Here is a 72,089-nt window from a genome sequence, read left to right as displayed (position 1 = left end):
TCCTTCTTTTTAGCTCTATCATATCCATTGTGTACGTGTTAGGATATTTCACCTTGTAAATATCATCTACCCCCTTGTAAATATCATCTAACTCCTTGACAATATCATCTACCCCCTTGTAAATATCATCTACCCCCTTGTAAATATCATCTAACTCCTTGACAAGATGTTTTCCATACTATACTATTTGATGCAACTCCATCTTTAGCCATATACACCACTTCTTTACCTCACCTAGAGAGAAAACATTGTTAGTTTAAAATAATATACATTATCATTGTTATAAAAAAACTTACTTTCGGTAGTTTGATCCTATCTGATCTCTTCTTCTCTCCTCTGAAAGCATTAATTCAAGAATCTTTACTTTTTTATCCATCTACTGATGCCATCTGCTGATGGCAAAACACACAGTTTGCCAAAGTGTAGAGATGCTCCTCATTCAAGCATGTTGGCCTCTCGTCCGAAATAATTTGGACTACTATACTAAATGAGATTATGCCTTTACTTAATATTTTATTTTTTTAGAGCAAGCACACTGCTTGATTTCAGACTTATATCATATCAAACGAGTTTAACTACATGAATCAAATTTCTCTTGGAGCAATAATAGCCAATTTTTTATAAAATTCTTTGGGAATCATTTTATCTTTTGATATTTCCACCTCCCTTCTAGTTGAGATATACTCATCCTATAAATTATTGTGGCTCTTACGTACATACATATTTTTGTGATATGTGCATAGTACCCATAAAGCTTGTGACCTTATTGTTTATTTATGAAGGCTTACACATACACATACATATGTGTATGTGTGCATATAAGAGGTACTATAAGAGGTACTATGCATAGAGGTCATGGATCTAAAGGTAACATATGTGGAAAACAAATTGGGTAAGGATTTTAAGTGGGCAATTGTACCACAAGGATGCCCCCTACTCTTTTACTTTGATAAAAATTTCTCCACCCATTGATTGTTAAGGTTTTGAGCATGTTGAAGAATGGTTTCTTTGTTAGCTATTCCAATGGACCTAATCAAACATAACTTGTCTATAATGGTGGTTGGTATATAGCCCACCTCATTCATACTAACAAAAATAGAGCCCATCTTTAGGATATGAGATACGTAATATCAAGTCCAAATGCTTAGAATAACTCGTACCTATTAAATCTTACTATAAGGTAGAGGACCTCCCCTTAATCATCCTCAATCTCTATAATCATTGTATCGACCTTCGGATGAAATTCTAGTTGTTGTTTAAATGCTACAAAATCATGTCAAAATACAAATAGTAATGCTTTTAGTTCATCATTTTGTTATTTTTAAAAGCACTTGTATGTTATACTTACCTTGATTTATCTCTTCCATCCGAGCTACTACACAATGATTACCATACCACGTGTACATATCTTGTTGTTTGCTAAGGCAAGCCCATGCAGTATCCCTTATCTTTTCTTCAAACTCTGTGTTCTTTTGCTTCTAAATATCATCCCAATTTGCTCTATTTGTCTCTAAAACTTCCATCTCGAGGATTTTAGTGAGCATATAAAGCGTGCTCATCCTCTAAGATATCTATTGGTGAAGAATTCCACACACAAACTCTAATATCTAGAATGGACCCTTTGAATTGTAGGGTTACTAACTAGATGATAAAGTGGAATGACAATGGAGTAGATTTCTTGACTTGTAGACTCGCCTTGATGAGAGATGATCAATTATAACTAGCATTATAAAAAAGCTCTTAGAATTGTTAAATTTCACTACCGATATACGATCAATGGTATGCTGAACAAGATCTAGTCAGAGACAACTAAAATAATTAATCATAATGCTTTTATATGTATCATCATCCTAATCATTAGCATCCTCATTCTCATCATCCTCCTCCTCCATCATAGACTTTCCCTTTATTTGGTGTAGGTGTCTTGGTCTTGCCATTACTCTTTATGGTTTTCTTACCTCTAGCTTTGGGAGCTTGCTTTTCCTCCACTTCAACGTCCTCTTCCATACTTTCTTTGATCTCTTAGTCCGTGTGGGTTGCTGACAAGGAACCAAATCCTCAGCTATACATCAAAAAGTTGGTGAGGTGGTACATTTCATGCCTCTTCTTAGTCCGTGTGGGTTGCTGACAAGGAACCAAATCCTCAGCTATACATCAAAAAGTTGGTGAGGTGGTACATTTCATGCCTCTTCTAGAACATCACCACATTGTAGTTAGTGTGATTTCGTGTTCTTCACATGATGTACCATTGGCCTTTCCTTTAGAGGATGGTGACATCGCATTTCTACACGATGCACTTAATTATATCATCATTTAGTTGAGGAAGGATTTTGTAAGATATAATGCATAAGGTTGTTATGTATGATTTCCTTTTATACAAAGTAGCATGATTTATTTATATGATTATATATTTTTAAGGTTCTTTTAAGTGGGCCATTATATGACACTGAATTGGTACAAGGTGAAAGGGAGACACCCTTGCAGGTCATAAGTGCTACAACTCCAAAAGGGATGAAAAGAACAAGTGCCAAGAGTGTCGAAGTAAGTAGCAAGCACATCCAAAGCAAGCGTAAAGGCGAATGATGATGAGTTCAAAAAGAAAACCAAGAATCCTTCACAATGAAAGACACCAGCAGACTAGGATTGTGTGGCATAAGCCCAATAGAGATTCCAACTATAGTAATGACCAAACAAGAGCATGGAGTGTTCATAGGAGAGTCATCGAAAGGAGCCAAAAGACCCCAAAAAGCAAGACCAACGTGAGAGAAAGGATTAAAGGAGACTAATATGGGCAAGGGCTCAACATAGTGGGGCTAGGGGGAACCTCTATGAGACAATGTTATGATTACCATGAAACTACTAATGTTCCAACATACATTGATGTAGATGGAACACTCTAAGAGTGATGGACATTGCCGACATTGCCTAGAGATGAACCAGTAATCTTAGATAACCCTACAGTGGTAGTGACATCATAGAGAACCCAAGAGTTCTATATAAACTTCCATGGAGCTATGTATGTTCATAGTAGGAACCTTGAGAGCATTAGCAATGGTAGGGTGCAAGAGGCTACAAAGGGCTCAAATTGAGCCGATCAAAACTCAACCTCCTAGCATTATAGGTAACTTCTTTCCAAGGAGAGTCATAAATAACATGGGAAAAACAAGAAGTATGAGGATGCCCATTTGTAACCTCTACAACATGACGAGTACACATATGGATTTGGACAGATCCTAAAGATCCCCGAGCTTCCCTTGGTCAGGAAGCACTACCACCATCAAGCCACCAACTAAACCGTGTACTTTGATGAAGAGGATAACATCTATTACCCAAAAGGATACTGAAGGGTCTAGGTAGAGGGTAGTCTTCCTGCCCACAATAGACAAAGGACACAAAGCTTCAAGAGCTAATGAAGTAAGGATCTCCAAGGTAGAGATAACCTTAAAACCTAGTAGTCTAGTGGTTGTGGATAGATTCTTGAAATAGACCTTATCCCATGAGGGGAAGGAGAGCTAAAAATGGAGAAAAAGTCTTTAAATGAAGCCATAATATAGCACCAATGCAAGGCTTCAGCGCCAGACCTTGAGCCTAGTAGCAACTCTAAAAGTGAGGACAATGAGGAGGAAGAGGTGAAGCCCACAAGGCTTATGTACTTCCTCATCTCGTAAATAAGAAAACAATAGCTAGACTTGCCTTATTATTGGATATAGGAGCGGGAAGAAACTTAATGTCATATGAGACTTGGGTCTCACTAGGGAAACCCACCCTTGATCTGGCAAAAGATATGGTACAAACTGTCTCAAGCCTTTATAACAAATGTAGAGGGATGTCAAAGCTTAAGTTCCACATTAATTATTACCTCGTGGAAGGTGGTTTTACGTTATGACTATAGGTACAATGCCAAAAGAGATCATCCTTAGAAGGGGATGGATTGCCAAACATGACTGTAGCATAGATTGGACCACGAGGATGGCCACAATCAAGATAGCACAATGGACAATGAGTATTCTTCTCGCTAAGGGAGAGCAAGGACAATTCTCTACCGAGATCTTGAATTTACTGACATCACTACAAGCAAGTCCATCGAGTTGGTAAGTGCAATTATTATCTGAAAACTTAAGGCCTCATCCAATCAACCCTCACCAAATCCCTGAAAATTGAAAGCCAGGGAGCTAAAATCCCAACCAAAGGAGGAGAACTGTCTTCAAAAACCAAGAGGCATTGCAGGAGAAACCAAAGGCTAGCAACCAATACTTTCAATCTTACTACTTTCAGTTCCTTAGAAATCCCCAAGAAACCAAACAAAGAAAGTGTGGTTATGGAAGGAGGCATTGTACGAGAAACCAAAGGCCAGCAACCAATACTTCCAATCTTGCTATGCTTAGTTTCTTAGAAATTCCCAAGAAACCAACTGAAACAATTGTGGGTAGACACCAAAGAAATCAACTTGTGTGCCCACCAAATAGCCAAAGCCCAAGGACAACATACGTAAACAGGTGGGGATTCCAAAGGACGGTATTCCAAGATGCTGACAAGAGTTGATGACAAGCTGGTGTGGATCCTTAAGCTGAGAAGAAACCAAAAGCTATACAGTAATCCAACTACATAGGGATGGGTGACCACACAAAGTTCACCATAGCCCAATGATACTACCACAAGGAACAAGCCAGATCTAGATGCCAAGGATACAATCTACACAAAGATGAAACCCTCAGAGTGTGAGAAGAGAGAAATTAACAAAATCATCATCATGCTTAAGGACCTTGCATCAACAAGTTGCACCAAAATATGTGTGGACAAGGTAAGGGGAAAGCTACGATAGAGTACATATAGACTGTTAAAGAGCAAAAGCAACTTCAGAAAAGCAAATCCAAGAACTACCTACCCTCTTCTTTACAACTCAGCAACAAATCCCAAACTCAAATGAGCACAACAAGAAGACTATCCCATCACAAGAAGGCCCAAGGAGAATCAAATCCTCATTCTTAACCTAGGTAGATCCAAGCTCATCAAGATGATGCAAACCCCCTTAACTCAAGTCACAAAGCTAAAGACACCGTGCTTCAAGCATAGAAATAAGACAAAAAAAAGGAATGAGATTAGGCATGCCAACCGACTCAAAGTTCAAGTCTCCGAGACGGAGACCAAAATGCACCAATGGCACAAGAGTTCAAAAGTCAAGTCGCCAATGGCCAAAATGAGCCTAAGGCATAAGAGTCAATAGTCAAGTTGCAAAAGGTGAAAATTCACCCAAGCTTAATTCCTAAAAAGGCTATACACATGATCACAAATGATATTTTGCAAGTCAAGTAACTTATGCTAGAGAGATAAGCATAAGAGTTTCATCGAGTTGCCTATTTGCAGGATACAGTAGGCATAAGAGTCAAGTCCAACTGAGTCAGGAGGAGCAACAGAGTTATGTCCTTAAAATATACAAAAGGCATAGTAGGAATACTTTTAGTAAGCCTCATCAAGCCTAAGACCCTATCCTCATAACTTGCTTGCACATATGCTTATTTGAAACATTCTTTTCAATGGATTTAGGTGTCACACCTAATTGACACAAACATTAGGCACTTTTGTATCCTTGGATCTCCCTGAGTGCTTTATAAAATGTCACATCACCCACGCACTAAACACTTAGGCTAAAAACCTTGACATCAAAAAGCCAATGGACCCCCACTGAGTGTTTTTCATAGCATGACAAAATTGCATTAAGCATGACTAGGGAACTAACACTACATGGTATGGCATTAGGCACAAAAAGTTATTGAGACCCTAGACACCATTAAGCATGACTAGGGAACTAACACTACATTAGGCACAAAAAGTTATTGAGACCCTAGACACCATCACTTAATAAATTCCCCAAAAACAAATTCCTATATTGTATCGATCCAACTATGAAATGATCATACTTCATGAATCACCGATAGGATCGCTAGCTTCAAGGATTGCCCAAACTCTAGAATCGTCATCACCGGATTGATGATCCTGCCCCTCAAGTTTCCATGATTCGACTTATTGAATCGTCATCACGGATCGGAAATCCTACCCCTTAAATTGCAATGATCTAACTTATTGAATGATCAAATGCTTGAATTCCTCAACTTCTTGGATCGTTGGCTTCTCAAATTGGTCGACTTGACCAATGTGATCGCCTGATCCTTCTCCAAGGATCGTCAATGTAACCCTTTGCCACATCATCAAATAAAACTCAACACCAATCTAACCCTACATTAAAACACTCAAAGCTCTTACTGTGTGAGTGACTCGACTAAGACACTGTGAAGACATGCAACTGAACTCTCTTCACCACCTCCACACCTCTCGACTACAACTCATGCCGTTTGGGATGCGAGACATATAGTCCACCGAGACATACTATAAGCCCTTTCACATTGTGACACTGAAGTCAAACTCAAGTAAGATTAGCAACCATCAGGTGATCCTTCTAGTTGTGCAGGGTTTGTTTAGCAAATATAGAAGATCTTGATGATCTACAACAAAGAAGATAAATTTGGTTGCCAGAAGATAATGGTGAAACTTCTTGACCATGTAAACCATACCTAACCCTTCCCTCTCAATGGTGGTATAATTTCGTTATGTCTCATTGAGTTAGTGGTGGCTAGCAAAGCTGATAGAGAAATCCATCTTATATTCACCAGGTTGAGCCAGCACACACCCAATTGCGAAGGCGGAGGGGTCAATGTGGACAAGAAATATGATGTCTCAGTTGGGGGACCTCAAATAGGAGCACTTGCCAAGGCTTTCTTTAGGGTGTTATTAGCATTCCTCTATCCACTCGAAGAGGATCAGGAGTCCGTAAAGGGGGTCATCTTATATTCACCAGGTTGAGATAGCACACACCCAACTGCGAAGGCGGAGGGGTCAATGTGGACAAGAAATATGATGTCTCAGTTGGGGGATCTCAAATAGGAGCACTTGCTAAGGCTTTCTTTAGGGTGTTATTGGCATTCCTCTATCCACTCAAAGAGGATCAGGAGTCTGTAAAGGGGGTGAGCTATATGGCCATACAGGAAAATGAAATGCCAATGATACCCACGTGTCCCATGAAGAAGCGCTAGACTCCCTTAAAGTTGGTTGGTGGTGGCAGCTCAAGGATGAGCTCCACCTTGTTGTCATCACTCATCAGTGGAGATTCTTTTTTTGGAAACAATATGTCCTAGGATGATTCCAATGATGAACCTAGAACTGGCATTTGAGAGGGTTCAAGGAAATACGGTAGAGCCTACATCTTTCTAACACCTTCCGCAAACATTCGAAGTGTGCTTTCCACATGGAATTGACAAAGAGGTCATTGAGAAAGACTTCAAGGAGCTTCCGGAGATAATCTTTGTAGGCTATGCACATTAGATGCTGGAAGGTGCCGAGGGCATTGGTTAGCCTAAAAGGCATGACACAGTATGCATAAGTTTCCCATTCAGTAGCAAAGGTTATTTTGTGTTGATCTTTGGGATCAATCAATAATGGTATCCAGAGAATCCATCCAGGAAGTTGTAGGCTTCCTTTCCTGCGACTCTTTTGAGCACGTGCTCTATGAAGGGTAAGGGATAGTGATCTCGTATAGTGGCGGCATTGACCTTTTTAAGGTCCACACACACTCGCACCTTTCCGTTCTTTTTGGGCACTATCGCTATGGGTGGTACCCATTCCATGTGCTCAATTTCATAGATGAATCCGACATCTATGAGTCGATCAATTTCTTCCCAAACCATCTTGGAGTACTTTGGATTCATATGGTAAGCTCATTGCTTGACCGATCTCGCTCCATCAACCATAGGAATGGTGTGTTTGACCACTTCGGGAGGTACACCCTTCATATCTGTGTACTTCCAGGTGAAGCAATCCTAGAATTCAGTGAGGAGAGCGATGAGTTTGGTTTCTTCCTCAATCGAGAGGTCATCCCCAATGTAAATTGGCCTTGGGTCTTCGCCTAGGCCCACCAAGTTAACTTCCTTCACCTTGGCTGGGACCATCATACGAGGTCCCTGGCTCTCTGTTGTGTGAGACCTTTGGGCTGAGTCATGTTGTACAAATCTATCGATAGGCCATCTTAAAGGTTCTGAAGTGTTTGGGCACTTGTTTAGTCTCTGCGTTAGCGCTTTCCTCTTCTATCAATTTTTTTACCTCTTTCTCTGCAAGCGCTAACTTCTTGTTGTGTCCTTTGTGCATAGAGCAGCAAAGCTTTTGGGGTTTGGGTTGGGGGTCAATGGGTTTCATTGGTTTGGGGGTGGTCGTGTGGACCAGAAGGGAGGTATTGGTGAACTCCTTTTTGCGAGACTTGGTTGAAGTATTCATGTGCTTCAACTACCCCTACGTATTTAAGCCAGTGGGTGTCTGAGGAGTTAGTAGGGAAGACATAGCGTTCTTATCCGGGGAATCCATCGGGTTTGCGAGTTCTATGTGAGTGTGTTCCACATTATTGGCCTTTTCAGACTCATGAGTGGCGACTTCCGGCAAGTATGCGGTGGTGCTAAGCATGTAGAGAGATGTAATCTCTTGCCCACGTGAACCTGGTTCCAATGTGCCTCTCAGAAGTATGTCCAAGGTAGCAAGGATATGCATCCGATTTTCAGAGTTTCAGCTGTGGGAGGGGGATCGCTATCCTTTTCCTCATCAATTGTTTTATGGCAGGTTTGGCAAAGGTGAACTGTAGTGGATCGAGTTTTTTACTGAGTCCTCTACAAAGAGTCGGTCGCTCATGGGATGAACCTTCTAAGTGCGTAGGTTGATCTTGACTGTTTGGTCTTTTCTCCGAATATAGATGTGGTCGGTATCCTAGTCATGGATGATTTTTGTCTCCCTCATAAAGGGTCGTCCAAGGATACAATCGTACGAAAATGGTTATTGACCGAAGTTCATCACCACGAAGGTCTGGCGGAAGGTGGTCCCAATGATCTTGATTTTAAAATCCTTCAAAAGACCTATGGGCCTAGCAGTGGCTCCATCTACTAGTTTTACCAACAAGGTCATGCCATCCATGGTTGGTGCCCCCCCCATTTCTCCCAGCATTGTTTGGTGACAATGCGTACTCCTGCCCCCCATCCAGGATGGCAGTGACCTAGAGACCATTGAAGGTTATTGTTGGTAATACTTCATTAAGCTCATCACCTTCAAAATATTGTCCGAGTTTGTTGACTCGAATCGTGGGGGTTCCAATGATCCCATGGGGTTTAATGAGTTCATCCTCCTCAGTCTCATTAGAGCTATCTAGCTCCATGGATTCTTGCATCCCTGCTCTCTGAGGTGTCCCTCTATCCAATCTTTTTTATCCTTCCATAAGCTTGGGCTACCTTGAAGCAAGCTACCAATGGGGATCTGGGAAGAGAGGAAGAAAGAGAGACCTGCAAGCTACCAATGGGGATCTGGATCTGAGAAGAGAGGAAGAAAGAGAGACTTGCAATGTCTCTGGGATCAGATGCAGTTCCTTGAGGAAGGTCGCCCCTTAGCTTGTCCTTAGCTTGTCCTCAAGCTCTCGTTCATATAGGGTATTGGGATTTGAACTTCTATGTCTGTCCTTTTGAGGTGGTCATCCCCCAGGTTTTTGAGATATTCAGCTACCCAGTTTCCCTGGTGGGGGGTAAATGGAGCGTTGGGTGCTATTACTGGTGTTGGCCTATTAGGGGGTGCTTGTTCTTGGAACTCTCTGTTGTACACCTGAGCTTCCTCAGTAGGTCGCATGTTGGAGATTCTAGGTAAGCTATTAGAGGCTCATCTTCTAGCTAAGCTTGGAGCTTGGCAGTCTCAAACCAACTCTTGGGCTGCCATTAGCCTCTCCTTTTCCTCAATGGGATTAGGGTATTTAGCTAACTTTCTCGGAAGCTAGTTAGGGTCAATTAGCTCCTTGACACAGGCGGTTGAAGGTAGCATTTGTTCCTCTCTTTAGATGAAGAGGTTGACACGTGGGTGGTTGTGCCATCTTCTGAACCGCTTTTAATAAATACCCAACTATCCACTTTGCCAATTTTCGTGATCTTTTTTCATGAGCATCTAGTCGCCGGCACTTGTTCCACGACATGTCCCTGGTTTTGCGTGGTCGATGCCTTTGCCTGCGGCCCTTTGTCTGCTCTGTAATCTGGTCATTGCGTTGAGAGGGGCCGTATGGATAAAGCCATCTATTACACTTAGCAAGTTAATGTTAGTGTTGGGATTAGCTTCACGAGCTTTTCCTATTGTGCCTGCTCTTAGCGGACAGTCCTTATATATGTGGTCAATCCCGCACCTGATGCATAAAGGGGTTAGTGCGGAAGCACCTACAAAAGAACTTGCCATCCCTTTTTTGATTGAACACTTAGCTACCCGGTGAGGTTCTGCGCAATGGTAACATTGCATGTGTGGTCGTTTAGCCATAGTGTTCATGTCCAATCCCCGTGGAGTTAGGATGGCTAAGTATACAGGGTACATCTGGTCACCCTCTATCACATAGTGGCTTAAAATCTAGGAGGGCGGACTGTTTGGTTCAAGAGGCTCATAAAGCGGGTCCTTCAATGGTGTCCCCCTCATCCCCTTCTTCGAAAATCTCCATCAAGGTTAGTTCACGAGCGACGAATAGGGATGACTCGTGGGGCAATGGGGGTTGAGGTGGAAGCACAAGGGGCGGTAAGGGCATCTCTAGTACCCTAAGGATTCCTGGCTTGGTTGAGGTGCGTTATAAAGTGCAGGTGCTGGCAAGGCTAGCAGTTGCTTGGGGTTTACTAGCAGGGCTCGAGCTTGAGCTGTCGTTCTAATAGCAATTTGTAATTTCATGACTACCCCATCTTTGGCAATATGTGTAGTAGAGGGTGGGATGGGGTCGCAGATGTGGAAACTCCATGCTAGTATGGTTAGCTCGACAAATCGGGCGCCACACTAGCTCCCTCTTGGAGTAGAGATGGGGTTGACCAACTCGATCCTGGCCTTGGCTGGTTCTCTAGTGTTGGGTCATTTGCTAAATTAATTTAGGCCAACCGTTTGACCTGTTGTCCCAAGGTGGAGTCCTTGCTTTTTCCCTCATATTTGGTGCTGGTTGTTTTGAAGGAGGCCTCTCAGATGTACCCTCGTGAAGTTCTCGAGAATGGGAACGTGTTTCCTTGAAGTTATCCTCGAAATCCATAGCACTCCTATAGCATTGCTCAAAGGAGGTATGGGCTAGGGCATACAAAGAATTATGTAAGGGTATGTCATCTCCAGGCCTTCCAAAAATCTCCCAATTAGCCTTCTGTCAGAGAACTTGTATCTGGCACTACAACGGGAGTGGAGATACCTTACCTTGTTGATGTAGTCCGGAATGGTTTTCCATCCTTTTGTTTATGTTGTGTAATTGCTTTACAGAACTCCATTTGAAGGCCTCTTTCAAGGCTTCAAAGGTGGCCTTATCTTTTGTCTTCAAGGACCTACACCATTGGCTAGCTTTGCCATCTAGGATGAGGCCAAAGGCACTTGACTTGATCGTCTACATGGCCGAATGCTTTGTAGATCTGATTAAACATCTCTAAGTGCGATATGGGGTCCCTAGTTCCATCAAACTTAGTGATCAGTTTTGAGATATTAGCGGGTTTGTTCCGCTCCTGTGTACCCCCTTGTGCAGGCGAAGCTGGTGTTGGGGTTGTGATGCTAGCTACTACCCCCTCCCTATTTCCATGGCTATCCTTAACATTTCATGGGTTAGCCCTGCCATGGCTGGAGCGGGTATTGGTTGGGGAATAATAGGTGGGAGAGCTGGCCGGGTGGATAATAGACCATTGAGGGTCTTTGTCTTATGGGAGGACCAGGTTGTGCTTCATATGGCCCCATATGGTGTCCTGGGTATGCCCCACGAGGTAGGTACTGTTCGTACATTGATGCCCTAGGCTGATATGATGGGGCTGGTAGGCCCTCTGTCTTTGTGATAGGATGACTCGGGCACTTCGAGACCTAGTTCTTGTCGTGGGTTTAGCACTAGTCTCTGGACTTGGTACGAATCGGCCATTCCTGTGGTTTGGCAGGCATGGCCCTCCAGACTAGTAGATGAGTCTGGGTTTGGTTACTTTCACTTTGGCCTATCTCCGTTCTAGGATCTAAAGGTATCCCCCCATATCCGAAATTGCAGTACAACTTCGTCCGGACATACTCCCTCTACTATACTGATTCCACTTGCCACAGCTCCGAGGATGGACTTGAATTAGGGACGGGGTATGTTAACCACAATGGTTAAAATTGTTTTTAAGCATGGTTATATGGGATGACCGAGCTTACGACTTGTATAATGCCGGCCATGAGAACGAGCCTAGGTGTACATAGAGCTAGAAGAACCAATTTTGGGCCCCCAATTGTAGAATGGGCGGTCAACCATTGTAAAAAGAGAGCTCTTGTATATAAGTAGCTTACGAAATATGAAAAGGGACAATCCCATTATCACATTTGAGTTCTTCTTCTCTCTCTCTCACTCTTTTGTGGCTATGGTGGTAAGCTTGTGTATATCTATGCTTGCTTGCTTGATTGTGGTGTGTGCATGAAGGTGATGTTCTCGTTGCTTGCCTCTTCTTCTCTCTCCCTCTCTCTCTCTCTCTCTCTCTCTCTCTCTCTCTCTCTCACACACACACACACACACACACACATCATGAAGGCATTGAGTAGGAGTTGAGCTCTCCATATCTCCTTCTCCTTTGTTCCTCACTGAGCTTGTGGAAGCTCCACTTTAGTGACACAAGTGGTAGTGGAGTGATCCCCTAGCGACGTCACATAGGGGAGTTCCCTCATTAGGGTTGGCTAATTACTAGTTCCCGAACTGACCCTTGCATAGCCTTCTTTCTCTTCTCCTCACCCTCTCTTTTGTGCAAGGAAGTATGTTCATTTTAGTTAATAGGAAGTAAAGACACAAGAGGAGGAGTTAACAATCATCGAAAAATGTCATGTTGAATAGAGTGAGAAAGGAGATTTACCCATGCCAAATCCATGTAGGTACACATAATCACATAACTCAAAACATAATCGAAGACAAGATTGAGTAATTCAGGGGATCACCAAAAGTGTTGGCCGATTTACAAATAGAAAATATTATGAAGCAGTCATAAGTTTAATAAGGCAAAAACATCATGTCTTGATCTTGTAATTCCATCTATCATCAGATTACATATCGTGTAATTCCATCTGTCTCATCAAATTACATATCCAGTCACTAGCTAGCCATTTTCAACATGATTATAATTGTAAAAAATTAGCATGATTATACTTATTAAATAATAATAAGTTATAAGTTTTAAACACGATGAGCTCATCAAACAACTTGTCTTAGCTAATTGACCATTTTTAGCATGATTATCATTGTAAAAAAATTGGTGTGATTATACTCTTATCAAATAACATTAAGTTCCATGGGGTGTTATAAACATGATGAGCTCATTAAACAACTTATCTTAGCTAGAGGGGGGTTTAATCAAAATTAGAATTATCTTTAATAAGTAATAAGTTTCACAAATATGTTAAGAATGATAATTTTATCAATTAGATAGACATGGCCAACAATTGGTTCAAATAAAATAAAAAAACTCATTACTTTTGGATCTACATCAGTTTGGGTTTCACAAAAATGTGCTTTGATGAGATCATCTTTAGTAGATTAGGTTTTAGTATCGAATTTTTTTACATCACTTCATTTTTCATTGAATTGTCATTGAATAGATTTTCATTGAGTTCTTCATCATTTTTTTCCTCAGATTATGTTATGACCTACATAAATGTAATGGCATTAAGCCGTGAGATGTGAACCATTATTGGAGTGATGGGTGATGTCACAAGCAAGATGGGTCTCGAGTTTGCTATGAGTGAGTGGTCCGAGTAAAGACATGGCTCCACCATCTGTTACATTCGACCCCCTTAAAGCATAAGCATGCCTTTAGTCCATGAAGGTTGCCAAGATCATGGACTCAAGGCACTAGGGTGGTCCGTTTGGGTCATGAAGGTTACCAAGATCACGGACTCAAGGCACTAGTGTGGTTTGTTTAAGTCATGAAGAAAAACATAGACCCTAGCATGCATTGACATAAGGGAAGCCCATCACTGAAAGGGAGTGTTAGAATATATGCTGATAGCCTTTGTGTTGTCAAGCGAGAGAATACAGGATAGAAATAGTGCATAGAAGTATCAAAAAGTTATGGTTGTCATTATGTGATGTGAGCACATTTGAGGCCACATGGTTGGCATGATTTAGGCCACTTACTTACATGGTAAGATGCAGATCAATTGTACTTGTGATCATTTAGATGAGAGATCCTATAAATTGATTGAGTGCATTTTTTCATATATTGTTATATTAATTTTCTTTGTGGTTAAGTGTTAATTTCTATCTCCATTCAATCATGAAGAAGTGTATTTGCTTTGCTCCACCCTAGCCACGTAAATTTTGTGTACGTGTGTGTGTGTGTGTGTGTGTGTGTGAGAGAGAGAGAGAGAGAGAGAGAGAGAGAGAGAGAGAGAGAGAGAGAGAGAGGTGCCAATTCCTTTTAGCTATTTAGCGTAGCATGTGGTTAAGGTTTGGTATTTTGCTCCAACCCTTTGCTTATTTGTCTAAAATTTCACCACAACCTTGTGGTTGAGAAGGCTAGGCCAAGATGCATAAAGAGAAGAAAAGATGAGTTCACAACAAAATGTTAGAAGGAATTTATCACAACAAGGATGGGTCACAACACCAAGTATACAATCACATTGTCATGGAAGAGTGACAACACTAGCCCATATAGGATCTTCTTCTCTCATCAATCACATAGAAGATCTAGTCATGAAGCTGTGACAATCATCCCATGAGACAAAGATCAAAGTTGCATTGTGTTTTATAAAATTGTGATACTTGAATGCATAGTGCTTGAAGTGCCACCATTGTATCAACCCAAAAGTGAATCCTTAAACTAAGGAGGAATAATAGGACTAAGGATGGGATGAGACAAGGGTACACCTAGTCTCAACCCCAAAAACTCTCACGCAATTCACTTACACAAGATCTCAAATACTTGAAGAATAATTCAAAACTCACATAAACATCAAGAGCTAAACCATAGAATTGAATTCAAATTAACAAGATTGAGTATAAATTTAAAAAAAATAAAGAAGTAAAATAGATATCACCTTCAACATAGTATTAGATGCAATCTCCCCTCCCCCAAGAAGTGTTGGCATCCTCCCACCTCTTGGGTATTTATGTCTTTATTCATAAAAATAGTCCACATGGCAAAAATAATTACATGATTTTGCATGAGCTTCTCCTTTACAAAAATAGGAGTTGCTTTTATTAAAAGCTTAGATAAATCCTTCATGTCTAAACCACTAAAGGAAAAATACATAAAGAACCCCAAGGGCTAGTTCACGTGTAGCAAAATCAATAGGTCCACGCCGAATAATAACAAAAGTGGGTGGCCAACAATAATACAAAATATCTTGTAGCCATGGCCCAAATACCAAAAATGAGAATCTTCCCGATAATTGCTCATGCCAAATCACTCCCATCATGTCCCAGCCATAACGGCTTACAAGCACAAGGCTCATCAATCTCATACACCTACAGGTTGTCCATTTAAACACATTACACATTAGCAACACTTGCTAAAATTATTTATAAGCATTAAATCCAACACTTAGTTTCAACCATCCCTAAATTCATATGTCCTGCACATGGAATATTTGGAATCACCCAAGTGCCATGCTATAAACATAGTGGTAACTAGGCGTCCCCAATTAACCACAGAGGGATGGATGAACATTCTTTAACCTTCACACATAAGCACGACAACGATATTATTAACAATGCGAGAAAGTCATTTGGACTCTATCCAAGTGGTCAAGCGATGGTCAGTGTTCTGACAAACGGACTTGGGGTTTGTGAGGTTTTCTGGCATGCTCGAGGAGCAAGGGAGATCGGAAGAGTTTCAAAGTGAGCTGACGTCTACTATCAAATGGTAGCTACCTTGTGGAGTTTCCTCTTATTTTCACACGATAACCCCCCAAATAAATAATGATGACTGAAGAAGTAGTGAAAAACCCATAAAAAGAGCAAGAAAGAAAAATGCATATGGGTGTGTGTGTAAATACAAGTTGAAATACCCAAGGTTGATGTACCCAAAAATAATTTTATTAAAAAAAAAGAATTCATAATCAATTTTCTTGTGGATAGAAATAAAATTTTCAGAGACTAGTGTGCATGGGGTCAATGACAACAATTCTTTAAAGATACAAAGGTATAAATTGGAAAATGCCAAGCTTCCAAAGGCATGGGTGGAGCATGGGTCCTATGAAACAAGATTATAGATAACAAGAATCAGTATGACAACATGCGTAAGTACTCGTGTTTATGTAATCTAAGCTATAAAGAGAAATGGTAAATGTCAAAATGCCAAAGCCTCATTTTCATGAGGAATTCTTTGAGAAGTTGGGCGACGAACTGAACAAATGGTGAGAAATGAAATGTCAAAATGCCAAAGCCTCATTTTCATGAGGAATTCTTTGAGAAGTTGGGCGACGAATTGAACAAATGGTGAGAAATGAAATGTTTTTATTTTCCACAACAAATGTGTTGTAAAGCAATTAGCATACTAGCATTTTCTTATGTTCTAATAAGCATTAAAATGATACTAAGCATGACCATTACTACAAACATATTGATTATGGTGAGACTATAAAAAACATATGGGGGATTCACTAAATTTTCCTTAGCCACACTATAGTCTAAAGATGGGCTATCCTATATGCTACCTTAGACATGAAGATAAGAGATTCAAAGTGGAAATGGCATAAAGTGCAAGTTTTATTTCATAAAAAAAGTGACCAAGCATTTTAAGACATAACAAAACACATTATAGTAGAACAACCAATTTCACATATTTTTGTTCTATAGTGACATCAATAGTGACCAAGCATTTTAAGATATAACAAAGCACATTATAGTAGAATAACCTATTTCACTTATTTTTTGTTCTATAGTGACATCAATAAGAAGGAAATGTATAAGTATTGTGGTGCCTAAGCTACCAATATATGTGTTGTTACTAGTGTTAAAAAGGGTGTGTAATTTTAAGTGTTGAATACAAGAACCCACCAACAAAAGCATTGACATGAACCAACAATTTTAGGTGTTAGATACAAGATTCAATATGTGCACCAACAAAAGCATAACAACATCATCGACATAAACCCCAATCTATCCTTGAGTTTTTATGGAAATGTATGCATTATCTAAACAAAGCATAGTGTTTAAGATTAAAGGGTCTAGATAGTGCATTTGCTCAGGCTTGATTTTTGACGGGTTCACCCATTTTTTGATAGGTTTATTTGTTTTTTTGCCTATTTTAAACGTTATCATATGCAAAATTGTATGGTGAAGGTTGTTTTGTATGCATTTTTCAAAAAGGCAACCCATCGCTTGCATGATTCTTCTCCTCTCTCAAGAGAGCCTAAGGGCATGTTCATGTGCACATCAAGGGTGTAGATTGGAGCTCGTGGTGGTTGATGCTACTTTGCATGAGCTTGTGGAGCATTTTCAAGCCCAAGAAATAGTGGGGGATGCTAAAATGCTCCATGTTTGTAAAAGACTCGGAGGTATCAATCCTATGAGGCTTTTTTTTCAAAAAATTGAAGCTCTTTGACTTTTTATATATATAAAAGTTACATGAGGGTACCGCATACCCTTTCACACACATACACACACCCACCCACCCACTCACCCCTACGGGTTGAGGAGTTACAAGATAGCACCACGGAGTAACCCGAGTTACAAGGTAGCACCATGCAGTAACCCATTACCTCGGGATACAAGCCATCCACTTTAACCAATTGGTGGTAAAGCTCTCTGACTTTTGTTTGGAGCCTTCAATTCACACTCTAATATACCCTTTGGAAAAATGCATTTCTCAAAGGAAGTGAAGTCCACGTGGCCTCGATAATAAACGATGCAAATTTGCACTCGCATGACATTTTACGATCAATAATTAATAATCGAAATTCTGATCTGCGCGGCAAACCCTAGGCTTGCATTTTGCGAGAGGTTTACCATTTCGCCCATCTTTACTTAGCGTCGATACAGCCAAGGTATTGTTTTTGATTTTTCTTTACAAAAAGGGTCTCTCTCCTTTAGCAGAGTAAAGGTGTTCTCGCACTATGCTTCATCATTCTGCAACCCTATTAGGGTTTCCTCTTTTCAATCTTGCCTTTTTAGGAGGAGGCATTCAAAGCTGCTTTTTGATTGCCGTACACTCTTACAGCGGAGATGGCGGGTCTCCGCTGGGCTTCTGCTGAGGAAGGACATCATCAAGCTGCTGCACAGACCATTAGGTTTCAGCCTGCAGAGCCGGGCAGAATGGCAGAGGCAGAGGCAGCCTCGCATTATTCGGATGACGAGCGGTCTCTGGCCGCAGATTCGTGGTCGGTGAAAAGCGAGTATGGCAGCGTGTTGGATCTAGAAGATCAAAGACAGGCCGATGCTGAATGCGTGGGTACATCGAGCTTCCGCACGGTTGACTACAGGTTAGTGTATCGTGCATGCGCTTGTACTTTCATGATTTATGATCAAACATGTATGATGTCATATTATTTTGTGCCAACCATACGACTATTGGCGTTTCTACTAAGATTTCAGATTCAACAAGACTTCATGTTGTATGCTCGTTGCTCATTTGACATTTATAGAGCATAGATGTTTGCAATTCAATTGTTTTTTGCTCAATTCTGTGTACCAATATTGCTAAATGATGAATGGTTTATAATATATATTTTTTATTTTACATATATATTATTTTATAAAAGTGAACGTACTTAAAGTACTTATCCAGATATGTACTTTATGTACTCGTACGCATATTGTATCGTACTGCACCGTACCTAACGTACGCAACCACCATGATTTTTCACCAGTCGTGGGTTTCTTCTACTGGCTGACTTGGCTATTTTGTGTTGTATATAAGAACAGGCTTTTGGCCATTTAATTCATTCATCATTTTGCTCAAGTGTTGGATTATTGTTCGCTGCAGCCTATTCCAAGTCTCTTCTCTGCTTCCACTTGCTGCCTTCAACCATTCTCTCATGCTATCAGCGTTGTGGTTCTCAGGCCCTTGCTTCTACACTCTATAGGAAGACTATCAGCCAACGTTTTCTCTTTTCTAGCCCTCCCTCCTGGTAGAGGAGGCAAATTTTTTTTAACGTAAATATTTTGTTTCCCTAATTCTTGTATTTCGTCCCTACCCCAAACTAATGGTTGCATTGTGCACTTGCTCCATTAGCCTCTCCCTCCCTTCATCGCGCATCTAGTTGGTTCTTGGCTTCACCTGTGTGCATTGATCTATGGAAGGAGTACAATTCTACATCTTTCTTTTACCTCACCTAGTGTCTAGGGAGGAGTGGGCAGCCCCCGGGTACCTACTTACAACCTTTCCATCATAGATTCAAGAGGAGGACTCCATGACTTCTACACCGATTGTCATCTCTTCATTTATTCCCCAACTTTCTAAGGAATCCATCCTAGATGGGACCAACTACTTTGATTGGTCGTTGCAAATGAAGATTGTTGGAATGATCATCTCCAGCCATAGTCACAGGGGACGGAGGCTTGGAACGCTGGGACGGCGAATCGGGACGGCGCAGGGACGGGGACAGACGGACGTCCCCCACGGAACGTTGCTCACAGGGGACGGTGCAGGGACGGGGACGGCGCTGTGCGGGGATGGCAGAGAGCCGTTGCGCCTGCCCGTTTCTAGCCGTTGGCTGTTGGCTCTTTGAGGCTTGGCCCTCTCTCTCTCTCTTGTCCTTGAGGCTTTCCTCTCTCTTCTTGCCTATCTATATAAGAACAAGCCTTTACAAGGCTACAAGCACACACAAGTTCACAACTCTCAAGGCTCAAGCTTTCAAGGCTCAAGCTTTTTGAATCTTCTCTCTTCCAACTTTCAAGTTCCAAGCTCTAGGGCCTAGGCTCTCACCTCTCCCTCAAGCCTCTTGAGTCTTGACTCTTCCAACTTTTAAGCCTTTAGGCTCTCTCTCTCTCTCTCATTCCTCAAGGCTCTCTCTCTCTCTCTCTCTCTCTCTCTCTCTCTCTCTCATTCCTCAAGGCTCAAGAGTCAAGCCATTTTCAACCATGGCATCCTCCTCACGTGCCGGGGCTTCTCGTAGAAGGACAACGGGATGGACATGGTGGGAGGAGGTTAACTACACCACATCCGTTCATGGAGGCGGTTCTCGGCCATGGGTATGCAAGCTTTGTCCGTACCTTCGAACGGGTGGCGCCGACAAAGTGCGAGCCCACCTCTTGCATGAGAGTGGGCATGAGGTGAGGTTTTGCACGAATGTCACGCCCGAGAAGAGACGGGAACTTCTTGACAAGCTTAGCGTCTACGAAGCGGTCGAAGCGACAAGGACACCACGAGTGGCCGTGGATCTTGCGCCGATGGGGAGAGGAACTCAAGCCTCTACAATGGAGTCATGTGGTGGATCGGGATCATGCACACCATCACCTTCACCATCAAGTCGGAATGTTACTCCATCCACGACACCGGCACCCTCCATCTCCACAGCCTCTCAATCATTATGTGGCCCACGGCGACAATCTACACTTGGGGAGAATTGGAACCCCAAGTTGAAGGAGGAGGTGGATATGGCGGTGGCCCGCTTCTTCTTCCACGACCACATTGCCTTTCAAGCGGCTAGGTAAGTGCAATCGATCATTGCCAATTCATCATTCATGTTTTCATCATCCTAGTCCCCTTCTTATTAGTAAATTACTTTCTTGAATAGGTCGGAATACTTCAAGGTCATGGTTAAGAAGATTGGGGAGTATGGCTCAACCTATACGGCCCCTCATCCGAGAGCTTGCGCACTACATTGCTTGAGAAGGAGAAGCGCATTGTAGAGCAAGCGGCCGATAACACAAAGCGGCAATGGGAGAGGAACGGAGTCTCCCTCATTGTGGATGGATGGAGTGACACCCGCAAGAGGAGTATTCACGGCATGGTTGCATATTCCCGCGGAGAGATGTACTTCATCTCATCTCATGATGCATCCGGCACTGGGAAGAGCGCGGATGTGCTTGCGGTGGAGTGGGCTACCACCATGGAGATCGTTGGCCCCGAGCATGTAGTGGGCTTTGTTGCGGATGGGGAGCCTTCCAATAGGGCGGCGGGAGCTATTCTCCAAGGTATGTTTGGACATGTCACGGTGTCCTTTTGTATGGCTCATTGCCTAAACAACCTCCTCAAGGACATCGGGGCATTACCATGGATCAGCCCGCTCATTGAGGAGGCCAACACCATGGTCTCCTTTGTCCTCAACCACCAAAGACTTCGGCATGAGTTCAACAAGAGGTCCTGTCTCTCTCTCCTCAAATATTCTGACACCCGGTTTGCCTACAACTTTCTCATGTTGGGCCGGTTGAAGGATTGTAGCGGTGCTTTGAGGGGGCTTTTCCTTAACGACGAGTTTGTCGCCATGCAAGAGTCCCATACAAACACTGGCCAAGAGTGTAGGCTACGGGCGGATGACGCCTCTTGGTGGGAGCGTGTGAAGACCACAGATGCTATGGTGAGGTCCATAGTCCACCTATTGAGGATTGTAGACGCTATGCAACCATGCATAGGCAAGGTCTACGAGGCCATGGATCGTATGATAGAGAAGTTGAAAGACTTCGTGCCTGACGAAGATAGATACGAGGAGATCCATGCCTTGTGTCTAGGAAGGTGGAATTCCTACTACTCTCCATTGCATGCAGCAGCTTATGTGGTGGACCTAGAATTCCAAGGCGAGCAGGAGAGCGACCGGGAGGTGAGCGCTGGATGGAGGATCATCTTGGATCGTCTTGTGCCTGATGCATCGGTTAGGTGCAAGATTAGGGACCAGCTTTCGATGTACAGGTCATTTCATGGCTCCTATGGCTGTCATGATGCACAGGTTGACCGCTCCAAAGTTGGTGCTGCTCTATGGTGGGAGGACTTTGGGTCAGATGGACCGGAGCTGCAGCAGCTTGCCATCCGCATACTTAGCCAGGCCGTCAGCTCCTCTTGCTTGGAGCAACTTTGGAGTACCTACAGCCACATTGCCTCTAGGAAGAGGAACTGACTCGTTAGAAATGAATAAAACTTAAAATATTCAAATCAATGGGCAAGTTTGGTACACAACATTGGAAACAAGGAAACTTAAAATATCCAAATCCAGTACATCGCATAAAGTACAACTAGTTGAGTAGAACTAAAGGAAAACGTGAAAACACAAAATAATACACAAGCATTTACACAGCTCTTCAAACCATGTCATAGTTAAGGTTGAATGCATCACTATTGTTATGAATCCTACGAACAAGAGTGAGATCCGAGGGCTTCAGTGTGATGCACCGGGCATGGATGGCGAACAGCTGACCATCATGCATGAGATCCACCAAGTAACTTTCAGCCGCCTCTTGAAGAGCAAGCAACACTTGGGCTGACCATTGCTCCACATTACATGCTTGATCTCTTGAAAAGTACTTGTAGTGATTTCCCCTTTGTAGATCTTGCAGTATTTCTCACACCAACCTCGAGAAAGGCGCCTTGGGTATAATCAACTCAGGACTCTTCTGCTGGAACCTCCTAATTTCACGAAGAGCAATGGTGCCCGGTCTCCATCTTCTCTTCTTATGCATAGAGGGATGTCAAATTAAAAATCTGTATAATTGAAAATTCCCATGGAGGTATGTTTAGATAGAAATTTTGATCTAATCATTATCGTGATAAGGATTTGAATGATATGATCTGAGTGAATTGTTATCTGATGATGAGTTCTATATAAGGGATCTTTATCCCAAGATTCTGTTAGGTTCACAAGACTATAAGGAACCCCAGAATCAGTTGATCTTAAGGGAAAGAGTTCTCCTCTATTTTTGCGAGATGAGGACATCTCGTGTGAGATCCCACTGTCCCCTCCGCGCACCAGATTCCCGATTGCTGGCAGCGGAAGCAACTCTCTCTTGCGCGGGGTAGGGTTTCCCACTCGGGGCCTCACCCTCGAATGTTCGGGCACGAGACTAAGCTGGTGGTCATTCCGAAAATCGAAACCGGGAAAATTTTCCATGCCCGGAAAGCGAGGACGATTCCACCATTTTGAATTTTTTAGCAAATTTTTCTAATGAAGTCAACACTGAACTAACCTTCATCTGAATAAACCAGATAGAAGGGAAACTATAACAGACTTAACTTGAAGGAATCAACGCTTTTTTCTTAATTGAATTAGGCACAACCGTTGATCTATTCATGGAGAAGTCTAGAGCGTGCCAATGACCTTGTCTTCGTCAGCGCGAACTTGCGAATGCTTTGCAAGAGCGTGACCAAGAAGGCAGATTCCTTCACCGAGTGGGAGATGAGTCAACTAGAAGAGCAACAAGAGGATGAGGTGCAGGAGCAGCATGCCAGTGAGGATGAGACTGAGGATGAGCTTGATGCTTCTTTGGCACAAGCTACCCATGACCATGAGGCGAGCACTTCACGTGGATGATCATTCATGGATCATGATTCATGGGCCTTACTACTTAGCTCTAGCCTCTAGCCTCTAGTCTTTAGCACTTTTTTGTCATTGACTCATTTGAGTCTGTCCATGCTTAGTCCTGACTCCTGAGTCCTGACTCTTGAGTCATGACTCATTTTGTATCTACTTAATTATTAATATGACTCAAAAGCTTACCATTTTAGTGTAAATTTGTGCTCATTTTGATGTACTTCCAAAGTAGAATAAGTGTAGAGTAGAAAAATAAAAAAAAAAGTATTTTTTGAGTGCCGTTCCCTCCCCCGTCCCCGTTCCCTACTTATAGCCGTCCCGTCCCCGTCCCCGTCCCTCGTCCCTTGTGACTATGTCTCGAGCCCTGTTTGATCCCTTTTATTCAGCATATTTATCTGATATTTTTGGGTATTTTTTTCACCTTTTATTAGTTGTTTTTCTTAGTCGTGGACTTTGTCCTCAGTCATATGCTAGTCGACCAACCCCTTCATGATGTATATAAGAACAAACTTTTTGCCATTTAATTCATTCATCTTTTTTGCTGGAGTGTTGGATCATTGCTAGTTGCACTAAGTCTCTCCTCTACTCCCGCTTGTCGCCTTCAATCATTCTCTCATGGTATCAGAGAGCTGAGGTTCTTAGGCTCTTGCTTCTACACTCTACAGGAAGACTATCTGCTAGTGTTTTTTTTTTCTTGCAACATCCCTATTTTTTGTATTCCGTCCCTATTCCAGACTAGTCGTAGCACCGTACACTTACTCCATTAGCCTCTCCCTCGGGTCAGCTCTTGTCTTCACCCGCATGCTTTGATCTCTGGAAGAAGTAGAGTTCTACATCTTTCTTTCACCTCACCTAGCGTCTAGGGAGGAGTATCTACTTGTAACCTTTCTGTACTGTTAGAGTTTTAGGATTGTAAGTGTAATATGTAGCAGAAGTCCTCGTATTGGAGGATCTTGTCACACAAATGCTCACACCGTCTTCTTTATCCTGAGTTTCGTGAGTTTAGCAATCCACTCTAATACTTCAAACTTTAAAGAGATATGAGAACTGTACAACAGATTGGGTCCCAAATTACCCATTGAAGGGCCTCCTATCCTGTTACTGAGATAGTATTTGCTTTATTACTTTAGAGAGAATGACTGTGGACTGTAGATAAGCCAAATGCAAGATCTTGGAGGATTGGAAGCTTGGCTGAATTGTACACGGGTGTAGAAACACCTCAATGAACTTATCTTGAGCCTATGCACTCTTCCCAAGGGCATGAGGGAGGGCTACACACCTGAGGCTGAGAAAGGACTGTGGTGGACTGTTCTAAGCTATGTAAATATGGTGTAAATCCTTATGAATGGTATGTTACCTTCACCAGATGACTGTAGCATGTATGGATGATGCACAGAAGGCGGGGTACGGCTGTAGGACTGAAACGCAATGCTGGAAACTGCTGTAGATCTGCAAACGCATGACTGGAGTGGACTGAATGGCTGCTGGTGGTGATATGTGCTCAAACGCAAAGGGTAAACTGCTATCCTGGGGCTTGGTAGGGTACTGTATGCGGGTGCCTAAGGGCTGATGGTCTGAATTGCTGCGTTTAGGGTACAAATGGACTGAACTGCTGCGTTAGAGACTGTGTAATTGTTGGCTACTAAATGGACTGCATGAAGGGGCTGCATTAAGCTGCAAGGAAGGTTGAAAGCACAAACACAAGCTCCAAAGGCAGGGACCAGTCTAGGCTGAAGGCGGGGAATGCTCCTGGTGCTGAGGATGAAGGCACCTAGCTCACTGCAGACTGAATGGAAGACTAAGCCCTATGCAAGCCTATTTATACTAAATAGGGGTTGGTCAAGTTGGTTGGTCATTTATTTAATAAACTTTTATGTTTATAATGACATTAAATGCTAATAAAATACCCTAAAATATTAAAAAAATACCAGATAAATCCTAGCAAATTCCCTAAGGCTTCTATGATGTTCTAAATGCATGTTATGCAAAATGCAGAGTGCTTTCTGATGCAAACCTTAAGGCTTCTACTGACTCCACATGCATGAATGATTCTCTCCAAGTGGGTTAAGGGACTTGACTAACTGACTGACCCGTTAAGGCTGAGGAATGACCTATGTAGCTCGTGTGCCTGACTTATCTTGGACTGAGGATGTACACGATGTATGACAAATATCATCCTATTGGGTTCTAATAATGTACAACTGTTGCATTGTTGATGATGAGCCAGCTTGTCACCATGCACTGAGTGCAGAGTGCATGTGACAGTAAGCCCATCCTTAGTCCAGTGGAACCTGGGCTTAAATTGAGCATGTATGATGTTGGAGTGCCTTTTTATACGAGTATTTATAGCCAAGCAGTGGGTTGCCTCATATACTTATGCAACACATGCCCGGATATTCAGTTTGGGGTTTCCTAGTGTAGCAAATTTATGCACAGCCCAGGTACAAAGCATTGGCAAGCAGTGAAGCGGATCTTCCGCTATCTACAGGGCACTGTGGATCTTGCTTTGGTATATCCCGGGGGGTGCTTGCAGTGACGTGCTTATAGTGATTCAGACTGGGCTGGTGACTATGATACATGGCAATCCACCAGTAGGAATTGATTCTTTTTGGGGCATTCATGCATATCATGGTTGAACAAAAAGCTGAACAAAAAGCAACTCGTTGTTGCCACATCTACTTGTGAGGATGAGTACATGGCCACATTAGATTGTGTATGGTCGAGGAGATTGATGGTGGATCTTCGTGAGTGTCAAAAGACACCCACTACCATACTCACTGACACTTAGAGTGCTATAGCCGTGGCACGAAACCCACTGTTTCATGCACGTACTAAGCACATCGAGATTCATTATCATTATGTCAGGAAGAGGATACATGCAAGGGAGATCACATTATCTTACTGCTCTACACAGGTCAATGTTGCAGATATGTTCATGAAGGGGTTACCTTGAGAGAAGTTTGAAGCTTTCCTCAAAGCTTTGGGCTTACTCTCCTTCATTATGGCTGAGTCTGCCCTTCATCTCCGGAGGTTTGACAGAAACTCAGTACGAAGGGCTGTGTGAATATATGCTCTTATGTGTGTGTGTGTGTGTGTGTGTGTGTGGAGTGCGTGTGTGAGAGCATATCTTGATACAGAGTTCTACACCCACTATTGGGCATTGATGACGTTAGTGGGGATGCCGTAGTATCTAGTCCATACTATGCATAATGGAGTTGATAGTTATATAGTCTTGTGGGTTGACTACCATGAGTATATAACATGGACGTTCCTAAAAGGTGAATTTGGGCATGTTCCTGGATTCATCTAGGTATATAATTCAGTCGTATTAGCGGACATGCATATTTCACATTGTGAAGTTTTCGTCCGAGTTGCAGCCAGTTGATATATTGTGCTTATTCTTTCTATTTTTAGCGGTGCATTTGTCCTATCAACTACGTATTTGCTGTACTAATTCTTTCTATTTGCTACTTTCCTTAGTGTTAGGCTTCATTATGGCTGAGTCTGCCCTGCATCTCTGAAGGTTTGACAGAAACTAATTACGAAGGGCTCTTATGTGTGTGTGTGTGTGGAGTGCGTGTGTGAGAGCATATCTTGATACAGAGTTCTACACCCACTATTGGGTACTGATGACGTTAGTGGGGATGTCGTAGTATCTAGTCCATACTATGCATAATGGAGTTGATAGTTATATAGTATTGTGGGTTGACTACCATGAGTATAACATGTACATTCCTAAAAGGTGAATTTGGGCATGTTCTTGGATTCATCTAGGTATATATATTACTCTCCTTCAGAGAGTGATTTGCTACTGACCTTGTAGAGGTTCACATTACCACTAGAGGGGAGATTTATTGGCCATGTTTGAACATGGGCTAACCAAGGGCACTATTTCTCTTTGGGTTTTTTCCTTGGAGATCTGGTGTGAAAGGACACCATTCACTTTATTTGTATTATGATATTATGGAGTTGATCTACATGCTCCACACATTCCAATGCAATCCGCTCATTTGCATTTCCATCTCTCACCGTCTCCTTGATCTGTGCATTGTGTACTTCTGTGTAGCTGCAGCTGCCCTCGTGGGCCAACATATTCGTTATCCGAAGCATAATCCTGTTTGTAAGCTTCCACATGTTACACTTAGGAGGGTCGCTTATGCATTGACTTCATGGCTCTATGATCGATATTTCGAGTTGACATTTTGTGTCATGGTTCACATATCTTTTGTCACATTCACACATACTTTTGGTACTTCAAGGCTGAGTCCTCTATACCCTCATTTGCTGACTTCATGCTATGACGAGGGGGCATACTCATGCCATTGTTGGATGTTCGAGCTTGCGGGTTTGTTGCCTAGTCATTTGAGGCATTCTTTCGATGAGGAGGATATATGTGTCAGATGGTCTAGATGGTCCGCACACGGCGACTTCAACTCATTGCTTCGTTACCTCGACACAGATGATTCGACATTGTTCGCATTGGAGGAGTCTTTTTTTGGTGACTTGTACGAGTGTTCTACACTCTTGAGTTGCCATGATTATGTTTTTGATCATGTAGATTACATCGATACGGATCTAGATGATGATGATGATGTATTGTATAGTCATACACATGATGTATCACACACATATATGATGATATTGATAACACGTGCACATGATGATGCACATGCACATGATAGTGTTGATACACATGCACATGATGATGATGTATGTGATTTTGTTGCTTATTATTGATGATTTCTCACGTACAGTTTAGGTGTGTCTCTTGGCGAAAAAATCTCAGCCTTTCTTCCGCTTTCAATTGTGGGTGGCTCTGGTCGAGAATGCGACCACACAGAAGGTTCGACAAGTCTGTTCGGACAACGTTGAATGGAGGAGAATTCATCTCCAAAGCCTTCCACAACTTTTGTTCCTAGAAAGGTATTGGTCGTGACTTCTCTGCACCTGTCACTCCACAGCAGAATGGTGTGGTTGAGCGCAAACAAGTGTTGGATCATTGTTGGTTGCTTCGTTAGTGTAGAATGCTACAGAGAATAAATTCTCCTAATGAGTATGAGTGGTATACTCAGCTCACAGTGTTGGATATGGAAGAAAAACCACTTGCATCTTGATGCTTATGTTTAGGAATTCGGAGAGCTTTAGTGTGACTCACAGAAGTTGGCTTTATTTGCACAACTGCTGTGGCCTTTGGCCTTCCAAAAGGACTGACTTCTAACCTATTGGACTGCCTATTGACCTGTCCCATGTCACAAAATTGCTCACTGCTTCTGTTTTCTATTGTTCATGTGTGGCATATGGAGCTTGACATGACATACATGTATGGCTTGTGGAGCGTGACATGGTGTGTTTGTATGGCATATGGAGCCTGACATGACAGTACATGTATGGCTCATGGAGCCTGACATGATGTGATTTCCTGGGACTAGCTATCCTCGTGATTATTTGGACTTATGTTTTGGGAAGATTTCGGAAGGATTTTGGATCCCTGAACACCTTACTTGATACAACTGCGGAGATGGGTGTTTCTTCTAGTCTAGTTGCACTTGTGTGTGCATGACCTTAATTTTATATTTAGACAACTTGTCTTGTTTGCTTGGACAATGCTTCAGATTACTGCTTGTGTTTGTCCATGGGGCCTATGTCATGTGCACAGTGTGTATCTACCGTGTGCTACATGCACACGAGGGATAGACTAACGGGCGGGCACCCAAGTATGGACGGTCGGGCGCCCTAGTGTGGACGCTCGATGACCCCGGCCAAGAGCCTATAAAAGGGTGGCCAAGGTTAGCCATTAGTCATATAGAGTCTCACGTGTCTTTGTGAGAGCTCTATGGTCAGGAGCCTGGATCTAGTGCAGACGTGCACCTGTTTCATGCAGCCGAGGCCGACAGTAGTCTCGAGCCCCATGAGGGTAGCTTCGTGGCGGTATGGGACGTCACGAGGTAGAGATTGGTCGGTACGTCCATCTAGTTAGCTCAGCTTGTGGCTCGGTGCGGACAGCCAAGACTTGTGGGTTTGCCCACGGCTGTCAAGGTTGGGAGGTGAGTCAGGCTTGCACCCTCGTCATGTTTGTTTGGTTGTTTGCAGGTTACGAGTCTTGTACCAAGAGCGTTCTACAAGGAGATCCTATGGGGATTTGACAGTGGTATCAGAGCTAGCCTCGTGTGATGGGAGAGAATTAGGGTTAAGAGTTATGTGGGAGACATACACAGAGAAACAAGGGAGAGAGAGAGAGAGAGTTGTGGGGATAAGTCAACTCATCAGGCATGAGTGTGTGACTCCCCTATCACACATGTATATTGCACTAGTACACATAGTGCACTTAGTACATTAAAAGTACTAAGTGTACTATGTACTATAACTTATGGGCTTGTACACACTATAAGGGTGGGCATAACGCCTTTACCCCAACAACCTCCCACTTAAAGGCAAAGTGCCCTTAAGTAAAGGAAAAGAAAAAATCAGCATGTACATGATAATATACAAGGCCATATCAAGGCTGAAAATGGCCTCATCCAATGCCCATCAAGTGTCTGCAATGAGCAAACCGCTCCGGAGGCAAACTCTTCGTCAACAGATCAGCCGGGTTGTCATCCGTATGAATCTTAACAAGCTGAATTTGCTTGTTCTCTATCACCTCTCTGATGAAATGATACTTCACATCCACATGCTTCGTCTTTGCATGAAAGACAGGGTTCTTTGCCAACTGGATGGCACTCTGACTGTCACAATGCAACAATGGAATATCCCCTGTATAACCCAAATCAACCACTCACCGAGATAGCCATAATGCCTCCTTGCAAGCCTTTGTGGCTGCAATATACTCGGCCTCTGTAGTAGATAAGGCTGTGCACTTCTGCATCCTGGATATCCATGACACAGCACCTCCTGTGAATGTAAATACATAACCGGTAGTAGACTTCCGGTTATCTGGATGACCGGCATAATCCGAATCCGTGTAACCATGCACTAATGCATCCTGTTTGCCAAAACATATGCACATATCCTGTGTGCCCTTCAGGTATCTCATGACACCTTTCACTGCTTCCCAATGCTTCTTGCCAGGGTTGGCCATGTATCTAGAAACCACTCCCATTGCAAATGCAATGTCCGGCCTAGTAGCAACCATGGCATACATGAGACTGCCACAAGCTGAAGCATACGGAATCTTGGCCATATCAGCCCTGTCTCTATCTGACTGTGGGCTGTCCATAGCACTGAGTTTCACATATGGAGGCAAAGGAGTACTAGTCTTCTTCCCCCCGTCCATATTGAACCTCTGCAAGACTTTGCCAATGTATTCCTTCTGAGACAAATACAACACATGCTGATTTCTGTCCCGAAGTATCCGCATACCCAAAATGTGATTTGCATCACCCAAATCCTTCATATCAAAGGTTTGATGCAGCCTCTGCTTCAAGGTATCCATCTCTTTACGAGATTTCCCGGCAATCAACATATCATCAACATACAAGATGAGAATCAATAGACTGCCATCCAAAGCTTTCTTGGTGTACAAGCAGTGATCTATGTCACTTCTCCTGAATTTCTGTGATTTCATGAATGTATCAAATTTATGATACCATTCTCTTGGTGCCTGTTTGAGCCCATAAAGACTCTTTTTCAGCTTGCATACAAGCTTCTCCTTTCCACTCACTGCATAACCCTCTGGCTGCTGCATATATATCTCCTCATGGAGATCACCGTGAAGAAAAGCAGTCTTCACATCCATCTGAATCAAGTCCAGATCATCATGCGCAACCAAAGCCAACACAGCTCTAAGTGTGGTCATTTTGACCACTGGAGAGAAGATCTCATCAAAGTCCACACCATATTCCTGCTTGAAGCCCTTAGCCACTAACCTGGCTTTGTATCTTGGCTTTGCATCTGGTGCAACTTTGAGCCTGTAAACCCACTTGCATGGCAAAACCTTCTTGCCTGCAGGCAAATGCACCAACTTCCAAGTTCCATTTTTATGTAGAGAATCCATCTCTGACTTCATGGCACGCTCCCAAAGAGCCTTGTCTGCCCTCTGTAAAGCCTCCTTATAACATGAGGGCTCCCCACAGTCAGTAAGCATCAAATAGTCAACCCCTGGAACAAACCTGTCAGGGGCTCTGGAGGGTCTTGTGGACCTCCGTACCCAATGACCATCATTTGCAGGTTGCTGTCCAGCCTGCATATCACCCATTGGTGGCTCCTGCTCCATGCCATAAGGCTGAAAAATCATGCCCGGTATCTCCTCTAACTGTGGTATATCCATAGGGATATCTTCTGCCCTCTCTGGCTGTCCATTTGGACCATTTTCAGCACCATTTAAGGGCTGGTTTTCTTGCTGTAATGGCTGATTTACAGCCCGTTGTTGTTGTCCATGATGTCCATCATCATCAAAGATGACTCTGCCAGGCTCCTGTTGCCTTGCAGGCTCCTTATACATGCATGTTTCATCAAAAATGACATCATTGCTGCGTATAATCTTTCTATTCAAGGGATCCCAAAGTCTATACCCCATTTCACCTCTGTCACCATATCCTAGGAATATGCATTTGTGAGACTTTGGATCAAGTTTGGTGCGCATTTCCCTGCGTATGTGCACGTACGCAACGCAACCAAACACTCTCAAGTGCTTGTATGACGGAGGCTTCCCTGTCCATACCTCTTCTGGCACTTTCCCACCAAGCCTCGTGTTAGGTGACCTGTTTATAAGGTGAATGGCTGTCATAACAGCTTCAGCCCAAAAACCATGAGGTAACGCAGCATGTGACAACATAGAACGGACCTTCTCCTGTATGGTCCTGTTCATCCTCTCTGCTGTCCCGTTTTGTGGAGGATCATAAGGAGTAGAGAGCTCCCTCTTGATGCCTTTAGCATCACAAAAGTCCTGAAACTGTTTGGACATGTACTCTCCACCATTGTCGGAACGCAAAGCTTTCAGTGTTTTGCCAGTTTGATTCTCAACAAGAGCAACAAACTTCTCAAACACTGAGAATGTATCACTCTTCAAACGAAGAGGGTAAACCCACACCTTGCGTGTGGCATCATCAATAAAAGACACAAAGTATTTTGCCCCTCCCAAAGAAAGCTGAGGCATCTCACATACATCTGTATGCACAAGCTCTAACTGAGCATCTTTCTGTCCAAGAGCTTTCTTGTGGGGGCATTGTAGTTGCCTACCATATATACAATGCTCACAAAACTGAAAACTTGAAAACTTTAGAGAAGGCAAGTAACCCAAACGAGACAATTGCTCCATTCCCTTGACACTCATGTGTCCCAACCGGCTATGCCACATAGAAATTTCCGGCAGCTCGGTTGCATTTACATTAGCATGGTGACAAACACCTGCATGCATGAAGTAAAGAGTGTCCACCTTAGAGCCTCTCGCAACAACCAGTGAGCCCTTACAAATCTTCCACTTTCCACGACCAAATGTGGTAACATAATCAGCATCATCAAGCTGTCCAGTAGAAAGAAGATTCTTCTTGATCTCAGGCACATGCCTGACATCATGGAGCATAAGCTGTGAGCCATCTGAAAATACAAGCCTCACATCACCTCTGCCAAGAATCTTGCATGCATGGTTATCACCCAAATAAACCACTCCTTCATTGCCAGCAGTGTACCTGACAAACAAGTCTCTGCAACCTGTGACATGAAAGGAGGCACCTGAATCAATGATCCATGAGTGCATACCATGACCACCTGTAAGAAGTGAATGGGCATCAAGTGAGGAAGTAAATAGGACCTCGTCCTCACTGCCACCTGCATGTGACACATTGATTTCTTCAATCTTGACTCCACTTTTGCCCTTTGGCTTTACATCTTTGGCTTCATCTTTCTCTTTGTCTTTGCCTTTTCCCTTTTCCTTTTGATCATTTTTCCATTTGTAGCATTGCTTTTTAATGTGTCCCTTCTTGCCACAATAATGGCATTCCAAATCCTTTTTGGAGCGAGACTTGCTCCTTCCCCGTTCTTGGCTTTTTCCCCTTTGTTGGGATCTCCCACGTGCATTCATTGCATTGGACTTTCCAACAGAGTTGTTTTTCCTGTTCATCTCTTCTTGAAGAAGAGCACCCTCAACATCTGCATATGACAGCATAGCATGCGAATTGCTAGTGGCTGTCCTGAATGTATCCCAACTCTCTGGCAAAGTGCATAACAGAAAAGTGGCTTTGAACTCATCGTCCATTGCCAACTTTTGATTAATGACCTGGCTGACAATACCATTAAACTCATTTAGATGGGCTGTCATAGAAGCCCCTTCCTTCATCTGAAGACCTATGAGTTTCTTCAACCAATACACTTTGCTTGAGGCACTTTGTTGGGCATACAAGTCCTGCAATCTCTGCCACATTCCCCAAGCTGTCTTCTCTTCACGAATGCTGAAAAGTAATGAGTCTGACACAGACAACATGATAGTAGATCTTGCCAGCTCATCCATATCTTCCCACTCTTCAGCAGTAAGAGAAGCGGGCATTACACCCCTTTCTTTGATAGGCTTGTGCTGCTTTTTCTGGAGCAACACATTGTAGCACTGGGTTTGCCAAATATCATAATTTTGCGAGCCTTCAAGCTTCTTGATATGAAGCAATGAAGAGCTCTCACCTGTGGTTGCCATAGCAAAATGCAACCTGTCAATGCCTGACTCCCTGCAAAATGTGCAAACACTGCACCAAAAGCACACACAGTGCTCACAGTTTTTCTCCCAAGCTTTATCTCCCACTGCGGAAGCAAGAATGCAACTTTTCTCCCACTTTATGTGATGAAAACACCAAAATCTGGTTGCTGCAGATTTTGGACAGCACCTTAAATGTGCTCTTTTGCCCTTCCAAAGTACTGTACAGCAGTACCAAGTGCTTACAAATGATGTACCAAACCTGTACCGGCAAGTACAGCAGCTGAAATTGAACCTTTTGGTCACTCAAAACAGTGTACAGCCATGCCAAAACATGCACAAAGCTGTGCCAAATCTGTACCAGCAGGTACAGTAGCAATAAATGCTCTTCTGGCTGTCCAAATGAGTGAAAATCAGACTTTTACAGTCCCGTACACTGCATACAACAGTCCCGAACAGAAATTGGGCAAAAGCCCCTTGACTGCAAGCTGATTTTTGAGGATTCAAGGCATAAATGTCTTGCCTGCTGCTTTGCCAAGCTCAACAAGCATACGAACTTGAAAAGCCCCTTGATTTAAGATCAATTTCTGATCATACATGGTACATTGACGCACATGAAGGCATCCAGAGTGTTCACGATGCTTCCCCCTGGCCACATATACATCAAATACATGAAAACCCCTTGATTTACAGGCACATTGAGTGCTTGTAAGGCATCAGCACATTATCCACAGCATCAAATGCGATCGCCTGCATGCAAATCAACCAAATCGGCACAAAAGCCCCTTGATTTGCACTGCAATTTGCTGCAATTTTGCCCAAATGTGCGATTTTTCACATCATACAGCATGTATGAGTGCTTAATTGCACAATTACATCAAAAGCCCCAAATTTCGACATCCAATTTCTTGCAAATTGATCCTGATTGTGACCAATGTCACCCAATTTTGCCAATTTTGCTCAAAAATTGAGCAATTGGGCACCTGTACCTGCTCAATTGTTGATTGTACTTGCTCAATTGCAAATCCCAAAAAAAAAGAGGAAAATACCTTGTAATTTTCTGATTTTTCTCTGATTTGCAGGCGGGTTTGATGATTTTTGGTGCTGCTCTGCAGAAATTTGATGCTTTGGAATTGAGTAATGAATGTATCAGCCTCTTCACCTCTTCAAGGCCTGCGTTTGCCCTTCCCGGGGACTACCATCGTTTTGTGGAGCCAGGAGCGCCTGCAGACATGACTGAAGGAACTCGGAGAGGAGAACTGCTGCAAACCCTGCTTGTTAACAGGCGTGGAAAGTAGAACTTGCTGATACCAGTTATGCGATGGCCACTAGGCGCACAGTTTGCGCCCAGCACACGAGAACTAGCCCGCTGATAACTGCCGCGTTTGCCTCACGGAAGGTGTACCAGCGCCCGATTCAGCAACGGCACGTGAGCCTGTGCGGAGGAGGCCGTGCCATGCGTCGAAGTCGACTGCAAGCCTCCATGCTGGAAGCTATTCGTGAGGAAGCCTGCTCCGCCTACGATGCGCTGAGCACGTGGGAAAACCAGCTGTGTATGCTACGCTGCCTTCGTTTCGGCTCCAGTTGTGTGGCGCCGGTGACTAACACGCCTGCAGCTCGTTTTCGCTCGCCAGTTATTACACCTTCGCCTGCATTCGGCTATGGTCATCGCTTCTACCATGCCGTGCGCTGCTACTGTAGGCGCTTGATTGCTGCCTGTTGCGCTGCCTTGCTGCAAGCCTACAAAGTTGTGGAGAGAGAAGGAAGAATCCCCTACGAGCCAGTGATTCAGCACTCGAGAATAAACCCTAAACCAGGGCTCTGATACCAGTTGATGGGAGAGAATTAGGGTTAAGAGTTATGTGGGAGACATACACAGAGAAACAAGGGAGAGAGAGAGAGAGAGTTGTGGGGATAAGTCAACTCATCAGGCATGAGTGTGTGACTCCCCTATCACACATGTATATTGCACTAGTACACATAGTGCACTTAGTACATTAAAAGTACTAAGTGTACTATGTACTATAACTTATGGGCTTGTACACACTATAAGGGTGGGCATAACGCCTTTACCCCAACATCGTGAACGAGCAAGTCGGTAGGTAGAGAAGATGAGGTCGAAGAAAAGGTATGAGTTCGAGAAGAGCGTTGTTTTTTTTGTGTGCATACTGCTGTTTTTTCAATTTCAGCATGTTGCTTTTTCATCGTGGGAACCTGTGAAGAAGGGTTGGTCTTGTATGGATTGTTTGCTTTGCAAAGAAGAGGAAAGATGTGTTTTGTAACTGTATGAACAGTTACGAGAGAGAACCAGTCGGCTATTGTTTGTAAGAAAGAGAGAGAGAGAGAGAGAGAGAGAGAGAGAGAGAGAGAGAGAGAAGTAGCGCAGCCTTATGCTTATAGGAAAAAGCCACAGGAAAAGTGTGCCTAGTCGCAGGTGACTGGCCTGGTGTAGTTCGGTGGACAAGCGCACGTAGGCCATATGCAAGCAGTCGGGCTGCTTTATTTTTGCGCAGCCAGGTGCACCCGATTCCCTATGTGCGCAGGCAGGCGCAAGCGCTATGTGGTTGTGCAGGTGGCCAGGTACGCCAAGCGGGCGACTACGCAACAAGGTGGTATTCGGGCTGTGCGTGAAGGTGGTCCATGCAGGCCAACGGGCGATAATTACAGGCGGACGCTAATTTCAGGCGGGTGGCAAAGAAAAAAAAGCAAAAGTGAACAGCAAACGTGTGGAGTTTTTAGCTTTCGTTTTTTATTAAAAAACCCACGCCTAGTTATCCTTGCGTTCGTTTTTTTTACTAAACCTTAGTGAAGGGTTGAAAAACCCAAGTATTGCTTTATAAGTGTTTTTTTAAATAAAAAGAAAACAGAATATATATATATATATATATATAATTTTTTTTGCCAAAAAAAAAACACACAAAAGCAAAAGCTAAAGTTAGCTTTTGGGGAAGCCTATATATTCTCCTTAAGCGGGCTTCTTGCCACACATCTCTCAAGTCCTTAAGCTCTCAAGCTCTCAAGTTCTCTAGCACTCTTATTTGTGCAAGCTCAACCTTTTCTCTCACCTTGCCCTCTTCAAGATGTCGACCCAAGAATCCGAGTTGGAGCCGTTTATCGAACGTGAAGACCTGCCGGCTACGGAAGCCACCGATGATGATCTTTTCGACGATTATGTGTCAAAATCAGATTTCCACGAGTTTAAAGTTGCTCTCAAAGCTTCTTCCTCGGAACGTTAAGCACAAATCGCCGTGCAGATGCAGACTTTACAGAACTCCATCTCTTTGCTGACCACTACCCTATCTACTCTTTCGGGTATGGATACCTTGGCATCTGCTTTAGGCTCTAATATTACTCCGAAACAGTTCGGGGGCGAGCAAAAGCAGTGTACCAAGGAGATAGTGGACACTTGGCTACATAAGTGGCAATTCCATTTTCAGTTTTATCCATATGACGATGGAAAAAAGATCCAATTAGCAGCAGGTTTCCTCTCAGGCAAAGCTTTGTTTTGGTGAAAGGAACTCAACCCTAAACCAACAACTTGGGCACAGTTCGAAGACGTCTTCAAGAAAGAATTCCTCAAGAAAGAGGATGACTATGATTTTGTTGCCCGGTTTACTACTTTGACCATGACCTCGCAGAACCTCACTTATGAGGTCTATCTCCAGAAATTTAGGGACTTGCAGATGAAAGCTACGAAGATGGATCCCACAACTCTTTTGGGTTTCTTCGTAGCCGGTTTACTCGACTCATACCGTTTACAGGTTAAAAACAACAAATGCAAAACTTTAGACGAGGCCATTCATTCTGCTCGTATCTATGATGATACAATGGTCTCTTCCAAGTCTAAACCCATTACCGAGCAGGGGAACAAGCACAAAAGGAAGTTCTCCGTACCAATGGCTAGCACGACTAAAGGAAAGTCTTCGGACCAACCTTCGAAGAATTCAACTTCGACACCAGCGAAGAAGAAACGTCTCGTTAAGGCTTTGAAGCTCAAGAAGGAGGGACGTTGCTTCATTTGCGAAGAAAAAGGACATATGCGTAACGAGTTCTCGAAGCAAAAGGGTGCAAAGACCAACGTAGGACCCAAGCCAAAGGCAGCTAACTAGTTGTCTTTGAAAGGTACGTCGGATACTGTACTTTCTCGTGTTTTGATTGTCTGACCAACTCTAAAGTTTTTGGCTTGCATGATCTTCTCCGAGTTTATGGAGAAGTGAATGGCTATAGAATCCACATTCTTCTAGACCCTGGCAGCTCACACAATTTTGTTAATTACAAACTTGTGCAGAAATTGGGCTTGCATGATCTTCTCCGAGTTTATGGAGAAGTGAATGGCCATAGAATCCACATTCTTCTAGACCCTGGCAACTCACACAATTTTTTTAATTGCAAACTTGTGCAGAAATTGGGACACAACACCTAGCGATCATACCTATGAGGTACGCCTACCTGCAGGTCGGCAAGTATGGGATCGAAAGGTGGAGACGCTACCGATCTGGATTCAGGACTACAAAGATACTCTGGAATGCTATATTATGTACCTAGAACATGTAGACTTGTTATTAGGGATTGAGTGGTTTAAGACTCTTTAAGTCCAAATAGATTGGTCTAGTCATATTTTTTCTTTTGAACATAAGAACACCTAGTATAGTATCTTAGGTGATTGTATACATCCCTCTTCTCAGGGACCTCTTGTAAATACAGTTGATTTTGGTAATATAATGGATTCTTCTTTGTATACTGCTTTCCATTGTGTATTGATTCCACTTTCTTCATTTCTCATACCTGCTATGGATGTCAATGAATTAAGTGTATTTGAAAGCAAAGAATTACATAAGATACTTGATTCGTTTCAAGATGTATTTCCTAAGGAACTGCCATTGGGCTTACCACCTGAAAGGGCAGTAGATCATCGTATTGACCTGATCCCTGGTGCTCACCCTGTTAGTATTCCACCTTATAGGATGAGCCAAGTTGCGGAAGATGAGTTGGCTAAACAACTCGAAGATTATTTGAGGATTGCCCAGATCCGTCCAAGTAAATCACCTTGGGGTGCACCTGTGTTTCTTAGGAGAAAGAAGGACAACACCTGGAGAATGTGTATAGATTACAAGAGATTGAACAAGCTGACAATTAAGAACCGTTATCCTCTCCCTAGATCAGATGACCTGATTGACCGGTTAGCAGGAGCGAAATATTTCACGAAGATAGATTTACGTACTGGCTATCACCAGATACGTATTCATGAAAGGCATGTCAAAAGAACCGTCTTTCGGACTAGGTATGGCCATTACGAGTTTCTCGTATTATCTTTTGGGTTAACCAATGCTCCAGTCACTTTTCAGCAGATGATGAACGATCTTTTTCGTGAACATTTGAAAAAATTCGTGGTTGTGTTCCTGGATGATATTTTGATATATAGTCGTACTCTTGAGGATCATGTTAGACACCTCACGATTGTCTTAACTATTTTAAGACAGAATCGACTATATACTAAATTAAGTAAATGTGAGTTTTTCATGACAGACATCATTTACTCGGGACTCAAGATCACTAGAGATGGATTGAGCATTGACTATGACCGAGTTCAGAAGGTTCTGGCCTGGCCTAACCGCGAACAGTGAGACAACTTCGTTCTTTTCTTGGTTTTGTTGTTTTTCTTCAGAAATTTGTGCGGGAGTACTCTCAGCTCACATTACTGATGACCGACTTGTTGAAAGGTCGTGGACGTAAGTTAAATCAGCCTATCACTTGGAATAACGATCTGGATTTGGCCTTCAGACTTTTGAAAGATAAAGTCAAGGAAGCACCTATCTTAGCATTACCCGATCCTAGTCGGTCTTATGTTCTTGAAACTGATGCCAGTGACTATGCCATCGCGGCTGCTCTATTTCAAGATGGTAGACCTGTTGCTTTTGAAAGTAAAAAGCTAGACGACACTCAATCTCGTTGGCCAACCCTTGAGAAGGAGCTTTATGCTGTGATTCATGCTCTCAAGGTTTGGAGACATTATTTATATGGCTCCAAGTTTGTGGTATTGATTGATCATCAGTCAATCGTGTGATGCGGATGATTTGAGAGGAAGGAAAGCTCGATGGGTTGAATTAATGTAAGATTTTGATTTTGAGATTCGTTATAGAAAAAGGTCCATGAATAGTGTCGCAGATGTGCTTAGTCGAATTAGAGAGATGAATACTTTGTCGTTCACTGAGATTTCTACTGACTTATTTCAATCATTGAGAGGGCATTGCAGGACTGATAGTTATTTTGGTCCATTTTGGCAGAAGATCCAGGACGGGAGCTCATTGATTGACCAAGACTCGATGACTGAGTAGCCTACCATTCAGGCTGCAAAAGGCCAGTGGATGATTCGGAATGGTTTACTATTCTGTAATGACAAAATTTGTGTACCACAGATCCAGGACATTAGGTCCAAGATTCTTAAGGAGTGTCACGACACCCCTTCTGCTGGACACTTGGGATACATAGGACATTATCGTTAGTGAAACACACTTTTTATTGGCCAAAGATGAAAGGGTATGTAGAAGATTATGTTCTCAAGTGCCAAGTTTGTCAAGCAAATAAAGCTGAACGCTTTAGACAGGCTGGGTTGTTGCATCCTTTGCGAATCCCAGGTAATAAATGGGAAAGTATTTCCATGGATTTTATTACGGGATTGCCAAGAACATATCAAGGCAACGATTCTATTTGGGTTGTGGTAGATCGCTTGACAAAAATGGCTAGATTTTTACCGACTCGAAAGACCATTACAGCTACGCAATTAGCAAGGCAGTTTATCGAGCAATTATTTAGACTGTACGGATTATCGCAGGACATAGTCAGTGATAGGGACTCAGTTTACGAGTGATTTTTGGAAACTTATTTTTGAGAAGTTGGAAACAACTTTGAATTTGAGTTCCTCAGATCATCCTCAATCTGATGGCCAGATTGAAAGAGTGAATCAGATTTTGGAGGATATGCTTCGAGCTTATGTATCCAAAAGGCAGAGTTCATGGGAAGATTATCTTCCTATGTTAGAATTTGCATATAACAGTACTAAGCATACGAGTACAGGTTTTAGTCCTTTCATGCTTATGTATGGTTTTCAACCTATATCACCTGTTACAGTGGGATTCTCAGGACTTCAGCATTATGCAGCACGTAATTTTTTGCAAGATATGCAAGAAATGTTACAAGTCACAAAGGAATCTATTAGAAGTGCTCAAGAGCGAGACAGATTTTATTGAAAGAGTGAATTAGATTTTGGAGGATATGCTTCGAGCTTATGTATCCAAAAGGCAGAGTTCATGGGAAGATTATCTTCCTATGTTAGAATTTGCATATAACAGTACTAAGCATACGAGTACAGGTTTTAGTCCTTTCATGCTTATGTATGGTTTTCAACCTAGATGACCTGTTACAGTGGGATTCTCAGGACTTCAGCATGATGCAGCACGTAATTTTTTGCAAGATATGCAAGAAATGTTACAAGTTGCAAAGGAATCTATTAGAAGTGCTCAAGACCAAGCCAGATTTTATTCTAATAGACATCGTTCACCTAGAGAGTTCTCTGAAGGCACGATGGTGTATTTGCGAGTTCCGAAAGATTCCGAGACTTTACGGACAGGTCGATCTCCGAAATTATCCCCTAGATACTGTGGACCATTTCGTATTACACGACGGATTGGTTCAGTTGCATATGAATTGGATTTGCCTTCTCATGTGAAAGTTCATCTTGTATTTCATGTCAATAGACTTAAGGAAGTACTGGGTGGAACAGACCAGTTAGTTACTCCTTAAGAAATCATAGATGTTGAGGACATGACATTTCTTTCACACGAACCTGAAAATATTCTTGGATTTCGTGAAAGAAGATTGCGTAACACACTTATCACGGAATACAAGATCAAGTGGAAGGATCGTGTTGAGGAGGACGCTACATGGGAGACCTTGACTACACTTCAGAGAGATTACCCTGGCTTTTTAGTGAGCTTAGGAGTGAGCTCTTAGAGGAAGGGGAGTATGTCATGTGCACAGTGTGTATCTACCGTGTGCTACACACACACAAGACTAGCTTCGAGGTTTTAGAAGCTTGGAACTAGGCAAGCTGAGTTAGGGATAGACTAACGGGCGGGCATCCAAGTATGGACGGGCGGGCGCCCAAGTGTGGACGTCCGATGACAAGCCAAGAGCCTATAAAAGGGTGGCCAAGGTTAGTCATTAGTCATATAGAGTCTCGCGTGTCTTTGTGAGAGCTCTATGGTCAGGAGCCTGGATCTAGTGCAGACGTGCACCTGCTTCATGCAGCCGAGGCCGACAGTAGTCTCAAGGCCCGCGAGGGTAGCTTCGTGGCGGTATGGGACGTCACGAGGTAGAGATTGGTCGGTACGTCCATCTAGTTAGCTCAGCTCGTGGCTCGGTGGGGACAACCATGCCCACGACTGTCAAGGTTGGGAGGTGAGTCAGGCCTGCACCCCCATCATGTTTATGTGGTTGTTTGCAGTACCAGGAGCGTTCTACAAGGAGATCCTATGGGGATTTGACAGGCCGGGGACACCTGGGCACCCTATGGACGTGTATGTGCACACTTGTTTTGGACTAATAGGTGGTTGCATGTTCTTGGATTCATCTAGGTATATATAATAGGTGGTCTACATGTGTTTTACAGGTGGTAAGTGCATAGTTACCATGGAACGGGAACGTTCCGGGAACGTCGGATGCTAGAACGGGAGCGGGAACGGGAACGGGAGCGGATCGGGAACGTCGCGGAACGCCACGTCATATGACATGTCAGCATATGACACAAAAAAATGTAACTTTTTGTATACGGATAGCCAAATATGCTTCCTAATATTTGCTCCCCCAAGACATGAACATACATTTCTGCAAGCAAAACAAACGTTCCGCAAAAAAAAAAAAATAATAATTTTTTTTTTTTTTTTTTTTTTTTGCGGAACGTTCCGGCGTTCCGGGAACGTGCCTTCGCCCGGAACGGCGTTCCGGCGTTCCAGGAAGGCGGAACGACGTTCCGTGGTAACTATGGGTAAGTGTCCCTGCAAACTCAATTTACCGCTTTATGATTTCACATACTAATATTTATTGATGCAGGTTCACACTCACTTATAAGTGGCCGGGCAAACTTATAAGTGTACACACTGGGCATGACTCACTTATAAGTGGCTGGGCAAACTTATAAGTGTACACACTGGACAAAGGATGGGCACTGGACAAACTTATGGGCTGATTACTTATAGACGCCCCTCTCTGGACCTAAAAAGCACACGCTTGGACATTTTTGGTGGAACAAGCTCTATTACTGGAGAAGAGTCGATTTTGGGCTGGTCGCATGCTTTTCTGGTGCATGGAGGAGCTGGCCGACTGGATCTAGAGCTGTCTACTGCTAGCTGTCAAAAACCGGTATCACCCAAGTGGCTGGTGGGTGCTGGTCGACAGTTTGAAGCCTTCCCTTGTGGTGACCGGCTGCAGACAAGCCTTGAAAAGCTGTTGGCTGACTCATCTTTGAGCAGCAGTTGTCTTTATTTGTACAACTACTGTGGCCTTTGGCCTTCTAAAAGGACTGATGGACTGCCTATTGACCTGTCTCATGTGGGGGATCAGATGACTTATGGCTAGGACTTGCATATCTATTTATAGGCTCAAAGAATTAGCTGAACTTGCTACCAATTCTAGGATTAGCCATGAGATTAGTCATGTCCACGTGTGCGCACGTGACACAAGTAGGGTCACCGCGAAATGCGTCTCACTTCCCCTGAAATGCGAAACGTGAAACGTTGGTGAAACGTAGAACGTTTCAGGGCAGGCAGTTTTTTAAAAAATAAAATAAAAAAAAAATTAAAGAAAGAGACTTCTATGAAGAATGAGAAAAACATACAAAAATCACAACTATAGCCCATCTTCTCAACATTTAGAAATGGGCATTCAATTCGATGCCCAAATTTGGGGGGTTTTGTCCAATTTGGGACAAAATCCCCTAATTGGTTGCCCAATTTGAGCAAATCTCAATTTGGATCCCCAAATTGGTTGCCCAATTCTTCCACCAATTCTAGGGTTTGGGCAAAACCTTTAAATTCAGGTTTGATTCCGGTTTGGGCAAAACCCCCAAATTGGTTGCCCAATTCTTCCATCAGCAATGTTTCGTTTGAGCAATGAAACGTTTCACGGTGGCCTTGGACTCAAGCGATGTCTAGAGCTTGGATCTCTTGCTTGGTAGGTTGTCACTAGGGGGATCCGTTGGAAGAACCAACATTGGTATCAGCAAATCTTGTTTAGATTATGTATTCATTGTATAGTCGGTCTTGGACCGGACACCCACAAAGTTTGTACAAATCAGAACTTGTCTGGTAGTAAACTGTAAAATCCTAAGGGGGGTTTTCCGAGAGCGGCCAGCCAGGGAGGAAGAGCCCCTTGTGTCCCCAATGTTTTTGCTTGCCTCCCACGATTGAGACTGGGTCATGTACTTAGCGGTTTTGGCTGCGTTTTGGTAACTAATGGAATGATTTTTTCTAATAAAAATTAAAAATCGTAAGGGGGTTTCAGCCTAGCCCTATAGCGGTGTACTGTGATCTATCTTTGTGTGGCATTTTTCATTGTGGTTATTTGTGTTGCTGGTTGAGTGAATGATTAAGATCTCCAAGATAACACACTCCCCGTTACAGCCAGCAAGACCATTTCAAGAACTAGGTGAGCAAAATAGTGCAGGCAGGCTAGCAATTTCTGAGTCTCAATCAATGTGCAACAAGTCTAACAGCGCAGTGCTAGCTTATGTGATAGTGATTCAATGTATGTAATTTGGGGCTATTCTGGCCTTCATTGTGCATGACATAATATCAGGACTTACTTTTGTGAAATTATGTTTTGTGTGTCATTTTTAAAGAGCTTTTTGACTTATAGTAAGTTCGTTCATTTTTTATAGCTTTGACAAAGAGGATGAAGATGAGTTGGAACAGTCAATGTTGGGATTGCAAAGTCATTGGGATGCTGCCTATGCAGAGGAACTTACAAATTTTCATGAGCATGGAGATGCAGGGGAGGTTTGGTGAGACCGTGGACTTGCTTGGTTAAGGAATAGGGCTGATGTAGCATCAATTTGATTGTATCAATTATTGAAGGTATGCTACTTGAATAAAGTGATGCTTTATGCCACTGATTTTAATCGGTAACTTCTTATAGGTTTGGGGAAGGAGTTATGGATACCATGGCTGCATGGACGGCAAAGATATGTGCTAGTGTTGCAGCAGGTCTTTTGGCAGATAACTTGGAGGGTTTTTCTTTGTTGTCGATTGTGGACTCGGATATCTTTTCAGAAGCTCGGATGGTCACTGAATTGGCCACTTGGAATGTATTGGATATTGGCACAGGCAATTTTATTTTGCTGCATGCTTTAGCAAAACAGGGGTAATTTTTCTCCCTTGATTTGTGTCACTATGCACTGCTGCACTCATATAACCTTTGATGGTAAGACATCATACCTTGGTGTCATAAGCACTTTATCAATGGCTGGTACCTTGGTGTCATCAGCACCTTGGCATGCTCTTTATCTGTCTCAGTGAAGTGTAGCTAAGTTTTGGAAGTGGTGGGTACTCCTGGTGATGAACTCGTGTGTAGTTGTAGAAATATAGAACATGATGTGATGATAACAGGTGATAATTTAGCACCTTTATCAATTTAGTGCAGTGCCAGAAATGTAAGGATGTAGCCATGAAACTAAGCACATGTCTTCTTGTAAGATGCCCTCCTTTTTCAAAATGGAAAGGGGAAGAGGGGGCGTGATAGAAGAGGAAGCGACATTGCCCTAAAGGATAGTTTATTCAACTGCTAATTTTATGAATGGTGTGATGGCCTACTTATGAGGATTTGTGTTATTGTAATCTGTATTTATGAAATGTGTGTGTGTATGAGGCGGGAAGCTTGGAAACAAGGACAGTGGCGATATGTGGCCTAGAGGTGGTGGGCTATGCCTATAAGATTAATTATATAGGGCTAGAGAAGAGTTTCAAGAGCGGTACACTGTCAAAATCTTAAACCAGAGTAGGTTAAAGGAAGGTTGGTAACACAAGGCTGGAGCGCTAGCCAGCATGTCCCCCCCAACCCCCCCACCCCCCACCCCCCCCCCTCCTCCACCATTTCCAGAATTTACGGGAGCCACATGAATTTTATCAGTATTCTATTTATCTGGATTTATAGACTTATCCCGGATTGGGGTCCGAGCATGGTAACATAAAAACGTGTTTCATCCTTTCGAAATGGCACAAAATGTTTCTAGCATGAAACATTGCGAAACAAAATGAAACCTCTCCATTGAAACGGTGTTTCGCCCAAATGTCAAAGTGACCAAAAAAACGGGTGGAAGATTTTTTTTTGTTTTTTTTTTGGCAAATGTGATTTCTGGCCACTCTTTGCACCCATGTTTACCACTTCGCGCATCCCACGGTTCTTCCCGGCGGCTCCTTGCTGCAGCCTGCTGCACCGCCTCTTCTCCTCGTCCACTCCTCTTCCCTCCACTGCTTCTCCTCCACGCCTCCTCTTCCCTCCTCTTTCTCTCTTCTCCTCCACGGTCCACCCCTCTTCTTCCCTCCTCTTCCTCTCCTTCTAAGTTCTCACCTCCTTCCCTTTTCTCCTCTTCCCTTATTTATTTCCTCTTCTCCTTCTCTCCTTTTCTTGCCCAAATTTTGAAAATACCAAAAAACCTAGAGTGAAACCTCTCCCAAAATCATGGATTTCATACCCACTAGTCTCTAATCACGTTCTCTCTCCCAATCTCTCATAAATTTGGACATTTTCATGCTCAATTTTTAAAATTTTATGAAATTTCAGATTTCCCTCCCAAATTTTTAGCCTTCAATTGCAAGTCTTCATCTTTCTGTTGGCTATGTTATAAATTTGGTATGTGTATATAAGAAGTGTCATTTTGAAACCTTTGCGTTTCGTCCAAAAAAGCAGAATCAAAATGAAACGAAACCTTCGAAACAAGAAAATGGACGAATCATTTCATGTTACTATGGTTCCGAGCACCCTAGACATCTTTGTGGGCGCCCAAGATTGGATTGCATGTGCGTGCAAGTGATTGGAATGACAAGATGGACACGTGTGGAAAATAGGCTCAAAACAGGACATATTCATGTGTTCACATCATATTTATGAGGGTGGATCATAGTTATTACGAGGTGCGCCTCCAATGGTTCGAGGTGTCCACAATCAACGAATTTTTTTTTTGGTAAGTTTGATCTACCCGTTTCTACCCGTTTGAGTCTCTAGACCAGGGCTTTAAGGGCCCAAGGCAGCCTCCCTCCCCCTCACATCATACATTCTCTCTTGGTGATTTTCCATCCTTTAGTGTTGGCCGTATAGTGGGCCGCTGTCCTCTTCTCTCAGAGTTGGCCATACAGAAGTTTTCTTCTCCCTCTTGTTGCTAGCCACCGCAAAGTGATTTCCTGTTGGCTGTTCAGCATCTGCCCAGCATCCGCGTACAGCTCCCACACGTGGTTTTAGTCAATGTTCTTGTCTTTCACAAATTTGGCCGTGCAACAGGTAGTGTCTGGGGCTGATATTGGGACTGTTTTGGACAGCTTTTGGTGTTGTTTGTGTCTTGGCTCTAGGTGTTGTGCTGATGCTTTGTGGAAAATCTGGTGCAAGTCGCACCCGCACCTTGGTTTCTTGTAAAAAAGCTTCTATTTGAATAAAGAAGTTCCTAAGGGGGGCCAGCTGTTCCGGCTTAGTGCGGTGTTGTATATTGTTTATGGTTCTCCTGCTGTGTTTTCATGCTTTGTCTAGTATTTGAAGTGTCTGTCTATTGTCTGGGGTCCTCGATTAGTGACAGTGGTATCAGAGCATAAGCTTTCTCGGAGCAAGAGGCTTGCTTCCAACAATGAGAAAGAGAAAAGATCAAAAGTGGGGACTATGCTGACCAACAGTTTTGCTATTGAGCTTGTTGAAGCAGTCATGAGAACTAGACAGGTTGGTCTAAGGATTTATGAATACATAGATTTTATCCTCGGAATATGGAGTTGGTTTTTTGTGCGTGTGTTTTGCACTCTTTCCATATGGATATTGTGGATTATATAATCAAGCTTACCGGCAAGCTATTTGAAGATATATCTCAGGATATCTTATGGATATGGTGAGGAGATATTTCTTTTGGCTTCATGACAAATTTGGCAAACAAAAGCTAAATATACTTTGTTGGTGCTTTCTGCAATTTATTGCAAGTGTTTTTGGACACTTAACCCTTGTATGTCCCTACAAGGAGAATTGTGTGTTGTTTGCCTTGAACTGTTTAAGGTAAACATTGTTAATGGCTGAAAAGCTTGGTTTATATGGTTTCTTATATGGATATGTTCAATGACTATGGATTAAGTTTTTGGCACATCTTTGCTCGAGGATTTATACATATACGATGGCTCGACGCATCTATATGGTTATCATGTTAGAATTGTGCATCTCAGTGTATTTATTGGCTTTACCTATTTTTGGTATTTTAGCTATTTCTCCTATTTTCAGGAAGTCATGAGCAGCCAGCCAGCCAGCTCTATTAGCAGTCGGCCAGCTCACTCCCTTCGCTATAAAAGGGGCCTCACATATTCACTTGATGTAATCCATTCCCAAGCACAAGTTCAACACTTCCTTGTTGGGTATTGCCATTGTAAAGCTGCATGCTATTATAAAAGGTGATATTGCCACAAGCTCTCTCTCCTTTGCTCCCTCTTGTCTCTCTTGTTTTGTCTATGCTTCCGCCTGTGCAAAGTCCAACATGGTATCAATTGCTTAAGGATCCTGGCTGCCCTCATCTGCAATTTTGCTCCTTCTTTGCTGGCTGCGTTTTTGACTACTGAAGGCGGCTGTATCACCTTCTTAGCTGGTTGCGTTTTTGGCTACTGAAGGTGGCTGTTTCTCCTTCCATCTGCTGTGTTTTTTGGAGCGCTGCGTTTTCTCTACATAGCTGTGTTTTGTTCTCCCCGTGCTCTTCCTCATCAGCGCTTCACTCCCCGGGCTGCCTTGTTGCTGCTGCTTCGTGCCAAGCATCATCGGCAAGCTTCTTGGTGCTGTTTTTCAGCATTGATCGTGGTGAAAGAGCTGTTTTCTCTGTTTTTACAGCGTGGACTGTAGTGGAAGGTGTTTTATTTGCGTGTGGTGCATCCCGACAAGCGGCCCCGACATCTCTACTTTTGCCCTGGCCTCCCCTCCCTCCGGTTGGGTGTTTTCGGTGAGTTTTGGTGGACTGTTTTGCTGCTGTCTAGCCTCTCTCTCTCTCTCTCTCAGATTTGAGAGGGGGCTGATTGGTCCTGGTGCCTCACTTCGTTGAAGAGTGCTTGAGAGGAGTCTTGGAGTGCTGAGATTTGTGTCCTTTGTTTCTGTGGATATGGCTACCCCCTTACGAACAAGGAGTACAAGTTGGACGGCACCAACTATACCCATTGGAAGTTGAATACGTGGATCTGGTTCATCCACAAGGGTTTGTGGGAGATTGTTCAGGGCACTGAGAAGAAGCCCGAGCGTCCTTAGAACTCTTGTAAGTGGACCCAAGATCAAGAGGACGAATTCCTTGCGGAATTACAAGACTGGGAGAATCGTGATTCGAAGGTGCATTCAGTGCTTGTGCGGACCATCACAAACAAAGGAGATCTCTTCGGCCGTGCAAACTCTTACCAATGCTCATCAAGTATGGCCCAAATTGGAGGATCTCTTTGCTCGAGATTTGTTGATGCGGGCAATTACTTTTTGCAAGGGCAACTTTACAGTTTGTTATTTCCGGTTGGTAGTTCTATGCAGTCCTTTCTCATGAAGACCAAAGTTATCCGTGACCAGTTACTGGCGATGGGTGTTGCTTTGTCCTCTGCCCAGCTAGCTGCACTTATCCTCACCAAGCTTCCCTCGGAGTATGATGTGGTTTCCCGAGCTTTGCGGTGCTTGGTCACAACCACTCCATTGGATTTTGATGACCTTAGCTCCCTTCTCTTGGAAGAAGAGTCCGGCGTCGTTTCTCAGGGTCAGATGAAGGTGTCTCTGAACAGTTTTGATCAGGCACTTACTTCAGTTCAAAAGAAAGGTTGGAGTCGTTGCTTCTCATGTGGGAAGAGAGGACATTTGTCCAAGGATTGTTTGTCCAAGAAGAAGGACAAGACCAAGGGCAAGTCTTTTGTAACGTGCGGAAGCTCTGGGTAGTCTTCTTTCAGCCCTAAACACTCTTGAAGACCTTCTGATGCAAAAACGCACCATGATGCAAAAACGCAGGTAGAGAGAGAGTAGAGAGAGAGAGTGAGAAGTGCTGGAATTTCAGTATATACTATGTACAAAAAAAGGTACAGATCTTTGCAGCACTTGGTTGCCCTCTTGAAAAGGTGATAAACCCTAATTCTGGCCCCCTATGGGACCCTCCTACTGACTCACACCCCTAGTGGGTGGAATGGCTAATACAAAGAGCAAGGGTGCTATTTATAGCCCCTTGGAGTGCATGAGAAACTGGCCGACTGCTGGTCGGCCAGTTCATAAATCATTAAATCCATTAAATGCTGCCGACTTGAGTCTCTTGATGCGCCTTCAGCCAGCACCCCTCTGTCCTGCAGCCGACAGCCCACTGGTGTTGCTGATGTCATCCTACATGCAGCCGACACACTTCTGATCCATGCTCTGCTCCAAATCTTGCTCCATGTCCAACTTCTACTGGTTCCTAGTCTTTATCTGCTTGCCTCTTCTGGATCTAGCCCTAGAAATGTCCATGGCATCTGTGATGCACATGACATCCCCCTCTGCTAAACTTGATGACGGGAATCCAATCTGCTCTTGGATGACTGTCATCATCCCAATCCTGTTCCGAAGTCCCTCTGTCATCATCCATCCCTGGCAAACCTTTTTCTCTGAAAATCCGATCTGTTCTCCAAACCACTCTGTCTCTGATGAAGATCTATGCATCTGATCTTCCTCTAGTCCACAATCCATTCCTGCCCCTGGCTCTGAACACCGTCTTGGTCTTCGTTCCTGGAACTGAGTCTGGCACTCTCACATCACCCTTGGAGGATCAACCTCCCTTGGGACCGTTCCCTTAGAACCCATCTGGCTCACGGAACTGCCATCCCCATCTGGCACTGTGGAACACCACCAACAAACCTCCTGGGAGTTCTTCCCGATCTGTGTTCCCGCCTTGGGCTTCGAATCCGTGTACTTTCCTGTACCTTGGACCTGTACACCATCATATGGGACTGAATCAGTGTTTAGGTTGGCTGGGCCTGATGCTCTGATACCAATGTAACGTGCGGAAGCTCTGGGTAGTCTTCTTTCAGCCCTAAACACTCTTGAAGACCTTCTGATGCAAAAACGCACCATGATGCAAAAACGCAGGTAGAGAGAGAGTAGAGAGAGAGAGTGAGAAGTGCTGGAATTTCAGTATATACTATGTACAAAAAAAGGTACAGATCTTTGCAGCACTTGGCTGCCCTCTTGAAAAGGTGATAAACCCTAATTCTGGCCCCCTATGGGACCCTCCTACTGACTCACACCCCTAGTGGGTGGAATGGCTAATACAAAGAGCAAGGGTGCTATTTATAGCCCCTTGGAGTGCATGAGAAACTGGCCGACTGCTGGTCGGCCAGTTCATAAATCATTAAATCCATTAAATGCTGCCGACTTGAGTCTCTTGATGCGCCTTCAGCCAGCACCCCTCTGTCCTGCAGCCGACAGCCCACTGGTGTTGCTGATGTCATCCTACATGCAGCCGACACACTTCTGATCCATGCTCTGCTCCAAATCTTGCTCCATGTCCAACTTCTACTGGTTCCTAGTCTTTATCTGCTTGCCTCTTCTGGATCTAGCCCTAGAAATGTCCATGGCATCTGTGATGCACATGACATCTTTATCTCAGAAGAAGGGTAAAGACACGACATGCGACAGTGATACAGATACTTCTAGTGCCACATCTAGGGCTCCCAGGGCGCTTCCGGCTTGGGAGGACCAAGATGGTGTACTTAGCTAGTATACATGTAGTTCCTTCCCCCTATGTGCTTCCACCTAGAGGAGGCTTGTGGGCAAGAGAGGGGACTAGTAGCAGCTCTATTTGTTGGTGCATGGGAATCGTGAGTTGGAGTTCCAAGCATTAAAAATCTGGCAGGACATGGTCATCTTTGGTATAGCAGAGATTATGGACTGGGTTTGTTCCAAGTAATCGTTCATCGTTCGAGGCTTTTGGGACATGATGTGTTTACAGTCCACTATTGGGGATTATGGGTGTGGTGTGTCCAAGAGCTCATCATCTTATTCTTGGAGATTACTCCACACTTTTGTGGGAATTCGGAACCAAGCAAAGTTCCTCGCTGTTCATGGTGGCAATTTTGTTTCGAGGAAACAGGTTGGTGGGTGCTCTCTCCGAGGTGATTCCGGTATCTGAGGGTCCATGGTTGCATCTTCATTAGCTTATCTTCTTCAGACTCTTGCACAATATGAGCTGCAGAGGGGGTGTTAGAATTGTCCATCTCAGTGTATTTATTGGCTTTACCTATTTTTGGGTATTTTAGCTATTTCTCCTATTTTTAGGAAGTTGTGAGCAGCCAGCCAGCCAGCTCTATGAGCAGTCGGCCAACTCACTCCCTTCACTATAAAAGGGGCCTCACATATTCACTTGATGTAATCCATTCCCAAGCACAAGTTCAACACTTCCTTGTTGGCTTTTGCCATTGTAAAGCTGCATGCTATTATAAAAAGTGATCTTGTCCACAAGCTCTCTCTCCTTTGCTCCCTCTTCTCTCTCTTGTTTTGTCTATGCTTCCGCTTGTGCCTACTCCAACATGGTATCAAATCACTTAAAGATCCTAGCTGCCCTCATCTGCGATTCTGCTCCTTCTCTGGCTGCCTTTTGAACTACTGAAGGCGGCTGTATCTCCTTCTCAGTTGGTTGCGTTTTGGCTACTGAAGGCGGTTGTTTCTCCTTCCATCTGCTGCGTTTTCTGGAGCAACAAATAGTGGCTGCGTTTTCTCTACATAGCTGCATTTTCTTCTCCCCATGCTCTTCCTCATCAGCATTTCACTCCCCGGGTTGCCTTGGTGCTGCTGCTTCGTGCCAAGCATCATCGGCAAGCTTCTTGGTGCTGCTTTTCAGCATTGATCACGATGAAAGAGCTGTTTTCTCTGTTTTTACACCGTGGACTGCAGTGGAAGGTGTTTTATTTACGTGTGGTGCATCCCGACAAGTGGCCCTGACATCTCTACTTCTGCCCTGGCCTCCCCTCCCTCCGGTTGGGTGTTTTTGGTGAGTTTTGGTGGACTGTTTTGGTGGTCAGATTTGAGAAGGGGCTGATTGGTCTTGGTGCCTCGCTTCGGTGGAGAGTGCTCGAGAGGAGTCTTGGAGTGCTGAGATTTGTGTCCTTTGTTGTTGTGGATATGGCTCCCCCCTTACAAACAAGGAGGACAAGTTGCACCAACTATGTCCATTGGAAGCTGAATATGTGGATCTGGTTCATCCACAATGGTTTGTGGGAGATTGTTCAGGGCACTGAGAAGAAGCTCGAGCGTCCTCAGAACTCTAGGAGGTGGACCCAGGATCAAGAGGACGAATTCCTTGCGGAATTACAAGACTCTGGGAGAATCGTGATTCGAAGGTGCATTGAGTGCTTGTGTGGACCATCACAAAGGAGGTCTCACCGGCTTTGCAAACTCTTACCAGTGCTCATCAGGTATGGTCCAAATTGGAGGATCTCTTTGCTCGAGATTCGTCAATGCGTGCAATTACTTTGCAAGGGTAACTCTACGGTTTGTTATTCTTGCTCGTAGTTCTATGCAGTTCTTTCTCATGAAGACCAAAGTTATCCATGACCAGTTACTGGCGATGGGTGTTGCTTTGTCCTTTGCTCAGCTTGCTACTGGGATCCGGAGGGGTAGGGTTAGCACGTGGAAGAACTCGAGGAGCCGCTCTATCCGCATGGGAGAGCACCTAGATAGGCAGTCATGGTGGGAAAGAATGGTCCACTGTAGTCCATGGAACAAGTGCAATGATGGTCTCCACTGGATTAGCGTAGCGCTGAAAAGAGGGGTTCCTGGTGAAGGTAGAAGGATCAGGAGTGGCTGGGGGATGGGATGACTGGTGAGGCTGCAAGGCTGGCAGAAGAACAGGGGGCGAGGAAGGAGTTGCTGAAGAGGGGCAAGGTTTTGGTTTTTGGGGGGGGGGGGGTGTCTGGAGAGTGGGAAGATCCCCTGCTGCTATAAGAGGGTCTCCTGGAGCTGCTTCCTACTTGGGAGGTGGGACCACTAGGGTTCCATCTGGTGTGGACTGTACTGGCAGTGAGGCAATTTACTGGGATCTCTTCAGGGGGATCGGAACTCGAGGTGGATGACCGTGATGGTTCTGCAGGTCTGCCGGTGGTCGGTGTTGGGTGTATTACCACCTCTTGTGCAGGCCAGGGTTCTGCCATCTTCCATGTCTTTCCATCTGAAGTGGTATGATGGATGCCAGATTTCAATTCGATTGCATGGGACGGGACAACTGCATTGATAATACCATTTTAATCATAATTGACATGTTTGCTTGACTATGCCAATTGGACACTCTAAAAGATTGACTGGCGGATTTGTGCAGTTTCACCAACCTTACTGGGATCGACTTCAGTGAAAGTGCTGTGGAGCTGGCAAAAGCAGTTGCTGATCGCAATGGTTACAGTGACATCAAGTTCATGGTAATGTTTCCTTTTTTGGGTAGTCAAGTTCACCCTACTTATCCCTTGGGATTCTGATGGTTGACATTCACTATTGTGTATTGTTGGAATGTAGGATACCCATGAGTTTATATGTAAAATGTGAGTCATCTGACCTATTAAAAAAATATTAAAAAATTGTCATGCAGGTGGATGATATTCTAGAGACGAAGCTGCATTCACAGTTCAAGCTTGTAACTGACAAAGGCACTCTTGATGCAATTGGTCTCCACCCAGGAGGAGCCCAAAAAAGGTAACCGCTATTAACTGGTTTACAGTAATTGCTTCTACTTCAGCGGTGCATTTGTCCAATCAGCTACTGTCTGTGTGTGTGTGTGTGTGTGTGTGTGTGTGTGTGTTCTGTACTGCTAGCCTTCATCATGGCTGAGTCTGCCTATTACCTTCAGAGAAATGTGGAAAACTCAGTATGATGTTTTATTTATAAAGATCTGTCTTACTATAGCGGACGTATCTTTATGCGTGACCTGCACCTACTTTTGGTCGCTGATGATGCGAGTGGGGATGTAGAAATTAATCTACGCTGTGCACAATGAGTTGATGATTTGAAGTTTTGTCAGTAGACTCTGATGGATTTGAGATCGCACTTTGGTTTTTGTTGAGTTTGGGACATAATCTGAACTTTCCATTGGTATATATACTGATTGAGAAAAACCAAACGACAATTTAGTTTGGTTTTTCGGGGTTGAAACAGTGGACAATTGATTCCAGTTTGGATGCCTGCACTGTGCCAAAATATCTTCGCCTTATCAAGTCAAAGTGCAGAGCCAAAAGATAGCACTGACCAACCACTTTTTTTGTCCCCGAACTTCAGATCCTACACAATCTCAATTTGTTGGGTCTAGTAGGCAGCTGGGTGCATATGGTGGGCCGGCAGGGCAGGTTTGGCTGCCTGCTGGATGTCTCGGGTTGAAAACGGGAGAGATTCTTAAAGAAGCTTGACTAAATTTGCCTTGGATTTCTTCTCCTCGTCCTGCAGGGCCATGTATTGGAAAGCTGTATCAAAGCTCATTGCTCCAGGTGGTGTTTTGGTATATTCTAGCCCTATAACCATCAATTGGTGGTCGTAATTATGCTTCGGCTAGGTTTATGCAGAATTGCTGATGTATCTTGTGTTGAGTGTTTGTCTAGGTTATCACTTCATGCAATAGCACCAAAGATGAGCTGGTGGATGAAGCATGCTCTTACATGCAAAGCCCAACTATTGGTACCTTCTATCTGCGAGGGGAGGATTCGGTTTCGACTTCTTCTACATCATCTTCATCTTCCGATGCGCAGCATGTATTTCACTACATCGAACATGTTAGAACCTATCCAACATTTCGATTTGGAGGCATAGAAGGGACAAAGGTTTCTACCGTTGCATTCCTTCGCACATCAGCATAATAAGCTTAACCCCAACCTCCTAGTTTGAGGATTCTGTGATGCGTAACTGATTGGTATTTCTATTTCGGGACTCTTTTTCCTTCCATTGGAGGTTGTTTGGGAGGGGGTTTTAAAGTCAAAATACTCTTCAAAGGTGTCAATGTGTTACTATGGTATCTAAAAGCAAGATGGTATTTCAAAGAAACCTGTACTCTTTTGAAACAATTTAGCCTGTACATGGAGGAATACACAATTGTTGGCTGGTAATTAAATTGAGGTGAGACCACAACATGCCATAATTATGTATGCTTGGATAGCTAACAGCTGCATTTGAACAGCTGAAACAGCCACATTTGAACAATTTAGTATTCTTTTAACCACCTGTACATGTGGGAATCCACATTATTGGCTGGTAACTAATTGAGGTACAACATGCCATAATTATGTAATGCTTGGATAGCTGACATTACACTCGGTTCTTCATTTATGGTGATATGGTCTGTGGGGCAAACAACTTGTTCAAACTGTTTTTGGTATTGGGTCAATGCTGTTTACGTTGAGGTTGAATTCCACACTCAAAACATTCACTACAAAGTAAGTTACTCTCGTATGTTCTTCCATGATCATCTCCATCAAATTCCTCTTAATTCTCTTAATTCTCGTATTCTTCTTCTCCTCCTCACTCTTCTTATATATTCGAGTGGTAGGCATGTGGGGTTCCATTGCAAGTGGGGACGAGGACCTCTCTTACACACTCGTTGGCGACTAGTAGCACCTCATATTACGTTCATTATCTATCAACCACGTGCTCTTCCACATTCTCAGCAATCTCACCCACGTGGCACATACCCAACATAAATCTCGCACGTGCTTGACACGTCTCGCACCTCTCTCCCACATGCTCAACTCATCTCTCCCACGTGCTCAACACATATCTCTTCCACGTATGTAAGGGTCTAACATCTTCCACGTGTGCAAGAGTTTAGACCCACGTCTAAGCACCCTTGATCTGGGTGTCCACAGTGAAAAACCTTGTGTTTGATTTCATTCACATTTATTTGATGGACTACACAGGAATTGGTTCTTCAAATTTAACTCATCTTTTCACTCATTCACCTCCCACACATAGTTATGGGTTATTAATATACCATTGTACACCTAAGACTCCCTTGCACTCTTGAAACTTTAGTGGTTTGCACTGATGTGCCCCCACACACAATCAATCACTCTTTTTGAGTTTCTAGTGATTGTAGCATCAATCTGCATATGATTAGTGTACGACTTGACGTATAGTGGCCCAACAACATAGCAAAGACAAGGTAGGTTTTCAGTTTCTAATCTCAACCTCTCTGTAGATGAAGATGCAATTCCTTCCTAAGATCCTTCCTTCTGGAGGATTACGTAGAACACCCTACCATAGAACAACATCACAAAGAGACACACAGCTATGGCCACCCTTATAGCATTTTCTTATCATAGATGAACATGCCAATAGGGCTATGTAGCACCCCTACATTGTGGGAAGATGTTAAGGAATGAGTAAAAGGTTCTTCAGGACGACCAAGAGAGTTAGCCAAGAGAGGGACACACCTCAACGCACCTCATCATGACATTGAAGGGAGAATGATAGTGTTACCTGATTTATCCAAATCCCAATGAACCAACCAAGTCGTTATTATGAAAGCAATGAGACTAATTCCACCATTCTAATCCACCATAATGGATATCAAGCAATTGCAATCCTAGATGGAGGAGTGGGAGTTCACATTATTACCATTCCAACCATCATAATGGATATCTTGTAATTGCGACCCTAGATGAAGGAGTAGGAGTTAACATTATCACTAAGAAATGCTGGGAAAAATGGAGAAAACTTGCCTAAGAATGAATGGATCTCATCGTAAAATTGGTAGATGCAAGACACATGAGAGTTTTGCAAAACTGGAGGATGGAAGTCTTCAAGTTCCATTATCATCACACATTATGGTAATGAATTGCTTGCACGAACTAGATTCATATGTATTATTTTAGGTAGACCTTTCATGAGGGAAGACAAGTTGGTACATGATCAGATCATATTAAAAAAAATACCCAAGTTCTAAAGGTGGACATATGGACCTAGAAAACGCATGCAATAGATGACAACTTGTTCGACAAATAAATCAGATACAGAAAGTAGACTACCTTAGCCCAAATGTGTTCACTAGTAGGTGAATAGCTAAACCATAGACTACCTTAGCCCAAGTGTGTTCACTAGTAGCTGAATAGCTAAACCATAGACTACCTTAGCCCAAATGTGTTCACTAGTAGCTGAATAGCTAAACCATAGACTACCTTAGCCCAAGTGTGTACACTAGTAGCTAAATAGCTGAATCACAAACCAATTCAAAAGAGGATTAGATGTACGCATCCCTCCCTCCTCTTTATTGTAGTGAGAACTGGATGCATGTGCTGGCCACCACCATTGATGTTTTACCAAAAGAGGAACAAAGTACACAGAGGCCCCATTCTAGGTGTTGAAACTTTGGGTGTTGATTTTGATAATATTTCATTCAGCAAAAATAGCTCAGAGAATGAGGAGCACAATGAGGAGCGTCAAAGAGGTTTGCAACTAAGAAAATGGTTGAAACAAAAGTGCTACATGGCTAAGCGCAACGACATCCTATGGAGAAAACCAATTGATTCTCAGAGGTTGAGATACATCTAAGCAACAAAAGTACATGAGGAATTCTCTCAAAAATGGGGTGAAGAATTGAAGTAGTGAACAAGGGTAAGAAATGAATAATAGAAAAACTCGAGGAAAAGCAGACATGATGATGTATTGAGAAGGTGTACTCAGAAGGTGCATAATAGAAGATGAATTTGTAAATGTCTTAGAAGAAGTGCACTCCGGAATAGTAGGATGACATTTTGTTGGCAAGGTGATTGTGCTTGCAAGGTTCTCCAAGCAGGTATATGGTGGCTACTGTTGTTTGGTCATAGAGTTTATTAAGGGATGTGAGAAATGTTAAAGATATGCACGATACTGGAGCCACTAAATGATGCATAGAAAAATTACATGACCATGGAGAGGGAAGGTATAATGACCATGGAGAGGAAAGGTCTAATGGTTTATGTAGTTAAGAAGTATCATCATTGAGGAAGCGTTGAGGAAGCGAGAAGTAGTTGGTTGAAAAAGTAAGAAAGTTTAGGGTTAGAGAGGTGATCTAGGCCGCCTCGCTTGTAGGCCTGGTACACGCATCGTTTATAGGTTGCAAGACAATAAGGAGAACTACTCAGCTACCCGTCTGGTAGCAAAAGTAATCAAGTTTAGGGTTAGGGAGGTGCTCTAGGTGGCCTCGCTTGTAGGCCTGGTACACACATCGTTTATAGGCTGCAAGACAATAAGGAGAACTAGTCAGCTACCCATGCTCTGCACGTTTCTAGCTTTTTAAAATTCCAATTTTACCCCAAGTTTCCCCAACCTCCTCGAACCTTCTCCTTCTCTTCCGGAACCTCCAAATTTGTGCCACGTGGCAGTTTTGTGAAACTCTTCCTCAAGATAATATAGATTTGAGCGGCCGACAAGCTCGGAGGGCCGGTTGATTCAGTCCGTCATATGGACTGGGAGTGGTCTGGCATGTAAAGTCCCATCCATGGCTAAACCAACTAGGGGTGGGGATAAGAGCAAAACTGTGGTCACACCAAAACCACAGTTCGGCAAGGTAAAGTCCCATCCATGGCTAAATTGAGGGTGAGGACAAGGGCTTTTAAAATCATGGTCCCCAAAACCACGGGCCAAAATGGGAGCACTAAAGTTAAATAGCTGTTTATGTTCATGGGGAATGTCTTTCCTGTGGAAGCTGACTAGGACACAGACGAGGAAATGATACTGAGACTACTCACCTTAATGGCTGGGATGTTGCAGAAGACAAATTTTCTAACTTTGGCCAGGCTTGAAATTTGCAACCATGCCGTAGACTTCAAAATTTTCAAAAAGCTGCTTTTTAGTGGAAGCTTTCACCTAAAAGCTAAAATAGCTTTGATGCCCATTGCAACCTTCAAGTTTCAGGCCTAACTTTGACCGCAAATTTTTATATATATTTAAGAGTCCTGGACTTAGAATCAAATGTTGACAAACGGACAAAGAGTGTTATAGTATAATGCAAAAGTCACAATCCAGAGAGTGTTATAGTATATATTTTTAAATGACTGTTTTATGTCAAAAATACTGGGGAAGCATTTTGACCGTCTTGTGAATGAGGTCACATTTGATTAATTTGAGAATACTGGTGGACAATCTAGCTGCTAAATGGGTGAACATAGCAGTGCTACACCCAGAAGAGCCGTGGGGGTTGGACCTATGAAAGAGTTTATGGGAAGCATGGTCACTCACACGCCCCAATTGAGATGGCACATTAGAGGAGGAAGGTGGTGCGAGACATAAGGTGACTCCACCTAGTTCTCAACATATGCCTCAAACACAAAGTTTAATATAAAATGGGCACGAAGATTAAATAAAAAGGGGGTTTGCATGTGGAGGGATTTGTGGGACATTGAGACCCACACATGGAAATCATGGAAACAGATAAGATAAGGCTTCGAGTTGAGGCAAGTAGCGAATGGATGCTTAGCAAGACACCGGTTGGTAGAACTAGGGTAAAGTATGGACCCAAGTTTGGAGGTGGGGGAAGGCTTGGTTGAGCAAAGGCCTAATGATCCCCATGATAAAGATGGTTGAGGGAATACTTAATGTGAAGTGGGGTGGTCTTATTATGTACGATTATTTGAGCACACCTTTGTCCAAAACTTCAAAAGTGTTCATATGGTTTGTGGTACACAAGGCCATTTGGGTAAGGGCATGCAATGAAAGCATAGGTAGGATCATCCACAAGATCTCAACCTGATGGATGAGACATCAAGCCTTCTTTTTTGGGAGTGTCCGAAGGTTACTCAGATGGGTGGGAATTACAGATGCCATTGTTGGACTGGAAGGGCTAGTGGTCTAGTCTTACTTCACAGGCAACCGAGTAGTGTGAAATCAGTTGACTACCCTGGGAGAAATAGAAAATTCACAATAAGATTATCTTTCAAAAAGAAGATAATACTAAGACAATCCACTTTGTCCGGCCTTTGGGTTAAAGTCCAGGTACTGTTAGAATAATTCCTATCTATATTTAATCTAATAGGGCTTCCTCCTCAACTGCCACGTGTCGCCTTCTTTTGAACGCCTGGGTCACCTCTTCCAACTTCCACCCCCTGTCCATGCACCGTCTAGGTCGCAGAGCCGCCTCCTGGTCGCAGGTTCTAAATGTGGCATGCAGATTTTCAAATTTCATGCAGTTGCGCTCCACATTGTCCTCTTTCTCATTCGAAGCTGTGCATTTGCTCAACCACTCCTGTTGGTGAGCCGTCCCCTCCTGTGTTCCCTGCTGGTGACCCATCCCCTCCGCCCTCCCCCCCTCTCTCTCTCTCTCTCTCTCTCTCTTGCTGTTCTCATGGCTGTATGTGTTTGTGCACGCTATTGTGAAAAGGCGCTTCTCATCGTCCTCTTCACCAACTTGAGTGCCTCCCTTTGTTCTGCGGTCTACAGGTGACCCCCCCGCCCCCCTCTCTCTCTCTCTCTCTTCTCATGTCCGCTTTGTTTTGGCACGTTGTTTCCAAGCGCAGTAGTTCGTCTTCGACGGGTTGTTTTTAACGAAGTTCTGTCCTCTCGCGCTCTCCGAAGTAAGTGTGAGCTCTCATATATTTGACAAATGATACAAACAAAACAAAACCTTAAAAACAGCAGTGTGTGTGTGCGCGCGCATGCACACATGCAAGGCAAACAAAAACACATGTTTACCAGACATACACATATATGCGCGCATATATATATATATATATATATATATATATATATAAAGAGAGAGAGAGAGAGAGAGAGAGAGAGAGAGAGAGAGAGAGGACTTGGATGTATTGTGTGTGTGTGTGTGTGTGAGAGAGAGAGAGAGAGAGAGAGAGATAGAGATAAAATGGTTAAAACATTCATTCATATACTTATATCTATGTGGTGTGCCAATGTGTGTATCGGTGTGTGTAAATAGGTAAGTGTGTGTGCATAGGTATAGGTGTGCTATGTTTGTACTTATGTATATCTAGAGATTGATAGATTGATAGATAGATGTTGTTCATATGTATAGGTAGTCATGTGAGTACCATGTACTCTTATATGTGTAAATATAGACTTTTTACCCACTTATATATGTATTTACATTTACATAAGGATAAGTTAATAGTATGCATATACATGTATGTATACTTGATTGCTTCTATGCATGCGTATGTTGTGATATGTAGCTATACACATCTTATTATAAATAAATTTTATTTCACATGATACACACTTATTAGATATGTGAATTTCTATTTCAAATGATACGTGCTTATTAGACATACACACATATACACATGCATATATATGTATATATCTAAACACACACACACACACACACACACACATATATATATAGAGAAGACGAAGATGTATTTGTGTGTGTGTGACAAAGAGAGGGTGAGAGAGACAGAGAGACAAAAAATGTATACGACATTCATTCATATAATTATATCTATGTGGTGTGCTAATGTGTGTATCTTTGAGTGTATGTAAATAAGTAAGTGTGTGTGTATAGATATAGGTATGTCTTTCTCTCTCTCTCTCTCTCTCTCTCTCTCTCTCACACACACACACACACACACACACACACACATGTAACACACAAATAGTTACTCTTGCCTTTTGTGTGTGTTTGGTGCGAAACGTAGCTGGGTCAGCGTGAGAGAGAAATAGAGAGGGAGGGAGAGAAAGCCATAAGTTTTTTGTTGTTTTGGTTTGTGTGTGTGATTGTGTAGAGGTAAGGCAGAAGGTCGATAGTCAGCAAAGTTGGTGGTTTCGAATATCATTCTCTCTTCAACTTGAGGTTGGTTTTATTGTTGCCCTTTCTCTCTCTCTATCTATTTGTTTGTTTGCAGTTAATATGTGATGCATAGATAAAGAGATTTCTTTATGTTGATATGTTTGGTTAACTGAGAGGAGAGAGAGAGAGAGAGAGAGAGAGAGAGAGAGAGAGAGAGAAGAGTCTGCATACTAAAATACTTTCTATATCTCTTTCCGTCTGATTAAATGTTTTATAGTTGATATTTGGTATGGTAAATGTGAATATAATAATATTTTTTGCGTGTTTAATACTCTAGTGTGTGCACATAAATAGAGTTTATTATAATGATATGCAAGGCTGGCTATGCTAGAAACTTTTCATTTATTAGACCATTGCGTTTGATTATAGAGAGAGTTCTAGAGAGAGAATATATGGACCTAAGAGGATATATATATGTTAAATTATTTCAGTACTTTTACTTAGACTATATTAGCCTTAAAATAGTAGAGAAATGTGCTATAAAAGTAAAGAACTTTCTTTATGGTTGCTAACACTAGACTTTTAGAGAGACAATTATAAAACTCGCTATAAGTATACATTGTTTCCTCTTTGCAACTCCTACATGTGTATAGTGTTGGTATAAAGTTGGGTTATTAGGGTTAATATGTTATATGTTATATGTTAACTAAGATATAAAATTAAGAGATGTTTGAAGAGCCTTACGATGTTCATTTTGGATTTCAGCAAATGGAGAGCCAGAATGGTAACAACGGCTCAAATACCGTAGTGGCTGCATATGGAGCTTCTAATTCAGATGTAGCTTTGTCTACCCTGCATGAGCTGATGAATGTTTGAGCTTGAAACACCTAGCTCGGTCAAGGTCTCCATCTAGACAGCTAAGCTCTAAACATCTACAGACTATTTGTGGACATATGTGAGCGCACTGAGAAAAATCAGGTTGCTTGCAACAAGGAGTACTTAAATGCCCTTTGGGATTAGATCCATAATGATAACAACGGCCTAAATGCTGTAGTGGCTACGTATGGAGCTTCTAATTCTGATGTAGCTTTGTCTACCTTGCATGAGTTGACGAATGTTCGAGCTGCGAAACACCTAGCTCGGTCAAGGTCTTCATCTGGACAGCGAAGCTCTAAACGTCTACAAACTATTGCAGACATATGCGAGCGCACTGAGAAAAATCAGGTCTCTTGCAAGGAGTACTTAAATTCTCTTTGGGATGAGATCCATAATTAATGGCTCAAATGCCGTAGAGCTTCTAATTTTGATGTAGCTTTTTCTACCCTGTATGAGCTGATGTGCGAAACACCTTGCTGGTCAAGGTCTCCATCTGGAGGATAGCCAAGCTCTGAACGTCTATTGCGGACATATGTGAGCACATTGAGAAAAATCAGGTTACTGCAAAGGAGTACTTAAATGCCCTTTGGGGGATGAGATCCGCGAAAGTGGCACCCAAAGGGGAGATGCTAAGAGATGAGTTGACACACATAATCTCCATCGCGTTCTTGATAGTAGTGGTTGCATGGAGGCTAACTAACTAGATATGATTTTCTTTATGGAAAATTTGCATGTTTAATTAGGGAACGTCTAGGTGGATATACTAGAGAATGTAAAGAATAAACCGATTATTTAAAAGAGCAAGTACATACATTAGGTGTGGAGGTATTGAGTCTAAATATATTCGTTAATTGACTCAATGCTACTATGAAAAAGATGAGTCGTATGTTGGAAACCAGGGTTTCCTAGAGATTTTGTGAGAATAATGATGTTTTTGTTCAAGGGAAAATTGTATTGCAACTTTCCAGCTTTGTCTCTCCGTGGTGATATTTATGAATTCTCTATTTTCTCAAAGTCTTTATATCTCTCTTTCTATTTTATTCTCTTGCTCTTTATTTTTCTCTCTCTCAACATGTTTTATAGTTCTATGTTTTTTTCTTGCTCTCTCTCTCTCTCTCTCTCTCTCTCTTTGGAGTAATGTCTTTGTTATAGCAAAGAAAGGTGAGAGACGGAGAGAGGTTATCACTTAGTAGTGTCATACATAAAAATTAGAGTTCTAAATAGATTGTATTTGTTAGACACACTTTTTTATTTTAAATTTCTTTGATAATTACATCATGTTTGCTACTGTGCAGAGTCTATCCTTGAGAGTAGGGTCACATGTGTGATATATGCATCCAAGATCACACGTGAGCATAATGGCACTTAAAGTAGAATAAATGTATGAAGATAATATGTTGTTGTTCGTTTAAAGTTAAGAATGTTTGTAAAAAGTAAATTAGTATTTGTTTTTTTATTTTTCAAAGGAGGCTGAAGATAGTTACGAGTTGTATATATCTAAGTTTGAACCAAGTTCGTCAACTTCGAATTTTGGATACAACACGTGTATCTTGTCGTTATTGTTCACGAACAAGGGCCTACATTCGAAAACAAATTAATGCTAATTTAATGGAATACTTTAATGTAAATGAAATCAAAACATTTGGAAGGGTTGAAGATGAGGAGGAGCATAGAGAATTCTATGATAGAATCCACTTAGATTCGGGTAACAGAGCAACTCCCACTGCTACGGTCCTTCAAGAACCTATCAACAATGAGCATCGAAATGTTCAGGCACAGAGAGATATGGCAGGAGGCCCTGATTCTTTTGATTCAAATGAGCTATCTATAGATGCGATTGGTCGTGTTGATAATTTTCAGCCTATTTCCTATTCTGTTGTGGTGATGTGAAAGGTATTAAATCCAAATATCATTCTATAAGGTGTGTGTTTTCATTTCCTTAGAATGTTAAGTACCCAACAACCATGGTGTTATGTTTTGGAGATGGTACTCTTCACTCTTTAGAGATCCTTGCTTATAAGTTCCATTGTTGTGGTGCACTAATTTAGAAATGTAAGGCGTCAAGAAAGCTTCGACAATATGTGGGAAAACACTGTTGTGTGCAAGTGGGAACATCTCTTTAATACCTTTGAAAATCCTCTTGCTCCTACATTGGTTTATCTGTTACTTGATAACGATAATGCAAGTAAGGAATACATGAAGAATATATGCTCTTATAACAATGCTTTAGGAATACATGAAGAATATATGCTCTTATAACAATGCCTTAGCATTCATTTCACTGGGTGCTCACTTAGATAATGAGTTCAGTAGGAGAGGTGTATTTAATTTTCAAATCCATGGTACTACCTATCACTGTGTTGGTTCTATAATACCTGATGAAACATGAGATGCTACTTCCCAATTATAGAGCAATTATATGTGTATGATATGGAGCCTGAATTGGAGAATAGACTTCATGGGATGCCTTCTTTAAATCATAACGTGCTTGAAAGGTTACAAACAATTATATATGAACACAATCCTGGTGCATTTCATATAATGAGAGAAATGTTACAGTCTAGTCCACATGTAGATTTAAGAATGTTCATAACTAAAGCTCCATCAACCTCAAGACAATACTTGGTTCTTTCGGGTAGTAAGGTGGCTGTTATCATGCTAAGTCAAGGGGGTGATTTTCATGTAGGTCATAGAGATATTCAAATAATGTTTCACACAGGTGCTATAAAAAGAATATCTAGCTTGCATCTTTCATATATGCCTCTATTATATGTTCTTCTATTTTCTTGAGGAGAGGATGGTTGGCATGTTGGAATCCCACTCCATGATAGGAATAGATAAGGTTCAAATGAGGAGATAAAGACTGTAACTCAACAGAAATATTATGCATATAGATTACAAATAAAGGAAGATACAAATGCTTGCCTTTTACGTGGTGGTAGACTTTTACAATAGTACATTGTTGATGCATATAGTAGCATGAAAGAATCAAGATTAGTATGGATACGCAATAACCAGAAAGCATTGCGTGCTTAAGTATACCAAGGGCTTGTAGATATGGTTAATATAAGCGATGGGGTCAATAGAGTCTTTGGGGACATTGCTGGATGCAAGATAGTTCTACCATCTACATATACTGGGGTCTTCTTTGAGAAGCATAAGGATATGATGCACTTATTGGCGAAAAAAGCATTATTTGGAAGGGTAGTGGGATATGTTTCTGTTATTGAATTTCAAAAAAGAGGCTTGCCACATGCACATATATTATTGATGTTGAAAAGTAGATGTAAACCTACTGAGATTGCTCAGTATGATAGGTTGGTTTGTGTTAAACTTTCAGATAAGGCAATGTTTTCTGAGTTGCACAACATAATCAGCTATTTGTAATGTCCATGGATCATGTGGGTAACTAAATATGTTCTCTCCTTGCATGGTTAATGGGGGTTGCAACAAACATCGTTATCCTTGAGAGTTTTCTGAGACTACTATTGTTGATAACAATGGGTATCCAATGTACATGTGTGGCGAGACGATGGTAGTTTTATCCAAGTAAAGGATCATAGGGTGGATAGTCAATGGGTTGTTCCATATAACCTTTTTCTCTCTATGAGATACAAAGCCCATATTAACATAGAAGTATGCTCTACCATTACAACAATGAAATATTTGTATATAAGTATGTATATAAAGGACATAATAGAGCTACTATAGAGTTGCAAGATACACATGGGATTATTGATGAGGTTAGTCAATGTCTGGATGCATGGTATGTGTCTGTGTTCAAGGCAAGTTGGCGCTTATACCAGTATGATTTGCATGATGAAAAGCTAAATATACAAAGGCTTCATGTTCATCTTTCGATGAAAAATCATGTTATATTCAATGACCATGATGATTTGCATGATGTAATTAGTTGTGATAGAAACCGAAGAACTACTCTCACTGAATGGTTCAAAGCTAATCGATTGCATATGTAGATACAGATAGCTTGCTATATGTTGATTTTCCTTGCAAGTGGATGTGGAATGCAACTCTTTGATCATGGACTAAAAGAAAAAGGAAAAATATGATTAGACGTATGTATAATGTTAGCCTGAGTGCAGGTGAGTAGCAATACTATCTAAGCATGTTAGTCATAGTGCGTAAAGGCTGCAAATCTTTTAAGGAAGTACGAACAATGAATGGACAATTGTATCCCTATTTTAAGGCTACATGTGAAGCCATAAGAATGCTTAAGAGTGATGAGGAGTGGTATATGTGTCTTCAAAAAGCTGCATTTCAGAAAACAGGATTTCAACTGCGTCAACTTTTTGTCATTATTATGGTATTTTGTGAGCCTATATCTCCCGAACAGCTTTGGGACAAATTTTTTTATCAAACTTTTAGATGATTTTTTTCATGGATTGCAAAGAAGGTGTGCTGACGTTGGTGTTTATCATTCTATAGCTAAGAATCAAGCTTTATTACACATGCAAGACCTCTTACAACAATATAAAAAATATCTACATGATTTTGAAGGTTTTTCTCTTCTGGATAGATCAAGTGTTGCTACTGTCAACAATGGTTTGTTGATGGAAGAGATGATGTTTGATTCTATTCAACAAGCTGATTTGGCTCTTTCCGTGAAAAAGAGTTTTAATAGTTGTCAATCAAGAGCATTTGATACCATCCTTGAGGCTGTTAATTTGAACAATGGTGGTGTTTTTTTCCTTGATGCATCGGGCGGATTAGGCAAAATATATCATTGTAATGCCTTGCTATCTTAATTACATGGAGAGAATCAAGTTGCTTTGCATGTGCATCTTTTGGAATAGATGCATTGCTACTTTTAAATGGACACACTGCACACTCATGTTTCAAAATTCCATTGGTTTTAAATACTTTTAGCAAATGTTGTAGTATTAAAGGTAATAGCTCATTGGCCGAGGTGTTGAAGCTTGCGGGGCGGCAAGATTAATAATTTAGGATGAGGCTCTAATGATGCATAGGTATGCATATGAAGCATTGAATAGGACATTAAAAGACATCATGCAAAGTGATAGTGTTTAGTGGAAAAATTATGCTCTTTGGTGGTGACTTTAGGCAAATCTTACCTATTATGGCAAAAGGATCACATGAGGATATTGTTGATGCAATGTTGTGCCGATCATATTTGGAGATATGTGAACGTTTTAAAGGTCACCCAAAACATGCGAGTCATTCAGAGTGGTTATAATTGTTCAAAACTAGAATTTTCCAAATGGACTTTACAAATTGGGGATGGCTACAGACCATCCAGAAAATCAAGGTAGAGTGGTTATTCCACCACACGAAAGTTGATCCATGGGAACTCCCTCTAAGTTTGGTATAATGGGTGTACAAAAATCTTCAAAGAGTGGAGAATTATACATGCTTCTTCAAAGACCGTACTATTCTTGCACCATGAATTCAAGAGGCCAATGAGATTAATGAACTAGCTTTGACTGCATTACCTCATCTTGAAAGAGAATATCTCAGTGCAGATTCGATTGTTTCTTTTGAGAATGATAGAATATTGTATGCAGTTGAGTACTTGAATAGTTTGAACTTAGGTGGTGGTTACCCTCCTCACCATTGACTTCTAAAGATGAATGCTCCTATCATGCTGCTCCACAATTTGGACCCCTCGGGCGGGGACTTTATAATGGTACCAGACTGATATGCAAGAAATTTCACTCAAAGGTGATATAAGCCAAAATTATTACAGGTATAAACATTAGAGACATGGTATTTATTTCTAGGATAAAATTCATACCAGCTATGCTTCAATTACCTTTTGACATGAGAAGGAGACAATTTCGTGTGAGGCAAGCTTTTGGTATGTCAATAAATAAGTCCCAAGGACAAACATTGAGTGTGTTGGGACTTTATTTGACCACACAAGTATTCACACATAGACAATTGTATGTTGTTATGCCACGTGTTAGATCATCAGATGTAGTGAAAGTGTGTGTAAAAGATACTATGGACCATGAAAGTAGCAATGAAGGTACAAACGAAGTCTACATAGCCAATGTTTTCTACAAAGAGGTATTGCAAATGACATCTAGAAGAATATAAATGTAATCTACGCCTAGAAGGTAGAGAATAAGCTATTAATACAGTAGTCTATAAATGCTAGAGACTACATTCATAGATATCTCTGTATCAATCAAGTAAGCATTTGGAAGGAGAATGTTTGTAAAGATGTGACATATGCAATCTATGTTGTGTTTTAGTAAGTGTGCATGCTTTCAAGTTGATTAATGTTTCTTTTAGAATGATAATTTTTTTAATTGTGATGCAAAGACATGAAGTTGGAATTGGATGGTAAAATTCCTTTAATTTATCTCCCACACTGGCGCTACCATTGCTGGTAATATTGAATTGATATATATAAATATACTTACATTACATGGAATAAATGGTTGACATTGAGATAAAGCCACCATGTAGATCCACAAGCATAGAGTGCCCCATCTATATTGCTCAAGGGGTGGTTCAAATTCTTGAGATGGCTATAGGGGCACAATCAGTTTATCTTTATTTTTATAACATTTGGATAAGAAAATGTTTTGCTTTTGACTTGCTTTCATAGTGGCATTTTTAATTTTTCTTACTCGGTTCGAAATACTTAACGTCCATATATATATATATATATATATATATATATATATATATATATATATATAGAGAGAGAGAGAGAGAGAGAGAGAGAGAGAGAGAGAGAGAGAGAGAGAGAGAGAGAGCTCAAAATCTTGCGTAAATGATTAGTGAAGTGTAGTGTCTTATTTGATATCACAGGTAATATTACTTAGGATGTATGTGGTAAGGAGATCATTTTCATTTTTGCATAAAGGATTTAATTTTATTTCAAAAGTATTATTTTTCTTAAATTTGAATTATGCATAAATAGATGTGTAGAGAATCTTTATATCAAAAATTAGATTTCTCTTAAATTCTATGTTTAAATTCTATGAATAGATGTGATGAGATAAGGTGTGAATTAGATAGATGTGAATGAATGGATGAATGGATATGATGTGAATAAGATAGATGGGAATGAATGGATGGATGGATGTGATGTGAATAGAAGTGATGAGAATATGAGGTGAATAGATGTGATGAGATAAGATGTGTATAAGATAGATGTGATGTGAATAGAAGTGATGAGAATATGAGGTAAATAGATGTGATGAGATAAGATGTGAATCAGATAGATGATTGGATAGATGTGATGTGAATAGAAGTGATGAGAATATGAGGTGAATAGATGTGATGAGATAAGATATGAATCAGATAGATGATGATTGGATGGATGAATGTGATGTGAATGGATGGATGGATGTGATGTGAATAGAGGTGATGAGATGTGAGGTGAATAGATGTGAGATGTGATGTGAATCAGATAGATGGGAATGAAGGAATGGACGGATGTGAATAGAGATGATGAGAATGTGAGGTGAATAGATGTGATGAGATAAGATGTGAATTAGATAGATGATGATTGGATGGATAGATGTGATGTGAATTAGATAGATGCGAATGGATGGATGGATGTGATGTGAATAGAGGTGAATAGATGTGATGAGATAAGATGTGAATCAGATAGATGATGAATGAATAGATGAGATGTGATGTCATGTGAATTAGAACGTAAATGAATGATATAGGATGTGAGTGAATGTATGTGATGATAATGAATGTGAATGTGTATGTGAGAAATGGATGTGAATGAGTATGTGAGGAATGGATGTGAATGAGTATGTGAAAGAATGGATAAGGATGTGTATGAGAAGAATGGATGTGAATGTGTATGTGAGGAATAGATGTGAATGAGTATGTGAAAGAATGGATAAGGATGTGTATGAGAAGAATGGATATGAATGTGTATGTAAAGAATGGATATAGATGTGTATATGTGAAAGAATGTGATGTGAGGAATAGATGTGAAAGAGTATGTGAAAGAATGGATAAGGATGTGTATGAGAAGAATGGATGTGAATGTGTATGTAAAGAATATATATAAATGTGTATATGTGAAAGAATGTGATGTGATGTAAAGAGATGAGACGTGACATGAATATATGTGGATGTGAAGTGATAGATATGAATGTATGGATAGATGCGAGTAGTCGTACATGAGAACGATTGGATGGATGTGGATGAATGAGATAAGAT

At 42.2% G+C, this 72,089-nt stretch overlaps 1 protein-coding gene across 2 annotated transcripts; it reads left to right on the top strand.

The window, feature by feature from the left end:
- Positions 1 to 17,803: 17,803 nt before the first annotated feature.
- On the top strand, positions 17,804 to 56,653 carry LOC147631489 (uncharacterized). Of its 2 annotated transcripts, none has more exons than XM_086809878.1 (8): positions 17,804 to 18,054; positions 18,228 to 18,489; positions 45,021 to 45,143; positions 45,278 to 45,502; positions 54,663 to 54,759; positions 54,927 to 55,030; positions 55,775 to 55,826; positions 55,927 to 56,653. In XM_086809878.1, exons 2-8 carry the CDS (start codon positions 18,233 to 18,235, stop codon positions 56,179 to 56,181), a joined length of 1,113 nt encoding a protein of 370 aa, XP_086666004.1. In that variant the 5' UTR covers positions 17,804 to 18,054; positions 18,228 to 18,232; the 3' UTR covers positions 56,182 to 56,653. The 2 variants fall into 2 exon arrangements, with proteins under 2 accessions (XP_086666004.1, XP_086666005.1); XM_086809879.1 differs by having other exon boundaries at positions 17,919 to 18,054; positions 18,152 to 18,489.
- The last annotated feature ends 15,436 nt before the right edge of the window (positions 56,654 to 72,089 follow it).

Source organism: Cibotium barometz, chromosome 15 (assembly GCF_041138505.1).
Source record: "Cibotium barometz isolate CiBa-2024 chromosome 15, ASM4113850v1, whole genome shotgun sequence".
Classification (NCBI taxonomy): Eukaryota; Viridiplantae; Streptophyta; class Polypodiopsida; order Cyatheales; family Cibotiaceae; genus Cibotium; species Cibotium barometz.
This window is presented reverse-complemented; position numbering and strand designations above follow the sequence as displayed.

Bases quoted from the DNA above. Each gene is read 5' to 3' on its own strand.
- LOC147631489 (XM_086809878.1), top strand. From the start codon at position 18,233: ATGGCGGGTCTCCGCTGGGCTTCTGCTGAGGAAGGACATCATCAAGCT. The intron at 45,144-45,277 runs GTGAGACCGTGG...AACTTCTTATAG, and splicing joins GGAGATGCAGGGGAGGTTTG to GTTTGGGGAAGGAGTTATGG. The intron at 55,031-55,774 runs GTAACCGCTATT...CTCGTCCTGCAG, and splicing joins CCAGGAGGAGCCCAAAAAAG to GGCCATGTATTGGAAAGCTG.